This window comes from Nicotiana tabacum, chromosome 17 (assembly GCF_000715075.1).
Source record: "Nicotiana tabacum cultivar K326 chromosome 17, ASM71507v2, whole genome shotgun sequence".
NCBI lineage: Eukaryota > Viridiplantae > Streptophyta > Magnoliopsida > Solanales > Solanaceae > Nicotiana > Nicotiana tabacum.
In genome coordinates, this window is record NC_134096.1 from 140117000 (window position 1) to 140187830 (window position 70831).

A 70831-nucleotide genomic window follows, 5' to 3' on the forward strand; every position below is an offset into this window, starting at 1 on the left:
GATGCAAAAGCCCCCAACATCATATGGGAAATAAAAAGGGTCTTTTTTCACTTTTAGCTTGTTACAACCCATATTTTCGTACGTACGAATACGTCGTAAGTCAATTGATGTAAGCTCAGAAATGAAATAATATTTGAAAAGTTTACAAAGTAAGTTAATCATGTTACCTCGGAGGTTACAAATATTGAAGATCATGAACGACAAGTACAAAGATGGTTGGAAGGTTCAAAAGCTAAAGGAATTGAAAATAAATAATGTTTTGTCGAAAGTCGACAAATTGGGAATGTTATAACATGTACTTTTGGAGTGAGACCAGGGTGTTTAACATGATAAGGAGGTTATGTTATGATTTATGTTAGTCGTATGATAGTCGTGTGTTATGTTATGAAGTCAAGCGAGTGGTGGAACAAAAGTCGATGAAAGTCATCACAAGTTACGTTCATAAGTTTTACTGAAACTTTGGGTCAAATGTAACTGCCATTTTCTCCCAATATACATAGAGTTATGGGGTGTTCCACCCATAAAATTAAATATCTATGAGTCTATTTTCCAATGCATTAAATTTTTTGTAAATACGATATCGTAGTAGAGAGATATGGGCATTTTTCCGAGACTGCGCAGATTGTCACCTACTTGCTTAAACGAGAATCCAAAAATGGGCCTGTTCGGATCTCCAAAAATGGGCAAGTTCGGGTCGTTCAAAGAGGTCTTTTTAAAGGCCTATCCCCTTTATATATTAGGATGATAATATGGTAAATTAACCAGACTTAATCTCTATAAAACTCCTCCCAAAATTTTTTTTCCCAAACCCCAATTGATTTTCTCTCCCTTTCAAGTTCTAATTGGAGGTAAAGCCTAGAGTTTGAAGAACCAAGATAAGAGCCGAGTTATCCAACAAATAAGGTAAGTTTACTGCTCTTTTTCATCCATTTTTTTCTGTTATAGATGCATGGTAAGTAGTTCTATATTTGTAAGAACTCACGGGACGGTGATCGGAAGCCGTGAGTTCGAGTTATTCACTTGTAGCAGACTATTTTGTGGTGTTGTTGGGCTGCATGTTTTACTACTGTTTTGTGAAGTTTTGGAGGAGGAAGGGTGTGAATAAACACCACATAAATACAGGATGTTGGGTTGGTCGTTCATCGTAATATTTTCGGGTTGTTGACACTACTACAGTGGTCATTTTGTGTATGAAGAGATTGGGGTGTGTTGGGCTGTTTTGTAGTATTGTGTGATGTGCATAAGGTTGGAAAATGATGTATATATGTTGTTATTGTTGTTTTTGGTGTTGTTGGTATTATCTTGAATTTGGAGAAAGTAAGGATTATAGGGGAGATGTTGTCCGTTTTAATACAAAATAAGCATGTCGTTCGTTATGCGTTAGTTGTACCTTTCGTAACTTAATGATAGTATTATTATCGTTGTTGTAGATTAAGGTGAGAAGAGGCGAGTTCAAGTTGGTGATTGGAAAGATTGTGATAAGGTATGTTAAGGCTAAACCTTTCTTTATTTTGGCATGATCCCATAACTACATGAGTTTGATAACGAGGCATAAAGAGAAGTTCATATTCCTAAATTTATTCACATATCCTAGTCTCAGAAGTTACAGTATTCTCCCTTATCGGGACTTCATATTCAGTTTAGTATTGTCTTCTTTCAGCCAAGAGAGCAGAGAGTGTTTATATATATATATATATATATATATATATATATATATATATATATATATATATATATATATATATATATATATATATATATATATATGTAGTATTTTCACCACCATCGAGCTATAATCGGTGGGCAGGCCCCTATTGGGCAACCTCTAATCAGATGGTAAGTTATATACCGAGCCTACTGTGGCCGAGCGCCTATGAGCGAGCCCAGAATGGCCGAGATACAGAGCCTAGTATGGCCGAGCGCCTATGAGCGAGCCTACTACTGCAGGGCAGTTACACATACCGACCCTTATAGGACCGGACATCTATTTTACATACTATATGGAGAGAGTTGAGTCAGTATCAGCAGGTAAGCATATCTTCAAATTATTTTTGACTCCCAGTTACATTCAGTTATTATATCATCAGTTCAGTTTCAGCTTTCAGTTATTTTATTGCCTTACATACTCAGTACAGTATTTGTACTAACGTCCCTTTGCTGGGGACGCTGCATTTCATGCCTGCAGGTCCTGATATACAGCTGGATAGACCTTCCGAGTAGACAGAGCCAAATATCAGCTTGGTTGGTAAGCTCCGCTTTCCCGGAGTTACCAGGTCTAGACCTTGGAGTCCGTTTTATATATACAGGTTTGATGGGTAGGTCGAGGCCATGTCCCGACCATGATACAGTTCAACTATCTCTAGAGGTTTTGTAGACAAGTCCTGTATAGTTTGTATATCAGTAGATGTTCATGGCGGCCTCGTCAGCCTGCACATTTATATATATATATATATATATGAGTTTTTGGGTATGTTTACCCCTCAGATGAGAGAGACGATATTTTCAGATGATTCAGAATATGGCCTCATCGGCCTAGGTTGAGGTTTACCCCTCTAGAGTTCACAGTTACAGAGTGGTACGCTCGGGCCGAGTATGGTACCGGATGCCGGTCACGTTCTTCAGGTTTGGGGCGTGATATTGCCCGTGCAGAAACTATTTACATTCGTTAGCCGAAAAAATATATAAATTTTGTATAATTTTTGTATATAATATAAAGAATATATATATTTTTTCGGCTATTGTTTTTAGAGAGACTACATACTCTCATTTTCCAATTAAAAAAATGATAATATGGGTCCATCATAGTGATAACTATAAATGATAAAATGCCAAATCCATAAAATAAAAAAAAAAAAGGCAATCATCTCTTGGAAATTTTCTCAACTTGGCAAAATTACTAATTTTGGAAAATGTGACAATGAACCAGGAAACAACCCATGAAGATCCAACTCGACTCAGTATAATGGAGTTTCTTGAACTTCCACACAACTGTCAAACTTTACTCTCTACTTCCAATCTAATCCTTTTCTCTCTTTTTTCCTTTTCTTGACTCTCCCTCTGAAAACCTAACTCTCAAGCTGTCTACCCAATAACTAATTTCAGTGCCATTACAGTTCAAGATCTGAGTTCCTAAGCACTTCTTAGAGATAAAGAAAAATGTCTTCTTTCATTATTTTCTTTCTAACATTGCTCTCAATTCGACAATGCAGTGGCCGTGTTTTCACATTTGAAATGCACCACCGTTTCTCTGAAACTGTCAAGAAGTGGTCACTGCAGAAAATAGGTGGTCCACTTCATAATTGGCCGGTCAAAGGAAGTCTTCAGTACTATACTCAGTTGGCCAACCACGATAAGTTGTTACATGGTAGGAGGCTTTTCAAATTTGACGGACCACTTACTTTCTCTGATGGCAATTCCACTTTCCGGATCAGCTCTCTTGGATTGTAAGTCCAAACAAATCCCCTTTTTCTGTTTTCTTTTGGTTGCTATTTCTTGGGAGTATTTTTGTGTTTAATTTTTGAAATTCTTGTTTTTGTAGCCTGCATTACACTACGGTGACATTGGGGACACCGGGGATGAAGTTTCTTGTGGCGCTTGATACTGGGAGTGATTTGTTTTGGGTGCCTTGTGAATGCGGCAAATGTGCTTCTACTGATGATCCTACACTTTACAGCTCTGTATGTTTTACTTTCCCCCCTTCTCTTTTTTGGGTGTCTTTAATTATATCTACATATGAAAGGATTGAGTGAGACATTGTGGTGTAAAGCTCTGAACAAACTGAGCTTTATGCGAAATTCCTAGAATGGTACTTAGCAATCAGCATTTTATAACATAAAGGATTGACTAAAAAGTGCCTTTGACAGCTAGACCATTTGTTGCATCCATGAATTGTGTGCTATTTAGGCACAAGATGCATATGATGGAAAGGTGAGGAGCTAATAAATTTCATAAGAGCTTTCTTGTGACAGAATGGTAAACTGTGATTTCGTGTGAATAGTGAAAACAATTATCATCCGTTTGTAAACTTGCATTAGTATCTACAACTTTTTGTGCCTCTAACAATGCAGCACACTATAACTTGTGAGTGTAATTAGATGTTCTAATGAGACATGTACAGTAAACTAGAAAATCACCACTTACAAGGGCATAATAGTTGTGGGCTGTACATTTTTGGATGCCATTATTTTGTGAAGTAGCCGAAGATCACAGGTTCCCGTCTCTAATTAACTTGCACATTATTGTCAACTTGAACAGACAACTAATTAGTTCTACCCTATAGCATCTTTCGGGCACTGATGAACAATTGATCTGTGAAGTGACTTTTATGGCCTAGTTTTCCAGTTGGGGTTACCATTTTACTGTTATTTGTTTTATTCCCTCACAGCCTTACTCATCAATCGTGTATGGTGATTCTGGTGGTTCCTCCTATAGCCCATGATTCGATGGAATTATCTTGCTCTAATCTCTAAAGATAGCAGGGTTAGCTACACTGTTAACTTTGCTTTGCCAGATAAATTAGAAGGGTTCTTAGAGAAATGAGATCAATCCCTTTTTTGGTTCTCATTGTTTCCTTTTCACTCCTTCTAAAGTAAATTATGTTCTTGCTCCAGGATTTTGAGCTTAGCATATACAGCCTGAACGGTTCTTCAACTAGCAAGCAGGTCACCTGCAGTAATAGCTTGTGTACAGAGCGCAATAATTGCCTTGGTGTATATAGCCACTGCTCTTATTCAGTGTCCTATGTCTCCTCGGAAACTTCAACTTCAGGAATTTTAGTGGATGATATTCTACACTTGAGAACAGAAGACAATGAGGAAACATTTGTCCAGGCGCGTGTGATCTTTGGGTAAGTATCCTGAAGTTGATTGCCATTGGGTTGATCTCCAGCAGTGTATTTTTAACTATATGTGTTGTATGGAAGGTACATTTTGGTTAACTTGGTAACTGAGAAGTGCTTCTGCTTCTGCCAAAGTCCTCAAATTCTTTCTCTTATAAATGCCAATTTCAAGTGTGCAGTTGTGGACAGGTGCAGACTGGTTCTTTTCTAGATGTTGCAGCTCCAAACGGTTTATTTGGTCTTGGGCTTGAGAAGATATCAGTCCCTAGTATTCTGTCTCGAGAAGGTTTTATGTCAGATTCCTTCTCCATGTGCTTTGGTCATGATGGGGCAGGACGAATTAGTTTTGGAGACAAGGGTAGCTTTGACCAGGAAGAGACCCCTTTTAATATAAACCCATTACAGTAAGTGGTAATCACGCCATTAAACACCACCTTTAATTTTTCTGGTCAGCTCCATCCAAATCTTTTAGATCACTTAATCATGCTCTTGTGGCAAACCTTTTGCAGCCCAACGTATAACATTTCTGTAGATCAAATACGCGTCGGAACAACTCACATTGATTCAGGTTTTACAGCACTTTTTGATACCGGAACCTCCTTTACATATCTTGCTGACCTATCCTATACAAAGCTTACAGAGAGTGTAAGTATCCTTTTCAAATGGTGCTTATTTGTAGACATTGTTAGACAATGTTTAAGATTCAAATGTCTTCTTCCTCAACAGTTCCATTCTCAAGTATTAGACAAGCGGCGCCCACCTGATCCTAGGATCCCTTTTGAATATTGTTATGATATGAGGTAATATTTATTATGTATATATTTCTATCAACGTTTTCTTTTTAATATTTATTTGTTTATTTATTCCCTTTTATCATTTTATGATTATTGGACAGTCCTGATGCAAATACAAGCTTGATTCCTAGTTTAAGCCTAACTATAGAAGGGGGAGGCCAACTTGTTGTCTATGATCCAATTATTGTTATATCCATGCAGGTATAATCTTTCAACTGGCTTGCACAATAATTTCTTTTTAATTACAGTTATTGCCTTTTTTCCTGTAAACGTACTAACTACTGTCTCCTATGCAGGGTCAACTCGTGTATTGCCTGGCCGTTGTGAAGAGTCAAGATCTAAATATAATTGGACGTAAGCTTCCTAAGTGCAACAATGCTTTTAAATTTTCTGTTTTCATTGGATTGAAGGGAAATGAAGTTTCAAACACGTGATAAGAAAGTCTGTCTCTACTGCTACATGAAATAAAAGGAAAGCTAACTCAACTCGAAAAGCTAATTCATGAGGTGAGAATTGCCTAAGACCATATAAGAAGACAACAATGCATATCCTTAACCAATGTGAGACTCTAATTCTGTACATTGTAATATTATTCATTCAGCAATTTTGTAGCTTCTGTTCAACTGGAGGACTTCATGATTTAGTTTTTCCAAAACGCTTTACTTTAAAAAGAGTTGTCAGCAAAATAGTGGTGTTAGAGATAACAGCTGTTTTGGCTTTAATTCCCTGAAATTGAGTGGTTTTCTCTTTATGTTAGGCTTCTGATAATGGAATAGAATAATCACCTTTTTGTAGACTAAAGAGTCTCAACACCTGGTGAAATTGATGCTTCAGATTCCTAGCAAAGTAATAAACTCTCAGGCAATAAAACCGCTAGATTTAATCTCAGTACTCTAAAGTTTTGGTTGTCTATCATTGATAAGATACTTAAAGTGGGCTGCTCAAAAATGGATCTAGTCATTTACACATTGCGGTGTGTGACTGTTATTGCTCGTACTGATCTTTTTCCAGAAAACTTCATGACTGGATACCGCTTTGTGTTTGATCGAGAAAAGGCCATTCTCGGTTGGAAGAAGTTTGATTGTGAGTGTTGTTTACAGTGTTCTTTTCTCCAATAACTTAACTAAGACAAATAGCGTAGGTTTTTTTTACTTCTGGTTTGGATTTATGGCGTTCATGCAGGTTATGAGATTGAAAAAATAGACCATTTCCCTTCAGAAGCCGTTAATACTACTCGTGTGCCACCTGCTGTTGCTGTTGGGCCTGGAAATGATGATGCAGAAAAATCAGATGAAAGGACTACAAATACTCCTCAAAGTTCTTTTGCATCATCAGTTTATCAAACATTTTATTGATAAACTGCTACCTAGCATCTCTAACAATGCTACTTTTATAATAGCTACTATATGCTCATTGTTACTGACCTTTTGGCAGCTAGATGTGGTTGAAGTTCTCAGAATTTAGGTATGTTTCTTAGCACTTTAGCACATAGTGCGGATAACAACCTTGTAAAGCTCCAATATGGTCGGAAGTTTTTTCTTTGCCTGTTCATATTTGATTTCGAGGCTAACCCATTTAATGTAAATACATACAGAAAAGTTATATTTCTTCCGAGCCAAACCTTATGCTTGTGGTTAAGACATGGCAATATGGTAGCTAATGTACATTATGATTGCAATAGAGCAGTGAGATTGTATGGAGCCACCATGTTCCACTGTCGCAGCTGGAATGATATCCAATTAGTACTTCTCCTCTTCTCCTTTTGCCCCTCAACCCCTCGACTTTCCACCTAATGTCCTAGGTATAGCTCCATTGGAAAATGGATATGGATGACATTTTGAATTGGCAGTCTAGAGGCAGCTGAATCGACCGTACATTTTATGTATTGTGATTGTGGCATTTTCTTTTGAGGGGTGAAGGTGGGAACTGGGAGGGTGGCGGATGTCATATTACACTGAATTGGCATCTCAGTGTCTAGAGGCAGCTGAATCGACCCTACATTTTATGTAATGTGATTGTGGCATTTTCTTTTGAGGGGTGAAAGTAGGAACTGGCAGGGTGGCGGATGTCATATTACACTACCATGAAGTTTTGGATTAGGTTTACTCTGCCATAATAGGTTAGAACATGAATGCTGATCTTTCTATTCAAGAAGGCAACATTGTTTAGTGCAGCACTTGCTCTTTTTGATTCATATGTGTGTGTGTGTCTCTGTGTGTCTGTGTGTGTGTGTGAGAGAGAGAGAGAGAGAATAAACAACTTATATTTGCTATTTTAGCTCTTTACAGCTAGGAATTAGCTTCTGGACCGTCCAGTTCAGAAATTCTAATTATCCCAGAAGTTCATGTTATGGCCAGTTTAATTGCTACTGAAACATGAAAGCATGACTTGATTCCCTGTGCATTAGGTAAAGATGTTACTTTTACTAGTGGTCTTCTTTTATAGGAGTATTGCTTTTCAAATTTTCTGATAATTCCATTATTCTAAGGCTAAAATATACAATAAATAGTTGTTAGCAACTGGATCTTAATGACAACTTGTCATTGATTAGTAAATGCGGGAACTCCTATAGTGTAGCGGTAGTATTTCTGCATTGACTTTGAATCTTAGAACAGTTTAGTCAACACGGTTTAAATAAACATTGTTTATTGACTGTGGATGAAGTTTTTTGCGTTGATGGTAAAAAGAATGGACTTTCTTTATTGCAGTCTGACACAGTACAGTAATCTGAGTTTACGCGGTAGGCAAAAAGATTGTTAGAGACCAAAGTACGGGTTTGGACGTAATTTTAGTTCAAATTTTGTAATTGTCTTAAGAAAATTAATTTAATACGTATAAATGAGAAATTAAGACTTAAGAAATTTGAAAGTACTAGAATCTAGAAACCATAAATTTCAAATTTGGGTTCCAAAAGTAAGAAAATGAGTACAAAAATGAAATCAGGACTATGCGACTCTCCGACCATTGTTGTACTTGCAACCTTTCTTTTTTGTGTCGTTTTTCATGCTGCCAGCAAGGTTCATTCTACATTTGGTCAATTGTTGGAGGAAGTACATCTATTTTTTGGTTAAGTTTTCTGCTTAAAAATAAATTTCCGACCCTTCTGCTCTTTGATTGTACGCATCAAATCCATGATGCGAGAATACTCCTACCTACTATACCATTGACTTTGCGCTCCCAGTTCAAACTTTTTGAAACTTTATACCATTATGGAACAGCAGTAAAAATATAATATAATATAATGTTCAGATTGACCTAACTTAACATTTAAGAATAAGAGGAAGGGGAAAAAAGGAAAAGAAAAACTATAGCGTACATATACTAAGTGCTAATAAGAGTGGTCATCCCGATGTAACATTCTGTAAATATGATATGTTTATAAGTTTTTTTTTAAGAAAATGAATGGCAGTTTCAAAACGAATATATCAAAAGGAAATGCGAATATTTACACGATCAAATCACTTAAACTACACTAACTTTATACACACACTTGTAAGGAGTTTTAAGTTTATGCACTTATAGTGTAAAATTATTTACACAATTAGATCACTTAAAAAATAATTACATATAACTTTATTTAATAGTATTAATTGATAACCTAAAATAAATGCTACTCCAATTAACATGTTTTAACATATTAAATTACACTAATGCTATAAAAAAGTCATCACACTTTCAGTTTATATATATATAACTTAAATCCTTTGCTGTTTTATAAGGTATTAAATTCATTTTGTTACCCGTCAAAACAAGAAGCCATGTTTGTTACGTGCCATTCTGAAAGTAGTTGCTTACTTTCAGTTTCAGCTAATTGCTTTATCAAGATACTTTAGGAGGTGGGGTTTCATTCAATGTAGCATGATTGGCGGCTTTAGAGGGTAAACCTATATGACCAATTTTGATGAGAAAGTTAATGATAATCATAAATGTACCGTACTAAAAACGCAGACAACACGCGATCTTTAACCCTTGACTTCGAATATTTTGCCAAGAAAAAAATTGCTACTACTAGCATATTGGTAGTACAAAAGGAGGAAATGATTAAAAATGTTAATTTGACTACACGTCATTTTTGTACTATATTTTATAATAATTTAACTTTAAATTTTTGAATATCTAAAATTTTATTTTGGGCCATAAGTTTTCAAAAATTAAAAATTAATTGGGACGAGAAATTGTAATCTCTTCATAACATTTTTCTTGGGTGGTTTTTATTTAATGGATGTAACTTGCAAGTCCAATCAAAGTATAGTCAAAGAATTAAAAAGAGCTGGAAACAATTTCCACCATAGGAAGCTTCCAACTGATTGCAATGTCTTAGGATATATAACTCGTCTCCCCTATACAATTAATGTGGCGGTCTCACGGGAGAAAGATAGCTTAAAAAGATAGATATTTGAATTTCAAGGTCAACTTTAATACTATACATTTTTAAGGACTCAATTTTCCGAAATACGGCTTCTAGAGAAAATATTTTCTAGATTATATATGGAACTACTTGTAATAAAGTAATTTAACAATTTTCAGAAAAAAATTCTCAGAAGAAAGATTTGAGTTTCTTTTTCCCCTCCTTTTGAGTGCTGAGAATTAACGAATCGGAATATGATATGGACGAATGTAAACGGTTTGCACCAAACCAACCCACGTCATATATAACAACTCTCCATAGGTCAAAAATGAATAATTAATTTGTTAGGTTAACTATCATTTATCTGAGATTAGGATACCTCATTTTATCTTCCAAAAATCACTTTCTCTACTTTAATCAATTAATAATGGTTTCGCCCTTGAACTTCCGCCACGTCTACGACTAACGTTATTGTTTTATTTACGAATAAAGGTACTTGGGGGTATAAATAATAGTATTGGGATTAGTGTGTGATTGTATCTTGTTTTTTCCTTAGTTAATTTTCTTTGGAATGTTATATTATCTTTTAAAGTCACATGATTTTGTGTATTATTAATCTTCTCATTACATGCGGCAGGATCATCTTTAATCGCCATTTATAAGACACATGTCCATGTAACCTGAATTTAACCAATCTCCAAAAGGCTCTACTAACTCTTTATACCAGATTTAGTTAATCCGAATTGGACATTAATTGGAAATTCTTTATGAGACTTGTAACCAAAGAGATAAATGAAATATAATAAAAGTACAGATATTTCAATCAAAAGATTACACCATATTATGTGAATCCAATTAAACCCAAATCATTTAAGCCTCATTTGTCCATAAAAACTAAAAAAAAATTATTTTTTTTTAAAAAAATATATGTTTGTCCACGTAATTTTACAAGTTTTTGGAAATTTTTCGAAAATAAGTTTTTCAAAAAATATATATATATTTTACCCACTCACAAAACTACAATATTTTTTCAAGTGAAATGTATGTTCAAACATAATTTCAAATTTCAAATATCATTTTTTAACTTAACTCCAAACACTATTTTTTTTCAAAAATTATATTTTTATGTCAAAACGCCTGCTTAATATCATAGTTGTAGTTTAGTTATTAAATGGAAAGCTATTTTTTACCGGCACATTCTGAATAAAAGAATTGAAAAAGAGGACTTTCTAAAAACAACATCATGAGAAATTACATTGGAAAAAGTAAAGTCCAGTTTCCCAAAGGGGAAAGTAGAGTGAAAAAACATTAGAGAAGTAGCCCATACAAATGGTTATTTACACAAAAGGGCAAAAAGCATGAGGAAATCATGAATATATTACAGCAGTAGAATCTACAGAAGCAGAAAATCCGCAGCTTCAATTCGTAATTTATTATAATATTTATAATAATTAATATTTATTTTTAATAATTTTGAAATAAATAATTAATATTGTAAGTATAACAGAAAAAAAATTATTTTTATCTTAATATATTAAAAATAATAAATAAAAATAAAAATTTATTTTTAGAATAATTAACAAGTAAAAGGGAATCTAGAGTATATTACAGCAATATTAAGCAGAAAATCCGCAGCTTTAATTCGTACTATAGTCTATAGACATTCCTATTAGTGTAGTAATCAGTTGCCATAAAAAAGAACATGGACCCCACTATAAGAAGGAAGTGGAGCCCACTAAACCGCCACCCTAACAAGTCATAGGTGACCAAACTCCCCACGCTTTCGTCTTTCACACAGTAGACGACGACGACGACTTTCTCCCCCCACACCATTTTACCCCAAATAAAACACTACAAATGGAAGCAACGCAAATCTTCAACAGGTTCGAACTCGTCAACCCAATTTTTTTTTCCTTTCCCTTTATCTTCTCGCTTTTTCTCTTTAATTTTCCCTTTTGTCTTTTTCTTTGTCCCTGTATATATACACATATAAAGAACCAGTCTTTTCTGTTTCTCCTAATACAAAAATGGCTAATTCTTATACAAGTATTAATTTTTTCCTTGCCCCTATTATTTTCTTGGCGATTCTGGGATTGCAGTTGCAGAGCAGCGATGGTTTTGGGACATTCGGGTTTGATATCCATCACCGGTATTCGGATCCGGTGAAGGGTATTTTGGACCTTCATGGATTGCCTGAGAAGGGCAGTGTTGAGTATTATTCAGCTTGGACTCAGCGTGATCGCTTTATCAAGGGTCGCCGCCTTGCTGAAGCTGATACAGCTAATTCCACTCCCCTCTCTTTTTCAGGAGGGAATGAAACTTTCCGCCTCAGTTCTTTGGGATTGTAAGCTTCCCTCTATGCATTTTTCTGATTGCTTTTTGCACTTGTCTATATCTTTATTGTTTACTTTTTCTAGTCATATACATAGATTATATACTAATTATACATAATTATACATATATAATACAAAAATTATACCTTTTAAGTGGTTGGGTGGGCGGCTATTTGGGTTAATTCTTCTTCTTTTTTTGTATGTGTGTTTTGTATCTGTGTTATTATTCCTGATTGTGAACTAGTACGTCTTTGGAAATTCTTGTTTACTGTCTTTTCCTTTTGTCTGTTTAGTGTGATGTTAGAGTTGACTGAGCTTTACGTTTGTTTTTGTCTGTTTAGTTGGATGGCAGTTCAGGAAAAATAGGTTACCTAACTTAAATAAGTTCCATGTGCCATTTTTAACGAGATTCAAGTGGAGAAAATATGAAGAAGAAAAAGAATGATTTAGGCCTGTTCTGTTCTATAATTCTGTTTGTGTGTTTGATTGGACTGGAATTTTGTCGATTTAACTACTACATAAAATACTGACTCTTAATTTGATTTTACTTTTCTTCTATTTCGAATTCCAAGCTCCGGAAATAAATTCCGTTCTTTTTTCTGATTTTCCTCTCCTCTGCCGCCACTTAACTCCTCTCCAGACAAGGAATTGTTCTGAAGTTTCTGGCAGTAGCATGTTGTAATTTATGTGTTATAAAGATAGAGTTGCAAAATCTGTAGTATCTGTAGTTGTGATTTTTTCTTCTTAAGGTGTGTGACTAAATATTCTTTGGCAATTTGCAGTTTGCATTATGCAAATGTGACAGTGGGCACTCCTGGACTATCATTTCTAGTGGCACTTGACACTGGCAGTGACTTGTTTTGGCTACCCTGTGATTGCAGCAATTGTGTGCGTGCCCTCGAGACACGCTCTGGACGAGTATGTTTGCTTCATTCTAGTACCTTTTTCTTTCTACTTTCAAATGTTTAAAGAGTTTTTCTTTTTTTTGATCGTCATCCTCGTCTGTATATTGCCTTCTGCTACAAGGAAGTTGTGCATACTTCTCTTCCTTTTGTAATTATGAGACTTTCTGATAACCTTTTTCAGAAAGGAACCTGCTGATAACACAATGGCTGAATCTGAAACACAGTGGATTTCTCTTCAACTGTCTTTTTCGGTCATTATGACAATAATATATTCTCTTAGTTAACAAGATATGGGGTAGAGAATGTATTGAGGAAATTGTTTTTCTGTTAAGGAAGATACATAACTAGCGCAAAAAAGAAGATTTAAACATAATCAATATTTGCAAAGTGAGTCTGATGCATGTAATATACTGACTCTGAAATGAAATTTCTGATCCATATTGTTCCGTGGCTTGTTTGTCCTTGAAGAATTTTGAGATTCTTACTAGCTCAAGTACTTCAACTTGTCACGACCCAAAAATCCCACCACAGGCGTCGTGATGGCACCTAGTCTCTAAAACTAGGTAAGCCGATTTCAATTACATTTTTGGAGCCATTTTTTTTTTAATTAAATAAGTAACCAAAACTAACAGCGGAACAAATATGAATGTACAATCTCCCAAGACTGGTAGTACTAAGTCACGAACTCTAACTGAATACATGGAATGATCACGAGGACCGAATATACAATACTGTTTGATTAAAAACTCCACAGGAGTTCACCTTGAAGAACAAAATTTTCTTTGCTCTTTTGCCTTTTCCTTTTAATGTTTCTGCATGTATTATTTGACACTTGTAATCTTTTGTTTGCTTTTGAAACAGCGAATAAATCTCAATATTTACAGCCCTAATACGTCGTCAACGGGTCAGATTGTTCCTTGCAACGGCACTCTGTGTGGACAAAGGAGGCGATGCTTATCTTCACAAAATGCATGTGCTTATGGAGTTGCATATCTCTCCAATAACACCTCATCATCAGGGGTACTGGTGGAAGACATCTTGCACTTAGAGACAGATAATGCTCAACAAAAAAGTGTTGAGGCTCCAATTGCTCTGGGGTGGGTATGCTTTAGTTTTTTCTCTTTATCTTTGGAAGAGATTATCTTTGGATCTTCTGATGCATTTCTTTATCCGCCATGATTTTTTATATTCTACTTGTTCAATTTCAGGTGTGGGATAAGACAAACTGGTGCATTTTTAAGTGGCGCAGCTCCTAATGGTCTATTCGGACTTGGCTTGGAAAATATATCTGTTCCGAGCATGTTAGCAAGTAAAGGTCTTGCTGCAAATTCTTTCTCCATGTGCTTTGGGCCTGATGGTATTGGAAGAATAGTCTTTGGAGATAAAGGGAGTCCAGCCCAAGGAGAAACACCACTCAATCTTGATCAACTACAGTAAGCAAGTCACTTTGATATTCTGGGTTTATCGGTTGCTTCTGTTTCTGGCTTGATTTAGGAGAATGCGACTGAATATTTATTAACTCTTACCCTTTCCTGAATTGCAGCCCAACTTATAACATCAGCTTGACAGGAATAACAGTGGGAAACAAGATCACTGATGTTGATTTCACAGCCATTTTTGACTCTGGCACTTCATTCACATACTTGAATGACCCAGCTTACAAAGTCATTACAGAGAACGTGAGCGACAAGCTGACTGTATGATTTTAAGTTGGAGTTTGTAACTTTGTATTGTAAAACTGAAGATATTTTTTTTCTTTTTTCAGTTTGATTCTCAAGCAAAACAGCCACGTATTCAACCTGATGGCGAAATTCCTTTTGAATACTGCTACGGGCTAAGGTGAACCATCTTTTATAATCTTCATCATTTATTACTTTCTTGACGTCCTTTGAACTCTCAGGATTAACATGCTACATACGCAGTGCAAATCAAACTACCTTCGAAGTTCCTGATGTAAATTTGACAATGAAAGGCGGCAACCAATTATTTCTTTTTGATCCGATAATAATGCTCTCGCTCCAGGTAAGATGGTTTCTGCTCCTTTTATATTACAAAAGTTCTCTTTTAGAATATCCTAATATCCAGTGATGATCATCAGGATCGTTCTGGCGCATATTGCTTAGCTGTTGTGAAAAGTGGGGATGTCAACATCATTGGACGTAAGTATCTATCAGTTGCTTGCTCGTAAGATTTTGTTTCTATCCATGGAATTCTGCAATATAACTTGCACCATGCCAGCTAATGATCTCACAATTACCAACTTTTAGAAGTTTTGGTTCCTATCGAGTTTTTTACATACTTCTAGCTTATGTATAATTGGAAATGTGAATGTGACAAAGTAAATTAGTAAAAACCAACTAGTAAAACTGGTTCCATTGTCAAAAGTCTGAGCTATTTGTTGATTTACTTGGATTTTGTCTCTCTATTTGGAATTCATGACAGAAAACTAATACACGGATGTTTTTGCAGAAAATTTTATGACAGGCTATCGCGTGGTTTTCGATCGGGAGAAGATGGTTTTGGGTTGGAAACCATCGGATTGTGAGTTCGCATTCCTGAGTATGACCTCTTTAGTGTGCACACCTGCTCATATAATTTAACTATAAACCTTTCTTGGCAGGTTATGATTCTAGAGGATCCAACGACAAATCGACAACTCTGCCAGTGAACAAGCGTAATTCTACTGAAGCGCCTTCGCCCTCCAGTGTGGTGCCAGAGGCCACCAAGGGAAATGGAAGTGGAAATGAACCCGCTACTTCGTTTCCATCTGTTCAATCATCTAAACCTGCAGCAAACCAAGCACCAGCACATTTCATTTGCCAACTTATGATGGCTCTGTTTTCCCTTTTTAGCTATTATTTGATCATTATTTCTTCATGAGGCTTTTTATTGCCCTTTGTATAATATTGAGCTCTGTTAAATGATCGCATAGAATTGAAGCGACTAAGTACAGCATGTTTGATATTGCTGTTTATACCAAATATGTACTGTAAATATAACTCATTTCTTTCTTTGTTTCTTTAGGTTTAAAGATCTTTCTTTCATTGAAACCCACCGGTAAAGGGTATTTTCTTCTTTTGGTTACGTATGGCCCTTGAAATTAAAGCAAACACGTGCATGACCTAACAGTCAACGAAGAGAATAAAAAAATGAGAGATTAGGGTTTATATCCCACCATAGACAAAACGACAAAATGTTGGTGAGGAATTAACAGGTGTATCCGATGAAATGGATGATGTGTGTGCAAGTTGACTTCAACACTGCTATATTGGGAGAAAAATGATCCATGAAATTGTACTTGTGTTAGTTTAGTCTACCTTTGCTTTTCAAGCAGACTTTAGCACAGTAATCAGAATCCTTTGAAGCAAGTCAAAGAAAATACTTAGGAGCAAGTCATTGCATTTTCAATCTTGGACGAGCAAAGAAGAATTATATCAAATTTACAGTTGACCACTGTAAAACAAAAAAATTGTAAATTGTAAAACGTCCAACTGTGTAAAAGTAACACCGCAAAACAATAACGGATTATATTCAAAAAAATTCTGCCCCACCACCTTAAACTTAGACCTTACAGTAACAAATAGGGGCAATTCTGATAATATAATAAGTTACATATTGAGATTCACTGCGTCCACTATTCACCCCATACTGAACCACGATTTACCTTCACAGACTTTGTTTCTACTATCATGGGAAGTCTTAAAGCAAGATTTATATGACCTCTTACTTCTCGCTGTCTTTCTTTGCCTCGCTCTTCATCCTTCTTCTTTGCCCTTGCTCGTCTTTTTTCATTCTTATCGTTCTCTTATTTTCCTCGCTCTTCATTGATCTTCTTTGCCCTTGCTCGACTTTTTTCATTCTTTCCTACCACCTTAACTTGAGAGGGCAATGATATTTGCTTTGATTTCATCTTAATGGATTTAACTAAGGAAGATAGCTCGTGCTTCTCCTTTCTTGAAGGCAAATCATCCGACTGTAATTTTTCACTTGTTACTGCCTCTAATGTGCTGGATGGCTGCAGCGGTGCAGCTATTCCCGGCTGTTGTTTTGTCTTCACGATTTCTTCTTCGGCCCTGTGTTGCTTTTGCGCCAGCTGACGAGCATAAGCTGCACTCCTGCAACAACCAAAATAGATATCGTAAGCAAATGAAATAAGCAAGAAGGGTTTTTTGGGAGTTGGGATAATGCCAGGCCAGTTTTGTTTTTTGATACACGAATAGAAATTGGTGCGAACAAGAAGATGGGATATACCGTTTGAACTGAGGATCTGTGGGGTCCAATGCGAAGAGTGGTGACTTGAAGAGAGATGAAAACCGTGGATCTTCATAATCGATACTTGGTAACTTGTCCTCATTTGGAAGTTCTTTACCCTTCTTCCCCTTTGCCTTTTTAGGTTTCATGTTGTAACCCTTCAAGTTAGCATCTCCTCCCTTGTCATCTGCAAGTAATAGCTCAAGCTCTGCTCTACTTGCTTCAGCTTCTTCTGATGCTTCAACGCTCTGCTTCCCTTTCCTGGTGCTCTGATGTTGGGAATCCTTGGAAGGCTCTTCTATGAAGAAGTCCTCAGGTTCTTCTATAGGTTCTTGATCACTATCGCTGGTCTCATCGTCTGATGAATCCTTGGACTTACCTTTCCTGGCCTTCTTTTTCTCTTTTTTCTTTCTGAGAACAGCTTCCCATACAGTTTCCGACTGTTTATCCTTCTTTTCTAGGATACGTTTGCTTAGATCCTCCAAGCCAGTGTTAAACGTGACCTCCATGTCCTGATCATCGTCCTCATTATTTCCATCTGAACCCTCCCCAGACTGGAGCAGTGCACGGTACCTATCTTGTTTTTTCTTCTTTTTGGCAGATTTATCTTCTGTGTCATCACCTTCCTCACTATCATCACTTTCACTCTCATCAGAAGCCAAAAATTCTTTCAACTCCATATCTGCCAGCTGCCAAAAAAGAAACCACATCAATACTTGCCGAGTAATAAAGAACAATCAATCGCCTTGAGGAAAAGAAACAAGGTGACAAACATGACGATTTTTTAAATAAGCAACACATTAAAATCTTAAAAGCCCAAAAAAGAACATCCCTGATATTGGCAAGTGCAACACAACCTTATCAGCAGACATAGATAGCAAAATACTAACACAGATAAGCACATGCAACACCCATAAGTAAAAGCAAGCATGTGCACACTATATAATTAAAGAAAAGCAAACAAAGAGGTGCCTGACAATCTTCTTGAACTTGCTCATCTCAGCAAGAAAACTGGTTTGACAAAGTTCAAGTTTCTCGCAGACATATAGAACTAAAAGACACATACACAAACTACAGCAAATAAGAGTTAACCTGATCAGCATTGAATTTTCTCTTCAAGGTCCTGATGCGTTGTGGCTCATCCTCATCCCATGTAAGTTCAATATTGCTGTGCTGCAGAGCTCGAGTGTGAAAATCTAGACCTTCATAATCTGCAGGGGCCTAAGTATCAAAAGAACATAATAATCAATCACCTAAACAATCATGTTGGTTTCTTCCCCGTTTTAAGAGTAGTATTCTAGCAGGTAAAGTTAAGCAGACAAGAAAATTTTACTTAATCTCTAAAGATGCAAAAGAGAAATGCTAATGTCATATTAAGAAAGAACAGTTAAATCATCATACAGAAAGAGAAGACAAAATTGCTCAAGAAATACCTTCTTTAGCAACAAGAATTACATATGCCTTAAGAATATTAGTTTTGTAAAGAACAGTAGCTCTCAGAAAGTGAAATAACACCTCCCCTCATCCCAAAAAGAAACCGAGAAAGAAGAAAAAGACTCTCTATTCTAACCATGGGGACATGGAGTTGTTGACTCCTCACGCAAGAATAGAGAGCAGAGAGAAAAACAGGGCAAAGAAGAAAAACATGATATTCATCATTTTCCTTGACAGAAGAGTGATCTCGGAAATAAAAGGCAAACATGCAGGCACAATTAGATCACTTTTTTCTTTTTATAATTGTGGTGTTCGGGCCAGCTTGCCCGCACCTTGATTAATTCCACGGGAACCTGCTACCTCTGATTAGCATAGGTATCGGGTAACTCTGTCCACCAAGGCTTGGATAGGTGAGATGAAAGCACCTAGCGCCTCTGTTGGGATTTGAACCTGAGACCTCATGGTTCTCCATCCACTTTATTGACCACTAGGTCCACCCTTGGGTCCAATTAGATCACTTATTTTTTCATTTGATGAAAAGGTAAACAAGCAGATAACTCAGAATGCCAAAAGTATAATAATATTCAATAACAACCAATGGAACACTTCAAACACAAATGTGATTAGATTTTATGTTTCCAGGCAGTAATAGTCGTAAAAACTAAATACCACCGTGATTACAAAGTGACGCCATAAATTACCTCCGTTGCAATGTCCCGTGGTTGATGCTTGAACTCCATGGAGTCTGGAATAAACCTCAAATCTAATTTGTTTGATGTTCTTTCGAACTCAACCCCGTCGCAAGATTTGTAAAGGTAATCTGCTGTAGCGCTTGAATCACATTCCACCACAGCATAATAATACCTGCATAATACAAAAGAAGCTACTTTAAAAAGAGACCCGTGGGATATAAAATTGAAGACATAGAAATTATGAATCACAGAACAGAGGAGCATAAGGAAAAAGGAGAAGAAAAAATTTCATAAAAGATCATCAATAAGTTTTCGCTTTAGGTCAGCAAAAAGTGCAAGAATCGCTCAAAGATACATGACTCAGGAAAAAAAGAACCATATCGTCACCTGAGTCGACTCATTTCATAAGCACGTAATTTTTCATTGTCAATCTCATCATTATCATCACCATCATCACTGTCTTCATTTTGTCCATTTTCATCATCAAATAGGCCAACTGGACCATGGACAGCCTCCTCTTCCATACGCTTGAGTCCAAACTCAGATGGATAGACAGCAACAGATATTATTTGACCCCCTTTTGGCAGAAAGGAGCTCAATAGCATATACAAGTCAATTGCCTACATAGAATAACCAGGTAACTAAGAAGAGAACTTAATAGCACAAATACAAGTTAAATACATCATCAAGGGGTAGTTTGGTTAATGGCTAGTTATGCATGGATTATAATACAGGGTTATTATGCGGTGAATATAATATAGGGATATTGTTGTCTAGTGATAATAATTATTGTACGGGGATTCCCTACTTTAAGGCGATCTTTTGTCTTTAGATATTCTAATCCAGGTATAGCTACTAAATATACTATTATTTCACATTCTATTTCTGCAACAACTAGCAGAGTTTAATACTGAAAAATAAACAATACATTAGTTATACAGAGATTTACACCATAAAGGTTCTATAGATCACATTAGTAAGAGATCTATGCTGCAAACCAAACGGCCCCTTATACATTCAAATCGAGGTGCAATCCACATTTTTCCGATGATGAAATCAAGGTGCAGTCCACATTATGACCACAGTGGGTACATATAACTTTTATGGTCTCAGGATGAATAACAGCTAACACTATCATACATTTTAAACAGATGCATCATGCATGAACTCACAGGCAGTCTCCCACATATTCTGACTAGCTTCTATATTTCTTTTATATTGTAAGCTCAACCAGAAAAGATAAAAAAAATTGCCTGCAACTCCGTATTTGCAGAAGTCCAACAAATGAATTTCAAAGCTAATCAATACTTCTATGCAATGCGCCAGTTCATAGCTTTTTTTTTTTTGATCGGCTGCACCTGTTCATAACTATTTTTTTTGGTTCACAATTGAATGCTCAGCACAATCTCTTAACAATATTCTCCAGTATCAAGAAATGCACAAGCTGTTATTCCAAACTCTCTTCATGACACATTAAGACAAACCTAGTAAATGGTCAAGAAAACTGTACCAAACAAATCCCCCTCCCAAACAATTCAACACGCTGCAGGTCAATTTTTTTGATCATAGGATTAGTCTAAACAATTACAATTACAATGTTTTTATGCAAAGCAATAATAATTACCATATAAGAAACAAAAGTTCCATAGTTGACACCTTTCTAGGAAAAATTCAAGTTTCCATATTGAAAAAAAGGAAAACAAAGAAGGTACCTTTACTCTACCCCAATCCATGTTAACAATTGCAAGCCTCTTAGTTTCCTTGTCAATTTCAGGCACATCCTCTTTCTACTTCCACCAAAAGAAAATTTTGAAAAGATCATTAATACAACATAAAATCCAAATTCCATACCCCAACATAAAATTCTCTCTTTTCATTGTATGTATACCTGCACGAATGTATCTTCCTCCTCTGAGTAAACCTCACCCATTTCATCATCAGAATCAGAATCCGAAGAAGAATCCTCCGTACTTGCCAATGAATCATCACTTTCCACCTCCTCATCTTCCTCTTCTTCGGATTCTGATGATTCGGCCCCAACTTTCTTCAATTTATGTTGCTCAATTTCTTCCTCACTCGACCCGCTCTCACTCTCACTTACTTCTGCATCTTCTTCTTCGCTTTCAGGTTCTGTAACCTTTGATTTCTCTTTCTGCTTCCTCTGTTTTTCACCCTCTTCTTCTTCCCCCTCTTTCTCGAGATGGTAATAATGGTTTAGAGGGTTTTTTCTAGAGGAGGAGGAGGACTTAACGGGTCTGCCTCTTATATCAGTAGGCGCTTTTGATGATGCGAAGTTTTTATCTGTGAACATACGGTTAAACCGAGAATCAATTGTCACTTTCGACTTTTTCTTCGGCGGCTCGCGAAATCTGGGGTCCGAATGTAACGCCGCAAATCGAGAATCATTGATGATTCTTTTCTCAGTTCTATTTCCGCCGCCGCTTTCATCTCCGGCAGCGGTGGAGGTATCGGCTGGCCTTTTTCCCTTTTTGCACTTATCTTTGATTTTGGACCCCATGAGCACGTTCTTGTTCTTCTTCTAGCTAAACCCTAAAACCCCGCATGTTATCACAGACCGTATAACAGGAGGAAGAAGAAGGATAAGACGACAGTGTTAATCGGGCTGAGGGATATTTAGAGCCCAATATTCAGTCCAATGACATTACTTAGACGACCCAACCCAAATGCTTAACTTAATCAAAATCCAAAAAGTTGCATAAATATGACACTTTTTGGAGTGGTCTTTAACTTTTGACCCTGCTTGTCCAATATTTATAACTAAAAATTCAAGGTCAAAAATTAAAAAGTATTACCCATGGGACAAGAAAAGGGTAACACTTATTAAACTTGAAGTTTTGTCCATTAAAAAAGTGGGGGCAAAAATTCAAGATCACTGTTAGCTGCCATGGATATGGAAATCAAAGCTAAGAAGAAGAATCTGGAAGAAGAGGAAATCAGAGAAAAGCTACATGCATTTATGAAAAACTGAACAACCGTACAGAGTCGACTACTACTTATAGCAACCTAACTGACTTACTTAACTGTCAACTAACTAACTCTCTAACTCTAGTTTAATATTACATCAAAATTAACCACAGTTAGCTACTAGCTTATTGCTCAGCTGCTGATTAACACTCCCCCTCAAGATGATGGTTGATACAAGTTCCTCAACCCTAGCTTGTTTAGCAAATGCTCATGTTGAGATTTTCCCAAACCTTTGGTAAGTATATCTGCTAGTTGGTCTTCAGTGTTAACATACTCAGTTTTTAGCAGACCTTGACTCAGCTTCTCTCTTACAAAGTGGCCATCTATGTCAATGTGTTTTGTCCTCTCATGGAAGATTGGATTTGCTGCAATTTGGATTGTTGCTTTACTATCACATGTCATAGTTATAGGGAGTTCAACTTTGACACCAAGTTCACTAAACAGTCCTACTAGCCAGGTGATTTCTGTTGCACATGATGACATGCTCCTAAACTCAGCTTTTGCAGAACTTCTGGATACAGTACTCTGCTTCTTGAATTTCCAGGATATCAATGCACTTCCAAACTTTACCAAATACCCTGTGACTGATTTCCTAGTTTGTATACATGCCCCAGTCTGAGTCACAATAGGCACTTAATTGATTTGCAGATTCTGCAGGCAAGAACATTCCCAGTCCAGGAGCCTCTTTTATGTACTTTACAACTCTTAGTGTTGCTTCCATGTGAGAGCTTTTATGACAATGCATATGTCACGATCCAATTTCACCTATAGGTCGTGATGACGCCCAACACTACAGCTAGGCAAGCCAACTAGTGATTTAAACACATATTCAACTCTTTAAAAATTAACCGAGTAATTAAACTCTTACAACTTGCAAGAATTAAGACAATATAAAAAGATCTGGTAAATTAGAAAAAAAATACAGGAACAGAATTAAATCCAAAAATTCTACTAGTATGTGTGCCAAGACCTGGTGTCACAAGTCTATGAGCATCTAGTAGATTACACAAAAATTTTAAATACTGTCTGAAATAAAATAGACAGATAAAATTTCAAGAAGAGGCACTAGTTGCTGTTGAACGACTCAGAAAGGCAGCTCACCACTAAGCCTCTAGATAACGTGAATGCGCGCCGATAGGTCCAACTAGATCACCTGACTCAGGTCCTGCACAAAAAGAGTGCATCAAGTGTAGCATGAGTACGTAAACAACATGTACCCAGTAAGTATCAAGCCTAATCTCGAAGAGGCAGTGACGAGAGGTCGACTTTGACACTCACTAAGGGTCAAATATAATAAATAAAATCAATATGATTTATAGAATTTATAATAATTTTCCTTAACCAGCAGAAATAATTAATTTCCTTCAAATACGACAATTTCCCATTTATTTAACTTCACAAGCTGCAATTAAAATATTAAGGTATCGTGTAATTATTATTATTAGGCACGATTTCTGGCAAGGTCGTACGGCCCGATCCAGAGTGTCGTGTGCACTGCCGAGGGACGTGCGGCGCGATCCATAGATGCATCTATACTGCCGAGGCGTTCGGCCCGCTCCACAAGAAAAGATGACATTTTCTTATGTACCTCCGGAATGAGGATATATATATTATGAGATTAATGCAAGATGGTGTGCAATTTTTTTTATTAATTAATTAATTTATACAAAAATTCAAGTATATGAGATTTCAATCTTTTACTATTTTTCCTAACAATTCACAGTATAGTTTAAATACTTTAATTAAATAAAGGATACAGTTAACACATGTAATTCATGATTTGAGTCCTAAACTACCCGAAATTTAGCATAAATAGTAGCTACGCACGGACTCTCGTCACTTTGTGTGTACGTATCCCCCACAATTAGCAACAATTATTAATTTAAATCACCTATGGGGTAATTTTCCCCTTACAAGGTTAGGCAAGAGACTTACCTCGACTTCTCCAATTTAATCCACTAGTAGGCCTTTTCCTCGATTATCCAACTCTAAATGGCTCAAATCTAGCCAAAATAATTCGATACAGCCACAAAAAATTATAGGAATCAATTTCATAAGAAAATACTACATTTTTCAATAAAAATCCGAAATTAACTCAAAAATCATCCGTGGGGGCCACATCTCGGAATCCGGCAAAAATTACGAAATATGAACGCCCATTCAATCACGAGTCTACCCATACCAAAATTACTAAATTCTGATAACAATTCGGCCCTCAAATCCTCAAATTTATCCAAGAGGATTTTCAAACTTTTCCAACTTAATTCACCAATCAAATGATAAAAACAGTGATGGATTCGGATAATTTAACCAATATAGAGTTAAGAACACTTACCCCGTTGTTTTCTCTGAAAATCTCCCAAAAATCGCCTCAATCCGAGCTCCAAATCGGTAAAAATCCCATTTTAAGAAATTAAACTCTCTGCCCAGACGCGAAAAATCTCACGCGATCGCGAAGCACTGACTCCGCAAACCTACGCGATCGTGAACCTTCTCACGCGATCGCGAAGCATTAAGCGCGTGGCCCAGCTCCTCCCTCCGTTCCTCTTCGCGAACGCGACCTTAGCCACGCGTTCGCATAGCACACCTCGCCCAACCTACGCGATCACGAACTTTCCCACGCGATCGCATAGAACAAATTTCCAGCTGCCCAATTAAGCCTACGCGATCGCGAATCTTCTCACGCGATCGCGTAGAAGGAAACCAGACTCCAAATTTCAGCAAACTCCAAATTCAAAAATTGATCCGTTAGCCGTCCGAAACTCACCCGAGTCCCTCGGGACCTCAACCAAATACACCAACAAGTCCTAAAATATTATACAAACTTAGTCGAAATCTCAAATCACATCAAACAACACTAAAACCACGAATCATACTCTAATTCAAGCTTAATGAAACTTAAAATTTCCAACTTCTACATTCGATGCCAAAACCTATCAAATAAAGTTCGATTGACCTCAAATTTTGCATACAAGTCATAAATGATATAACGGAGCTATGAAAATTTTCAGAACTGGGTTCCGACTCCGATATCAAAAAGTCAACTCCCCGGTCAAACTTCCAAACTTAAATTCCTATTTTAGCCATTTCAAGCCTAATTTAACTACGGACTTCCAAATAAAATTCTGAACACACTCCCAAGTCCAAAATCACCATACGAAGCTGTTGGAATCATCACAATTCTATTCCGGGGTCGTTTTCTAAAAATATTGACCGAAGTCAAACTTAGCATTTTAAGGCCAACTTAAGGAACAAACTATTCCGATTTCAACCCGAACACTTTCAAATCCCTAACCAACCATCCCCGGAAGTTATAAATTAATAAAAGCACATATATAGAGTTTTATTTAGGGGAACAAGGTTCTAAAATTCAAAATGACCGGTTGGGTCATTACTGCATATACTGACTAAGAACCTGAACTACAAATGCAATACCAGGTCTTGTCATAGTGAGATACAACAATCTTCCAATGAGCCTTTGATAAACATCAGGATTGTTAAGAAATTCATCTACCTGAGTGTTGTCATTCTTGAAGCAGTTATCATACTCCACTGAAGTTAACTTCTGATTCAGCTCTAGTGGTGTTCTAGCTGGTTTTGCACCACTCAAACCTGACTCAGAAATTAACTCTAGGGCATAGTTTCTTTGACACATAAGGATTCCTCTCTTGGACCTTGCAAACTCAATCCCTAAGAAGAACTTAAGTTCTCCTAGATCCTTCATTTTGAACCTCTTCTTGAGGTCTGATCTAGTACTACATAATAGTTGTTGATTGTTCCCAGTGATCAGAAGATCATAAACATATACCAATATGACAACTATATCATCCCCAGCCTTCTTTGTAAACAAAAAGTAATCATAGTGACTTTGTTGAAAGCCCATGTTGAGTAGAGCTTTTGTCAGCTTCATATTCGACTGTCTAGGTGCCTTCTTAAGCCCATAAAGGGACTTATGTAGTTTGCAGACCTTCCTATGAGTCTCCCCCTGTCTAGCAAACCTCTCAAGCAATTGCATATAGACTTTTTCAGTGAGATCTCCATTGAGAAAGGCATTGTGGACATCCATTTGAAAAATCAACCACTGTCTTGAGGCTGCTAAGGCAATAACAGGCCTAACTGCCACTATCTTGGCCACATGGGAGAAAGTTTCTCCATAATCCAAGCCTTCCTTCTTGCTGTAACCTTTAGCCACTAGCCTGGCTTTAAACCTCTCTACTTCACCAGATGCTTTGTACTTAATTATGTAAACCCACATGCAACTAATAGGAGTCTTCCCAGGTGGCAAATCTACAATACTCCAAGTGTCATTATCCTCTAAGGCTGTAATTTCCATCTTCATTGCTGCTATCCGCTTAGGATCAGCTGCATCTTCTTTGAAGGAAGTTGGTTCTGAAAGAGCTGAATAGGCTGCAAGAGCTTGTTTATAGGATGGAGTGACATGAGAGTAGTCCACATAGGAAGAGATAGGATAAGTGCATTTATTTCCTTTAGAAGTAGTGACATAGTCTTGCAGCCACAGAGGTGGCTTTCTTGGTCTAGATGATCTTCTGTGTTCTGCAGGAAGCTCATCAGCTTGTTGAGGAAACACATATGTATTATGACTGACATCAAGCAATTGACCAACATCAGAAATAGTTGTAGAAGCAGCTTCTTCTGAGTTTGTTGTAGAGTGAGGGGCTCCATGAGAAGAGTTTGCAGGAAACTGATTTGAACTAGTGTCAATGGACACTTCTGTTGCTTGTGATGCATGGGAAAGAGAAGTGATGTTGCTCAGAGTAGGAGATAACAAATCTAGGATAGGGAATACAGGACTTCCAGTAGATGTTGCATGCTTGAAGGGAAAAATATTCCCTTGAAACACAACATTCATGTTGACTATGAATGTTCTTGAATGTAAAGTGTACAACAAATACCCCTTTTGAGTGGAGGACAGGTATTGCTCTGGGTGAGAACTTATCCAGCACTTAAGGACTGGTGGCATAACATAAACAGCCAAAAACTCTGAGATGAGACAATGAAGGAGGGTGAAAATACAGTATCTCAAATGGTGATTTGTATCCAACAACTTTAGAAGGCAGTCAATTAAGTAAGTATACTGCTGTAGCAACACATTCTTCCCAAAATCTTAAAGGTATATCAGCCTGAAAGCTGAGTGATCTAGCTATTTCCAAGATGGTCCTGTGTTTCCTTTCTGCCACCCCATTCTATTGGGGTGTATAAACACATGTGCTTTGATGTAAAATACCAAGAATAGATAGCAGACTCTTAAACTCAGTACTGAAAAATTCACTTCCATTATCAGTTCTTAGAACTTTTACAACAGTAGAGAAGACATTTTTTGCTTGATTAAGAAAATCTCTTAGAACTACAATAACATCTGACTTAGAGTGTAGTAAGAATATTCAAGTATACCTTGTATAGTCATCAACTATGGTGACAAAATATCTCTTACCATAATGTGTGGGCACTCTATAAGGTCCCCATATATCACAGTGAACTAGTTCAAACACTGATTTTGTAGTGGTACTGCTTAGTTGGAATGGCAATTTGGTTTATTTGGCTACATGACAGACAGTGCAATGATGAGAATCAGTTGTTGTGAGTTTGCTTAGTGTTTTTACTCTTTTTATTATATCTAAATGAGCATTTCCTAAACTTCTATGCCACAAAGTGCTAGAAACAGAAGTACATGAAGAGTCTGACATAGTATTTACTGTGTTAACACACTTATTTGTTGCCTGATATAGATCTTGTTTTGAGGTGCCTCCTTGCAGAATGTACAACCCATGTTCTTCTCTACCAATCCCCTTCACCTGACCACTGAAGAGGTCCTGAAAAATACAGAAGTCAGGGAAGAATCCAACCATACACTTTAGCTCCTTAGTGAGTTTTGAGACTGACAATAAGTTGAACTTAAAGTCAGGAATGTACAGAAGATTAGAGATCTCCTGGTTACTTAATACAGAAGTGCAACCTGTGTGTGACACTGACACAACATTTCCAGCAGGCAAATATACTTTGTTTGCCTCTGTATTTGGAAGTGGTCTGTGAGTATGTAGCATCTCTAAACTTGAAGTCATGTGGTTTGAAGCCCCGGTGTCAACTATCCACTTTCTATTGACACATTGAGACATAAAAACATTCACATGATTTAGAATACCTGCTGCAACAACTTTGTTGAATGTGTTTGATCCTTCTGAACTCCCTTTAGAAAGTAGATGAACAATTTGTTGATATTGCTCAGGAGTGAAAACAAGAACTGGATGTGGCATCTACTGGAAAAGAGCAGGTTGACTCATTTGTTGTGTTGTACCTGAGTTAGATGATCCACTTTCTCTAGATTGTTGATTGACAGTAGGTGTCACATTGGTAGCCATATTATATCTCTCTGCACATGTAATTTCTACATTGCCTGCATAATAGGCATATTGTCCAAGACTAACACCTTTTCTTTTGGCCTTGAAGTCAGAAGGATATCCAATCAATTTGTAACAATTTTTTTTTTGTATGTCCCTTATAGTGACAATATTCACACTGAACTTGGCTATTTTTGGATTTATAATTTCCAGCATTATTCACGTTCTTACTGCTATACAGGGCTGTACTCTTCAAAGCCTCAGTAACCCGAGCAACTTGTGTTGTGCTTGTGAGGTTTCTTTGACTTTCCTGATCTACTAACAAAGAATAAACTTTGTTTATACTAGGGAGAGGGGGCATCATCATGATCTGACTCTTTGATTGAGAGTAGGACTCATTCAACCCAGCGAGAAATTGAAGAAGTCTTTGATACTCAAAGTGTTGAGCATACTGTTTAGATTCAGGACAAGGACAACCAGGACAAAGCATGAGGGCATCAAACTCATCCCACAACTCTCTAAGCCTTGAGAAGTAGTCAATTACAGTCATAGTCCCTTGGGTCAGTGTGTGAACTTCTATGTGCAAATACAGTATTCTCGAACCATTTACTTTATCAAACCTCTCTTTCAAATCCTCCCAAACTTTATGAGCACTAGATGCATAAAAGATACTACTCAACAACCCTGGTCTCACAACATTCATTATCCATGAGAGAACTATAGCATTAACTTTCTCCCATAGATCATGAAGTTCAAGCTTAAATTTAGACTTAGGAAATCTACCATCGACAAAACCTAGTTTACTTTTACCTAGAAAGCCAATTTTCATTGCACGACTCCACAAGGCATAATTGTCTGATCCAGTAAGTTGAAGAGAAATCAAAGAACTACCTGGTGTATCTGTTGGTTGTAGGTACAAAGGATGGTTGTGATCGATGGTGGGAAATGTAGTAATTCCAGCCGTGAAATTACCAGTAGTTGAGGTTGTGGTAGTGTATTCATCTCCAATTGCCATTGTTGACTAATAAATAGCTTCAGAGTAAGTAGCTAACAAACCCTAACTTCAATCGAAGGTTATTCTAGCTCAATTCAGCACTCCATTGCAGAATTGAAGTAACAGAGAAGACGAGATTTGCTCGCAAATTAGCTTAGATTTCAACTGGTGGCTCTGAAGCCATGTTAGCTGCGATGTATATGGAAATCAAAGCTAAGAAGAAGAATCTGGAAGAAGAGGAAATTAGAGAAGAGCTACATGCATTTCTGAAAAAATAAACAACTGTACATAGTTGACTAATACTTATAACAACCTAACCGACTTACTTAACTATCAACTAACTAACTCTCTAACTCTAGTTTAATATTATATTAAAATTAACCATAGTTAGCTACTAGCTTATTGCTCAGCTGCTGATTAACTCTCATCCACTTTGAGACCATCAAAATCCATCACATGTTAATGTGCACAAATAGCCGTTTTTAGACCCCAATTTAAAGAATAGCCGACATTTTTAGACAATACAAGTGTAGTTTTAGATTTTAAAATGTCAAAACGAATTCAACTTGAGAGGATACTTACGAAATGCAAGATCTATTCACTGACTTCTTTAGTAAGTAGGAACTTGCAATTTATGGAAATAATAAGGATAGTTCAAAGTCATGAAATATTTTTAATTATTACTAGACTACACATAAATGAGTTGTATAAAATGCACCACTTGCTCATCTACAAGTAGGCACAAGCAATACTAATTTAGGAGAGGGGCATCTCTTAGAACAGCCAAGGCATAATATTAGGTTTTGAAGCCCGTGCACCCAAAATCAGAGTTCTATAGGCTTGCTAAAAAAGAGTTTAACAGTGAATAATTTTAATAATGCCGTTAAGATAAGATACCTATAACAGCTAACTGTTAATAGTAACTCCAACTTAAGAAATAATGTACATAACATGTTTTAATCGTTTAAATTAACGAATAGTATAAATTTATTTATTCTCAATGTATATCTATCTGTATATGAGTTAAATCTGCTTAGAAATAATAGGAGAGTTGCTAATACTATTTCTGAAAAGCTAGCTTGCATTCCTAACTACCAATCACATCACTAATGCTATATTCCTGACTCATCCTTTCGCCAAATTATGGTAACTAACCAAAATCAGTCTTAAATAACAAGCCAGAATAACATGGAAAACGGTTCTGATGTTTCAATCTCAACTACTTTACCAGTAATGTCTATTATTTAAGGGAAAATAGTTTTTTTTTTTCCTTAGAAAAGAGCTCTTATATAGGAAGCTCCAAGAATTACTCTTTATTTTCTTCTTAACGTTCTTTTCTCCTGAAATATAATTTATAAGATTACTGAAGTTCAAGAAAATTCTCATCCATTTTTTTAATGAACATAAAAATTAGGCACTGACGGCAATGTTTAAAATGAAGAAAAGAAAGGACAATCAATGTTTTAGTATGCTTCAAAAACACTCAATTATGAAAAGGAATATGCATGTCACCAAATTCACTGTTAGAGCTAACATTTTCAATTTCCAACTCCAACAATCATTCTACAAATCTGTCCCTATATATATCCTTGTTAATTTTCTTAATCTTCAGCACAAGTCATCTGATTGTTACCACTTTGGAATTATATTCTTTACAGGATTCAGCTAGCTAGAAGCCATGTCATTCTCCTCTAGATTCTTGTTTAGCTCATTACTAGTTTTGTCCTTAATTTACTCTCATGGAAATGCACTTAGTTCAAATTACTATGAGAACTCATGCCCTCTTGTTGAAGATATTGTCACACAGGTTGTTACTGAAGCATCAAAGAAAGACAAAACTGTCCCTGCTGCCCTTCTTAGGATGCACTTCCACGACTGTTTCATAAGGGTATTTTCTTTTTGCATTTTCATTTTCACCTTTTTTGAGAAGAGGCCTGATAATATTTTTTACTAGTCGTTCTGATTTTTTTTTTTTTTTTAAAATATATATTTCCCACAGGGGTGCGATGCTTCGGTGCTACTGAACTCGAAGGGAAAGAACACTGCAGAAAAAGATGGTCCTCCAAATGTTTCTTTGCATGCATTCTATGTCATTGATAATGCAAAGAAAGCTGTTGAAGCCGTTTGCCCAGAAACAGTCTCCTGTGCTGATATCTTAGCTTTTGCTGCCAGAGATGCAGTTGTCATTGTAAGTAAACATTGCTCAAGCAAAACATAAAAACAAAGTCTGATTATCTCATCAAAAGTTTAAGTCATTAGAGATAGTACATTGTATTTAGTTGCCTGACTATATTTTTTTTTCTTGGGTCAAGCACATGAAATTCTTTTTAATAATAAGTGTTAGTAAGGCCATGAACCACACATTTTTTTGTTTAATTATATCTATTGTTCATTTTGGAATTCTTTTTCTACATTATTTTCCACCACTAATTACGTTGTAATGTTATTATGTGCAGTCTGGTGGACCTTTCTGGGACGTGCCTAAAGGAAGAAAAGATGGAAGAACATCAAAAGCTAGTGAAACTAGACAATTGCCAGCTCCCACTTTTAACATATCTCAACTTCAACAAAGCTTCTCTCAAAGAGGATTATCACTGGAAGACCTTGTTGCTCTCTCAGGTCATTTTACACAAGATTACATAATAAATATAACTTATATACACTTCACTATCGATCAATGTATTTTAACTTGTCGCAGCAGAATATATCTGTCTTATATTTTAGCTAATAATTGACAAACAATGTGTTTCCAAATCTTCAGGTGGACATACTTTAGGTTTCTCTCATTGTTCATCCTTCAGTAACAGGATACACAACTTCGATGCCACCAACGATGTTGACCCAACATTACATCCATCCTTGGCATCAACCTTAAAGGGAATTTGTCCACTTAAAAACAGGGCTAAGAATGCTGGAACTGCCATGGATACTTCCTCAACAACGTTTGATAATTCATATTACAAGTTAATTCTACAGAACAAGAGCCTTTTCTCTTCAGACCAAGCTTTGCTCAGTATTCCCAAAACTAAAACTCTGGTTTCTGACTTTGCTAGCTCAAAAGAAGCTTTCTTTAAAGCTTTTGCTAATTCCATGATCAAAATGAGTAGCATAAATGGAGGTCAGGAGGTCAGAAAGGATTGTAAGGTAGTTAATTAATCCTACCAAATTAATGATATATAATCCAGAAAAGTGGGTGGTCTCAGTTTGTTTCCTTATAATTTTCTGATTTCTTTTCGCAGCTTATCCAGAGCACTTTTTAAGTGGTATAGGATTTTAATGGGCAGAGCTTTTATCAATCTCATTATCAATGTATCGATGTGTATTTTGTAACTTAATTACTATGAATGAATCATCCTGCCCTTTACAATTGTTGGTCATGTAATTCACACGAATTAATTGTTTCCAGCCAGGAAAATACGCGTCTTAAAAATATTTCAAGTGTAAGGAACATTATTCGTCTTAAGATAAAGAGAAATAGGATAAGCGTAAAATTAATAATTTGTGTAATTGGTAACTTTTAGTAATTCATTATTTTTGACAAATGATTGTTACCAAGTTGAATATTATTTTTATTTTGTTAGCTCAGTCATGCCACTTAGTAAAATCACAAATTCAATAACTATTGGGTATTTGGGTTGTCGAAATATTGGTTACGTGATAGCATAAAATTTATTTTCCATGCATAGTTCATTGTAATTCTCTTCGGTCTTTGTCTTTTCGAGTATGATTTCACGGTTTTTTAGAGGTTGTAAATTTCATGAGACAACTAAACTACTCTATGTGATTTTAGATTCATATAATCTCTTTTTTACACAATTTATTTTTTGGTCACCACTCTATTTTACACTCACTCATCATAGTAGTGTACCGGATCCGGCTCACCTCTTGTACACCATCCATTAAGTTCTTCCTGTGTAACTTTAATTTTATGATACCTGTCCCTTCTTAGATCAAATGGTCAACATTTATTTAACTAAAACAGCCTCTCAAACCATGGTTAATTAACACCCCCTAATTATCTGACTTATCCTTTCCTGATAGGCAGCATCAATTTAGGCGATGATCTTTCATATCACGCGCACATATTAGAAGTTCGACACAACTGAAACTTTTTTATTAACTAATTCATGAAATAATATGTACGAAATAAAGATCACATCTCAATTAGCCCTTCATTTTTTTCATGCTTATTACCTCCCGTGACATTGAAAAGTGATCTGCACTTATATACCATTTTCATAATTCCAATCTGTCAAAGTGGTTATAAAATTCATTAGTGTTACTTTCACCCTCCGATATCATATAAAGCTTGATCTTTAATGGTAGCAGAAAACTTGTGTATACAAAATTGAAGCAAACATAAAATCGAACTACAATGAATTTTGAGCTACTCTTACTTTTTTATAATACTTTTGTTTGTAACGATTAAGAAAAGAGGAGCTCCGTTTCTCCATGATTTTTATGGTAAGAAAATATATTTTTCCCAACTAGAACGATTTTTCTAGCACTATTTTCGGATGCTTTGCCGAATTGGTACTGATTCAGGGAATGACTTTTTAGTTAACCATGGTTTGAGGGGCTGTTTAGTTAAATAAATATTGGCCGTTAGATTTCAGAAGAGACATGAGTCATAAAATTAAAGCTATACCGGAAAAACTTGACGGATGATGTACAAGAGGTGAGCGGAATCTGTAGTGTACCTATGGCACACTATAGACACGTTGTCTTGCAAAATCAGAATAACTCAAAGTAAAATAGTAGAGTATTCGCATACTTCACAGCTCAATCTAGGCAGAGGGTTGTAACGACCCGACTGGTCGTTTTGAGCATTTGTACTCCGTTAAGCTATTTGAAGTTCCGAGTAGTTTCGTATGATGTATTATGACCTGTGTGAAGCGTCGTTTTGATTTTTCAGTTGATTCGGAATTTATTTGGAAGAATGATTCTCAACTAGGAAGCTTTAAGTTGGAAGAGTTGACCAAGTTTGACTTTTGAGTATTTGACCCAGAAATGGATTTTTGATTGTTTCGTTAGCTTCATATGGTGATTTTAGACTCGGGCGTATGCCCGGATTTTAAATTGGAGGTCCCAAAGTGATTTGGCATAATTTTCCAAAAAATTGTTAACTTTGAAAAGCTTTGAATTCCAAAATTTGGCCATAATTAGATTTTTGTTGATACCGAGTCCCGATTTGGATTTTGAGAGTTCGAACAGCTTAGTAATAATATTTATGACTTGTGTACAAAATTCGAAGTTATTCCGAGGTGTGTAGGCACGTTTTCCGTTAGTTTTTGAAAAATTAAAAGTTTTGGTTTTATAAAGCTTGAATTCATTGTGATTCGTAGTTTTGATATTATTTTTGTGTTTTGATCGCTCGAGCAAGTTCGTATTATATTTTAGGACTTATTAGTATATTTGGTTGGGATTATGTGGGGCTCGGGTGAGTTTCGGATGATTTTTTAACATGTTTGGTGTTTTGGCATTATTTTGAGCATAAACATATAATGATCCAAAGGTCCATTTTTAGTTCTAGAGATCAGAATTCGATTTTGAGACTTTCGGGAGTTTGATAATGATTTATAGGATTGATCTGGAATATTTGGTCTAATTTTATTAAGTCACAATTGGGTTTTTACTGAGAAGCATGAGTTAATTATTTAACGAGCAAAGTTGGTATTGTATTGAGAAAATGAGCTTCTAATTGAGTTTCGACTAAACGATAAGGTTTGTATTATTATTTGTGACTCATAGGAGAAAGAATCGTCGAATTCCGAGTTCGTATGAGGGAGTTAGAGTCTTTTTAGCGAAAAACAAATTGATGGTGCAAGCAAGTTCTCGTGCGCATATTTAGCGATCAGAGTTGGTACCTTTAGCGACCAGATTTGGACTTTTAGCAACCACATTAGTGTTTTCATTAGGTAGTTTTTTTATAAGCTCATTTCAACATTTTTGGAGCTAGGAAACTCGGATTTGGGCGATTTTTGAGAGGATTTCCACTATATGGATTGAGTTTTGAGCCGTTCGGAGGCTGGTACACGCGGGATGGTATTTTTGGAGCATCGTTTGGCTTGCTCGGCATTAGATTTGACTTGTTCGAGGTAAGCAACACTTCTAAACTTGGTGGTGAGGGTATGGATCCCGAATATACGTGTTATGTGTTTGATGTTGAAGTGACGCACATACTAGGTGACAGGCGTGCACCGTGTGTATTTATGACTCGATTGATTATGTGGTACTGTGTAGTGACCTAATCTTGTTTCTATTCATGAAATTTCTACGTGCTAGAGTAATTGAGCTGTGATCCATGTTAGAAACCATGTCTAGGCTATATGTTTATCCTGTTGAGACCCACTAAGGTCATTTCTACTATTGAGTTATTTGCTTATATTGCAATTACATACTCAGTCATACTCATTCATTTGCATATCGTACCTCAGTCTCTATTTCTATTTATTGATACATCATATCATTATTTTTTGGCTGATTTTCATGATAATGTGAGCCCGAGAGACTGGAGAGATTGATGAATGAGTTGAGGCCTGAGAGCCGGATTATGAGTGATATTGATGGGATCAGGCTGCACATCGCAACATGTATTATTGATTCATGATGGGATCGAGCGGTATGCCGCAGCAGGTATTGTTGATTCATGATGGGATCAGGCTGCACGCCGCAACATGTATTATTGATTCATGATGGGATCGGGTTGTACGCCGCAACAGACTTTATTGATTCATGTCATGATTGGCTTATTATAGCGCTTGGGCTGGATCTACCCCTCCAGAGTCTGCACACCCATAGTGAGAGCAATTGCTATTGATTCATTTGGGCTGGATATGCCATGTACAATGCTGAGTAGCTGAGAGTGTTGAGGGCTGGATCTGCCCTGGGCCGGATCTGCCCTATTCAGTGCTAAGTGACTGAGTGGCGTTGAGTGATTGAGCGTGATGAGTGAAAAGTGTGAGACAGTGAGATTGGGTACTCTGAGAGTATGAGTACATGAGTTCATCATTGTGATGCATTGCATTTGACATGCATACTTGACATACAGGCATAGGGATGCATTTCCTCATGCTACGCGATTTTTGGTGACATTCAATTATTTTACGTGCACACTGATATGTAGGCATATAGATAATGAAATATCTTATTTATTGTTGAAAGGTTTTGAGAAAACTCACAGTTTTTTTTGACTCACTCATATTTTGGTGATTTCGGTGAAGGATTTGGATTTTACTGTTATACCTGAAAATCATGACTATTTTTCTATAACTGTTAATGAGCTGAGCTTCATATCTCTGAGTTATTTATTTTATTACTTTTATTATATTGTTATGAATTGTTACTGGCTATTGGTATTGGACTCCGACCTTTGTCCCAACTCGTCACTGCTTTCAACCTAAGGTTAGGTTTGTTACTTATTGAGTACATGGGGTCGGTTGTACTCATACTATACTTCTACACCTTGCATGTAGATTTTTGATGCTGATGTTGCTGTATATGGCGGGAGCTGGCATTGAAGACGTACTTGCGTTCCGGTCATTGCTGCCTTTTGTTCTTGGTGGCTTTAGAATTATTAATCTGTCCATGTATATTTCAAACAGATGATATATTTATTTCATACCAGCTTTGTAAACTCTAAATCTTAGAAGCTCATGATTTGTACTACCAGCCCTTGGGAATTCTTTGTATAAAAGCACAGTTGTATTATCATTACTTCTCTTAATGAATCTCATTGGAATTGATTTATTATTAATTGGCTTACCTAGCGTGTTGGGGTTAGGTGCCATCATGACTAGTTAGATTTTCGATCGTGACAAGTTGATATCAGAGCTCTAGGTTCATAGGTTCTACGATTCATGAGCAAGTGTCTAGTAGAGTCTTGCGGATCGGTATGATGACGTCCGTACCTATCTTCGAGAGGCTACAGGACATTTGGGATAAACTTTCCATCTTTCTTTCCTTATCGTGCAATATTGATTCAGCTTGAAGCGTATCTTTTTGAATTCCTTCCACTCACTCGTATGCGTATACGAGCGCTCGGTATCAGGTGTGCCTCGACGACTTGTGATTCCATGGATGAGGTGCGAGATATATTTTTCGTGTGCTGATGATGGGCCAGTCTGGAGGACCCGAGGCCAGGTTTTGACTGTAGCTTGAGCACAATGATTTCGGTTATGTGAGCATGTGCTTTTGGACTTATATATCTGGTAGTGTTCCTATGGGTAGAAATTGTGGCTCGATGAGTGGTTGGATGGCTATATGATGAGTAGGATGTGAATACAGGGTGTGTTTAGATGGTTTGAATGTGACAGAAAGAGTTTGCTTGAGACGTGAGAAGGACTATTGGATGCTCGATTTCTGTGGATGTGTCATACAGTCTTGAGTTATGAAGGTTTTTAAGGGGTTCATTCTTGTTATTTCATTTGTGGAACGAAGTAGATTTTCATGTATTGTTGATGAGTTCAGACTCAGGAAGATTAAGTGATTGCGTACTAGTTGTGGCTGTGAAAGGGTATAGAGAGATGTTAATTTGAGGCTAAGCAGGTGGGTTATCATCTGCAGGGTAATCTACGGATGTGTGATTCTTATGATGTTGTGAGTAGGGTTTCTTTTCTACCAGTGGGTTATAAGTGTTGAGATTTGAGTTTGGATTGGTTGAGAAAGTTGGCCTGACCGTCACGAGGATGAATGCGATGATTTATAGATTATTTGAAGTATTATATGATTTGTGTTACATGAGCTTATGACGAATTGAGTTGAATTTCGGTGCGGGATTATGGCAGTAATAGAGTATGGGTATTGTGATTTATCGAGTGTTCCGTCCTATGGCTTTGAGCCAAGTAGGGGAGTCTGCTATCGATTATTTGATTGCATGGTTATGTGTTGTACTGGTTTCAGTTTGAGGCATGCTTGTGAATCAGAAATGACTTATAGAGGTTGAGATCGAGGATGACTCGAGTAAAGGAATCTATGGATACGAGTTATGTTACACTTTATGGGTATATAGGAATCAAGGAATGATTGAGTTGTTATTCGTAGAAGATGTAGTGCCCATGAAGTAGGAATTTGCTCGGTTACTTTAAGGCAGGGTTGCTTCTTTGGGTGTTATCGTACTAACGGGGCAGAGGTCGTTCGGCCCGTTTGGTCGGTGCAATTGCGATTTGAGTAGAGTGGATGACTCTCGAGAAGGTTCTAATAGATTCAAGATTTATATGTAGCAATTGAGAATTTTGCGGATTTGTCTATGGCTAGAATCTGAGGTTTATATTGGATGGTGTCGAGACTCGCGGTATTTCTATATCATTATGGATTCTACATTTCAGTACCAAGAAGGTGAAGAAAACGTCTTTAGATTCACATAAGGTCTCTTTAGAGTGGGAGTCTCGGTTGTGGTACTTTTGGAGTGTTTAAGAGAAAATACAGTGGCTTATGGGCCTTAGAGCGGTGTGGTTTTATGCTAGGATCTCTTGTGGTAAGCTTGGGGTAAGGATCGTGGTGTTCTGGCAAGGAGAAGTGTCAACTTGAGGGTAACTCAGAAGGAACTCGGAGAAATAGGACAACTTGGTAGTAAATTGGATCAACACGGTAATGAATATGATCGATTCTTTGGGTACTTATGATGTGGTGAGGATCTACAAGTGTTTTGGTGGCAATACTCTTGGGTTTGGTGACCTGCGTGGCTTGGTTGAGTTAGAGAGATTCAGTTCTGATGGTTTGGTTATGTGCAAATATGTTTCAGAGAGTTCTCGATGGTTTCTACCCCAGTTTGAGATGGATATTTCCTACTGGCGATATGAGCATGTTGTGTATTGTGATTTTCTCCTGGGTGAGAACAAATGGAAGGTTTCTAACTAACTGGGTATGTATTCTACTTGTGACTTAGAGTTGATTATGAGATACTCGTGCTTTTCATATGTTGGCATGATAGATGCGGTGTGTTGTGTGGGGTTGAGATTTGCATGTGCAAGGTCACGGTTCAGTTTTGGAGGGAAGATCATGAATTCTGAACAATATGGATGGTTTCAGATGTTTAGTGAATGCTATTACTACTTGGTATTGCCTGAGAATGGTACTCATTTCAGAAGGCACACTGTGTTTTGGCTTACGGATGCTTCATTGGTATTGTGGTACTCTCCTGGTTGATCGACTGCTGATATTCAAATTTTTACTATATGGCATGGAATAATTATAGAAGTATTCCTCGTGTGATGATCGTGTATGAGAGATGTGTTAGACATTCAGGCGGCGGAGTTGGGTCAGATATGGTGATTCGTGTGTTCTATGGATTTGGAGACTGGGAGTTCTCAGAAGCAGATTGTTTCGTGGTTGTGGGCTGTGAAGATGTGGCAAAATCTAGCTAGATGATAGTATGTGTTATGGTTAGGTCATTGTGGACTTTCGGAGGTTTATTTATCTATTTGTGGACGATCAAAGTTGATTTGGGGCCCATTGATAGGTCCAATAAGGATGTGTATTCTACACCGGGTCGGATTTGTTGACTTGGCATCATTATTATTGAAAAGTGTGTCATTCAGTTAGAGTTGAGCTTGTTCGTGTTCTGATATGCTTTATGTGTTACCCTTCTATGCTATGAGGGATTGTGATTTGTTGGTTATATGCACGCATGATGTGGTCTGTTTGGGCCTGGTAGCGGAATTTGAGCGAGATAGTTACTGGGTTGTTAAATGGTTGATTGCGCCTTGGTTATGTACTCTCCGGGCGGTGGTATATTATGTTATTTGCTTCACCATGGTCATGGTCATGCACTTTGGGTATTTGATGTCAAATTGCTTGCGGTTGTTGATTTTGAGCATTGGGACTCGAGGTATTTCATATGGATCGGTGTTTTCATGGGTTGTGCATTGCAGCTGGGTTATGATAGGATCCGATCCTTTGTGACAGACTCATGTGTTTTGGTCCTACTATCTGTGATGGGTTCTTAGCATTGCGTTGTAGTAGTACTTGTTGAGCTTGCGGAACGATTCTCTCATTTGAGTCTTTTTTTTTCATTTTTGGGTGCCTTCGAATTGTTGCGTATTGGTGCACGAATTGCATGGATTTGTGGCTCTGGGTAGTATTGACGTGGCATGTCAGTAGAGTAGTTTGTACTTGATGAGATAGAGTCTTTGGGCCTGAAGTGATTGCTATCGAATTTGATTACGGTATGTTTGAAAGGATGTTATCTAAAGTCGGCTAAGAAATTGGCTATGGTTCTTGTCGGACGAGAGGGAACTCCATGACTTGTTGATCTTATGAGTAGCTATGAGTTTCTGTGCGTTTCTTTTATCATCAGCGGTGTACGAAGATTTTAGAGTGAGGTTTGGTTTGATATGAGATTTGTTACCGGTACCGGGTATGTTTTGAGCAGCTATCGCGGTCGAAAGTTATTGCTATGAGTATTTGATTATGTGGTATATCATGTGATTACATCTTGGGTTGTGATTATGGCTCGATACAGCTTGATCAGACTTGTACAGTGTGTAGATGCGAGATTCGGGTCTTGTAAGGAATTCTGGATGTTGGGAATTGGGTTCCAAGGTTTATGGGCTAACGTTGAATTAAGGATCATTAGTTAGGTTGTGTCGTCAGGCTTATATGGATTAGGGTGACATGGGATCACCCCCGGATATGTATATAGTAAGGTTACACGGTAGTTTGATGGCTTTGGAATGACTCTGGCACTGATAACAACCAAAATGCAAGAACAACAAGTGGGACTTGAAAAGCAAATAAAGAGAGGGAAGCAAGACACAAATATTGATGAGATATTAGCAATAACTAGAATTAAAATTTTAATCACCACTAATACAGTCAACAAAAGTACCTACACTAATAGAATCCTCAAGAGGAAGACAAACCTCTTGCAAATTCTAGGGGCTAGTTCAAAGGCAACCACAAGTCTACCTTCAAGCTCACAAAATACATAGGAATATTCAATATAGTCTAAGAAATGAAAGATGATCTAATATTTTTTATTTATTCTAAGGTCTACATAATGACTAAAAAGACCCTCAGGTGCTTGGGCTCTCCACTTATAATTGGGCCTCTTCACATGAACTTGGGCCACCATCCTTGAATATCATTTGGATGAAATTGTAGACTCTATTAGGCTTTTGCAAAAGATCATTCAAATCTTCCAACTTCATCAAATGCATCCCAATAATTTGAATGTCCTTGGCTTGACTCCTAGTGAACAGTCTTGAAGGCATAGGCGTAATGTGATCATCTTCCCCTTCTTGAAAATAATTCGTCCTAGAATTTGTAACATCGCCTACATCAAAATGAGACAAGTCACTAATATTGAAAACATCATGCACTTGCAAATCATTAGGAAGATCAATTTTTTAAGCATTTTCATTAATTCTTTCAAGAATTTGAAAAGGCTCATCTCCTCTTGGTAGCAACTTGTTCTTTATCTTGTGAGGGAACCTTTCCTTCCTAAAATTCACCCACACCCATTCTCCCGGTTCAAACACCATTTTCTTTCTTCCTTTGTTGGCTTTGGTAGCCGCTTTTTGGTTCATCTTTTCAAGTTGTTTCCTAGCATTCTCATGAGTTTTGTTCATGGCTTCGGCTCTTGTCTTGCCATCTAAACTCACAACAACATCTTGAGACAAAGGAGTTATATCCAAAGGAGTTAAAGGATTGAAACCATAAACACATTCAAAAGCAGACATGCCAATAGATGAATGAATAGTACTATTATACGCAAATTCTATCAATGGCAATTGTTCCTCCCAAGAAGTAAGCTTTCCTTTAACCATGTCCCTAAGCATATTTCCTAATGACCTATTGACAACTTCGGTTTGACCATCGGTTTGAGGGTGACAATAAGTAGAAAATAATAATTTAGTGCCAAGCTTACCCCACAAACCCTTTCAAAAATGACTAAGAAACTTGGAATCCCTATCACTAACAATAGTTTTTGGAATTTCATGCATCCTAAGCACATGATTAATAAATAAAGTAGCAACATGGGCAGCATCATCACTTTTATGACATAGTATAAAATGTGTCATTTTAGAAAATCTATCAACTACCACAAACTACCCTTTCTAGTCCTGGACAAACTAAGAATAAAATCCATAGAAATATCAAACCAAGGAGCATTAGGAATAGTCAATGAAGTATACAAACCAAAAGGATGTACCTTAGACTTAGCTTGCTTGCACTCAACACATTGACCATATACTTTATCTACGTCAACTTTCATCTTAGGCCAATAAAAATAATCTTTTAATATAACTAAAGTCTTAGGAACTCCAAAATATCCCATTAAACCACCACTACGTGCCTCTCTAACAAGAATTTCTCTCCAAGAGGACCTAGGCACACACAACCTACCATCTCTAAATAGGAATCCATCAAACTTATGAAATCTCTTTTGTTTTTCTACTTTGGCTAATTTCTTATCCTTCTCTTCCTTCCCTTGATTATCAAGGTATGCATCATCTAACCTATAAGGTTTCTTATATGCCTCAACTTGATCACATTTAACATAAAGCTCATTAAAGTCATGATCACTAGGATAAAGTTCTCTTAGACTCTCAAATCCCATCAACTTAGAAGTCAAAGTGTTCATTAAAATAAACCTCCTAGAAAGAGCATCCACGACCACAATATCTTTGCCTTTCTTAAAGTGAATCACATATGGAAATTACTCAATAAACTCTGCCCATTTAGAATATCTCTTGTTTAATTTACCTTGGCTCTTAAGGTGCTTCAAAGATTCATGTTCAGTTTTAATCACAAACTCCCTATGCCAAAGGTAATGTTGCCAATTTGATAAAGCTCTAACTAAGGCATACAACACCTTGTCATATGTAGAATAGTTCAAGCTCGCCCCTTTAAGTTTCTCACTAAAGTAGGCTATGAGTTATTGATCTTGCATTAAAACTGCTCTTATACCTACTCCACTAGCATCACACTCAATTTCAAAAGTCTTTTCAAAATTAGGAAGTTGAAGAAGTTGTGCCTTGCTAAGTTTATCTTTCAACTCCCTAAAAGATTCCTCTTATTCTTTTCCTCAAATAAAGGCCTTATCTTTCTTAATCACTTAGGTCAAGGCGGCGGCTATGGTGCTAAAGTTCCTAACAAACCTTCTATAGAAACTAGCCAACATATGAAAGCTCCTAACGTCTCCAATAGACTTAGGTGTGGGCCAATTCCTAATGGCTTCTACTTTAAAATCATCAACTTCTACACCCTTAGTACTCACAACAAAACCAAGAAAGACCACTTTATCAACACAAAAAGTATACTTTTTCAAATTAGCAAACAATCTTTCCTTTCTAAGAACATCAAAAATTTGATTCAAGTGCTCAATATGCTCTTCAAGTGACTTTGAATACACCAAAATATTATCAAAGTAAACTACAACAAACTTTCCAATAAAGTATTTTATCATATGGTTCAGCCTCATATAAGTGCTAGGTGCATTAGAAAGTCCAAAAGGCATAACCATCCATTCATACAATCCAAATTTAGTTTTAAAAGCGATTTTCCACTCATCACCGGGTTTCATTCTTATTTGGTGATAACCACTTCTCAAGTCAATTTTAGAAAAGATAAGAGAGCCGCTCAATTCATCAAGTAAGTCATCAAGCTTAGGTATAGGATGACGATACTTCACTGTGATTTTATTGATAATCCTACAATCTACGCACATTCTCCAACTTACATCTTTCTTTGGCACTAGGATCACGGGAACGACACAAGGACTCAAGCTTTTCCTTACAAATCCCATCTCAAGAATGTCATCAACTTGCTTTTGTAACTCTTTTGTAGCCTCCGGATTGCTCCTATATGGCGCTTGATTTGGAAGTTGAGATCCCAGAACAAAGTTAATTTGATACTCTATTCCTCTCAAAGGTGGTAGTTCCCTTGGTAGCTCTTCGGGAAAGACATCTTCATAACCTTGCAAAAGAGTAGAAACTTCAGTAGGTACAAAAGGGGTTAGCTCATTAGTAGTCAAAAAATAATCTTTATGCATAAGAAGTATAAGAGAACGGTTATCCTCAACCTCTCTCAAAGGATCTTGATGACTAGCTAACAAACTCACTTTTTCTTTCCCTCTAGGCTCACTCTTATTTTGTAAAAGTGAAACCTTTCCCTCATTTTTCCTCTTTTTCATTTTTTCTCTCTCTTGAAGTGCCACTCTTCTCACTTTTTTCCTCTATTGAAGTATCACTCTTCTCACTCTTTTATCTCTCTTGCTCACTCTTTACTTTTTCCCTCAATTCTCTTATTTTTTTTGTAATCTTCATTCACTTGAAATGGTGTCAAAGATAAAAGAGTAAATTTATATCCATCTTTTACAAGAGAGTACTTATTAGTTCTTCCATCATGCTTTCCTTCTCTATCATATTGCCAAGGTCGGCCTAGAAGCAAATGATAAGCTTGCATTGGTACTACATCACACCAAACTTCATCATGATACTTTTCGATCTTGAACTTTATCAATACTAACTTTGTCACTTTGAGCTCCCCACACTCATTTAACCATTGTAGTCTATATGGTGTAGGACTCTTCCTTGTAGGAAAATTCAATTGCTCTACCAAAGATGCACTTGCCACATTTGCACAACTTCCATTATCAATTATCATTGAGCAAACATCTCCCATAATCTTGCATCTAGCATGAAAATGATTCTCCCTTTGATCTAGTTCTTCCTTAGCAAGTGCACCCATAAGTCTTCTTACTACCAAGTAGCATTTTGGGTATTCTTCTTCACACTCTCCATGGTCACTTTCACTTTCCTCTTCAACATCTTCATCATGGTCACTATCTCCCATTTGATATCCTCCATTGCAATGATAACTCTTCGGTTTGGACAATATCTCATGTAATGACCAAGGCCATGGCACTTATGGCACCTAATATTTGTAGGAGACTTGTATTGGGCATTATTTCCTCCTTCTTTAGCCTCTACCTTAGGTTTGGATTTTTCAACTTGATTTTTAAAATCTTTTTTAGTCTCGCTTGTCCCAATGGCTTGAAGATTTCCAAGTCTCGTTTTCGTTGCTCCATGAAGAAGTAGTGCTCTTGGATTTGTAACTTTTCTCACCCTTAATCCCCCTTTTCAACTCTCAAAGTCGCTTGGTAAGCATCCTCTAAGTAATCATACTTGTGCAATCTTATAGGAGAAGAAATTTTCTTGTTCAACCCCGCAAGGAATCTTGGAACAATAAGATCCTCTCTATCATAAAAGTTGGCTCGCAACCTTGTCTTCTCAAACTCTTCAAAGAATTCATCAACATTCTTACTACCTTGCCTCAAAGTGTAGAATTTTGAAAGAATGTCTTCTTGAAAGTAATCCGCTACAAACCTTTTCTTCATGACACCTTTCATTTCATCCCAAGTAGTAATAGGATCAAGTAATCATTGTTCTCTTTACCTTTTGTAAGATTCTCACCAAGTAGAGGCAAATCCCTCAAGTTGGGTGATGGCATACTTGATCTTCATGGCGTTAGGCACATTGTTAACTTGGAAGATGCTTTCACTCTTGATTACCCAATCCAAGAATTCTTTCGGGTCACTACTTCCTTTGAAAGGTAGAAGAGTGATCTTGATGGTGTTCAACCCTCTTTCATGCTCATCATGGTTGTATCTTGGTTGTCGATAACCTTGCAAAGATTGTTGCCTCATTGCATTTTGAGCATGATCTTCTTCTTCCTCAAGATTGATGTGCTCTTCTTGTGGTGGTGTGCGATTTTGTGGATTGACTCTCATTTGTTGCCTTTGGGATTGATTTTTATGGAATTGAATCCCTCTTTATGCATAAGTAGCTTGAGCATGGATCCCTTGTTGCATTAGATTAGGATCCAAAGGAGTAGAAGGAGTTGATAGAAAAGCACTAGTTCCAACACCTTGTTGATGTAGGAGAGTTCCCACTCACCAAAGAGTTCACTTTTTTCTCTTGAACTTGTATCCTATTCTCCATGTTTGTGAACCTTCCATCAATCATATCAAATGTTTCTATCATGGCATCAAATATTTTTTCCATGTTGTTGGAAGATCCCTCACCCATATTGAACTTTCCTATAAAATGAACAAACAAGTTAGTGATAAAAGTCCTCATCAAGTCGCTCCCTTAGTGTATTCACTCAAGTTGTATGTCACTCAATCACTTGTGTTTCTCTCTTGAAAATTGGCTTTTAATTCTCTCTTTTAATCTCACTCGCTCTAGCCTTTTTCCACCTCAAAAGGTAAAACTCAAAGTTGCCTCCAAACTAGTACCCAAGACTTTACAACAAGTCCCTTCCATCTTCGGGGTGGAGTGGAATTGATGTTTAAACAAGAACGGACAATTTAAGCAAATTCGGACTTGAGTCAGACAACAAAATAAAAGAGAAAAAGTACGAAAAAAGTTAAGAACGCAAAAGACTAGATATTACTTAATATGGACTAATATTAAGCTAATCTAGCCAAGAATGAATAAAGAAATGAAGCTAGAACACTTAAAATGCAATTGCATAGTAGCTGCAATTTTCAGCAGGTTTCAAGGCTTCTAATCTGGTGCACGACAGCTTTCAAATGATTGAAATAGGTCCAACAATTGCTGCTCTATTCCACAACTCACAACTTATTCAAGTTCAAGTTTAAGCATGTGAAGGAACGAAGCTTTTGGTTTTCCATTCTTGATTCTCTTTTTTTTTCTTCAATCTCCAATCCAATGATGTAACCAAGTTTCCAGAGTGAACTTTCAAGTTTGTTTCACTTTAAGTCAACAAAATCACCAAATCAGTAGCCATAAATTTTTCTCGTCAACTAGACAATCAAGTTCATAAATTTTAAAAATCCTTTTAGCAAATGGATGTTCGAAATGTAGCGTTCAAGAACGAGAACAATGCAAACAAATGGAATATCTCTTTTTTGTGATGGTTCAAAATCAGTGAAATAATTAAGTATTAGAATACCCAATTACCCAAAGCTCTTGATACCAAATGATAATAACCAAAATGCAAGAACAAGAAATGAGACTTGAAAAGCAAATAAAGAGAGGGAAGCAAGACACAAATATTGATGGGATATTAGTAATAACTAGAATTAAAATTCTAATCATCCTTAATACAATCAACAAAAGTACCTATACTAATAAAATCCTCAAGAGGAAGAAAAATCTCTTGCAAATTCTAGGGCTAGTTCAAAGTCAACCACAAGTCTATCTTCAAGCTCACAAAATACATAGGAATATTCAATATAGTCTAAGAAATTAAAGATGACCTAATATTTTCTATTTATACTAAGGTCTACATAATGGCTAAAAAGACCCTAAGGTGTTTGGTCTCTCCACTTGTAATTGGGCCTCTTCACATGAACTTGGGCCACCATCCTTGAATATCATTTGGATGAAATTGTAGACTCTATTAGGCTTTTCCAAAAGATCATTCAAATCTTCTAACTTCATCAAATGCATCCCAATAATTTGAAGGTCCTTGGTTTGACTCCTAGTGAACGGACTTGAAGGCATAGGCATAATGTGATTAGGTACGTTCGAGGATGAACGTATATTTAAGTGGGGAAGAATGTAACGACCTGACCGGTCGTTTTGAGCATTTGCACTCCGTTCAGCTATTTAAAGTCCCGAGTAGCTTCGTATGATGTATTATGACCTGTGTGAAGCATCGGTTTTGGTTTTTCAGGTGATTAGGAATTTATTTTGAAGAATGATTTTTAACTAGGAAGATTTAAGTTGGAAGAGTTGACCAAGTTTGACTTTTGAGTATTTGACCCCAAATGGATTTTTGATGGTTTCGTTAGATTTATATGGTGATTACGGACTTATGCCCGAATTTTAAATTGGAGGTCCCAAAGTGATTTGACGTAATTTTCCGAAAAATTGTTAACTTTGAAAAGCTTTGAATTCCAAAATTTGGCCATAATTAGATTTTTGTTGATACCGGGTCTCGATTTAGATTCCGAGAGTTCGAACAACTTTGTAATAATATTTATGACTTGTGTGCCAAATTCAAAGTTATTCCGAGGTACGTAGGCACGTTTTCAATTAGTTTTTGAAAAATTAAAAGTTTTGATTTTATAAAACTTGAATTTCTAAAGTTTGACCCTATTTTTGTGTTTTGATCACTCGAGCAATTTGAATCATGTTTTAGGACTTGTTTTCATATTTGGTTGGGATCCCGTGGGGCTCGGGTGAGTTTCAGATGGGTTTTTAACGTGTTTAGTGTTTTGGCATTGTTTTGAGCATAAGCATATAATGATCCGAAGGTCCATTTTTAGTTCTAGAGATCGAAATTTGATTTTGAGACTTCCGGGAGTTTGATAATGATTTATAGGAATGATCTGAAATATTTGGTCTAATTTTATTAAGTCGCGGTTGGGTTTTTACTGCGAAACATGAGTTAATTATTTAACGAGCGAAGTTGGTATCGCATTGAGAAAATGAGCTCTGAATTGAGTTTCGACTAAACGATAAGGTTCGTATTATTATTTGTGACTCATAGGAGCAAGAATCATCGAATTTCGAGTACATATGAGGGAGTTAGAGTCTTTTTAGTGAAAAATAAATTGATGGTGCAAGCAAGTTCTGGTGCGCACCTTTAACGACCTAATTTGGTACCTTTAGCGACCTGATTTGGTACCTTTAGCGACTATATTTGGACTTTTAGCGACCATATTAGTATTTTTATTGGGCAGTTTTTTTTATAAGCTTATTTCAACATTACTGAAGTTAGGAAACTCGGATTTGAACGATTTTTGAGAGGATTTCCATCATATGGATTGGTTTTTGAGCCGTTCGGAGGTTGGTACGCGCAGGATGGCATTTTTGGAGCATCGTTTGGTTTGCTCGGTATTGGATTTGGCTTGTTCGAGGTAAGTAACACTTCTAAACTTGGCGCTGAGGGTATGAACCCCGAATATACGTGTTATGTGTTTGGTGTTGAGGTGACACACATGCTAGGTGACAAGCGTGTGGGCATGCACCATGTGTAATTATGACTCGATTGATTCTATGGTACTGTGTAGTGACATAATCTTGTTTCTATTCATGAAATTTCTACGGGCTAGAGTAATTGAGCTATGATCCATGTTAGAAACCATGTCTAGGCTATATGCTTATCCTGTTGAGACCCACTGAGGTCGTTTATGCTGTTGAGTTATTTTCTTATATTACAATAACATACTCAGTCATACTCATTCATTTGTATATCATACCTCAGTCTCTGTTGCCATTTATTGATACATCATATCATCATTTTGGGCTGGTTTTTATGACATTGTGAGCCCGAGAGACTGGAGAGATTGATGACTGAGTTGAGACCTGAGAGCTGGATTGTGAGTGATATTGATGGGACCGGGTTGTACGCCGCAACAGGTATTGTTGATTCATGATAGGATCGGACTGGACATCGCAATATGTAATATTGATTCATGATGGGATCGGATTGTACGCCGCAATAGACTTTATTGATTTATGCCATGATTGGCTTATTATAGTGCTTGGGCTGGATCTACCCCTCCGGAGTCTGCACACCCACAATGAGTGTAGTTGCTATTGATTCATTTAGGCTGGATCTGCCCTGTACAGTGCTGAGTGACTGGGAGTGTTGAGGGCTGGATCTGCCCCGTTCAGTGCTGAGTGATTGAGTGTGTTGAGTAATTGCGCGTGATGAGTAAAAAATGTGAGACAGTGAGATTGAGTACTCTGAGAGTATGAGTACATGAGTTCATCACTGTGATGCATTACATTTGACATGCATATTTGACATACATGCATAAAGATGCATTTCCTTATGCTACACTGTTTTTGGTGACATTTATGATTTCACGTGCACACTGATATGTAGGCATAGAGAAGTACTTTCCTCATGCTATCTGATAATGAAACATCTTATTTATTGTTGAAAGGTTTTGAAAAAATCACAGTTTTTTTTTCTCACTCATATTTTGGTGATTTCGGTGAAGGATTTGGGTTTTAATGTTATACTTGAAAAGCATGACTATTTTTCCGTAACTGTGAATGAGCTAAGCTCCATATCTCTGAGTTATTTCTTTTATCACTTTTATTATATTGTTATGAACTGTTGTTGGCTATTGGTTTTGGACTCCGACCTTTGTCCCAACTCGTCACTACTTTCAACCTAAGGTTAGGTTTGTTACTTATTGAGTACATGTGGTCGGTTGTACTCATACTACACCTCTGCACCTTGCGTGCAGAATTTTGATGCTGATGTTGCTATGTATGGCGGGAGCTGGCATTGAAGACGTACATGCGTTTCGGTCATTACTGCCTTTTGGTCTTGGTGGCTTTAGAATTATTAATCTGTTCATGTATACTTCAAACAGAGGATGTATTTATTTCATAGCAGCTTTGTAAACTCTAAATCTTAGAAGCTCATGATTTATACTATAAGTCTTTGGGAATTATTTGTATAAAAGCACAATTGTATTATTATTACTTCTCTTAATGAATCTCATTGGAATTGATTTATTGTTAATTGGCTTATCTAGCGAGTTGGGGTTAGGTGCTATCACGACTAGTTGGATTTTGGGTCGGGATAAGGGTGGACAAATTTCTCTTAAATGGAGACAAATTTTGTGACTTTCTTACTTTAACCTGTTAAAATCCATACGTGGACACACATAAAAGAACTATCAACTTGCTAAAGAAAAATGAGAAGTATGTGCCTCAAACACGTACAATGAGAGGAGTAGACCTATAATTGATACATCTCTCCGATGCAGAGCAACTAAATCTTGGTCAGTTAAGATGAAGGGGAGGAATTCGATCTTCACCCTCCCAATGGAAAGAGCAAAAGTTCGTCCCTGTTTATAACTAAATCATGGGGAGCCCAAGGTAATTTACTAGACAAATTGAATTGTTCTATCATCATGATACTAATCGGATATGCCGTAAACACTCGAGAGAGATGTCATGAGGCAAATTAAGACAAAAGACTTAAGGAGACAAGCAGTAAAAAGTTATTCTCCTTGTCACCTTTTTGACATTTTGGCGTTGATAAGAGTTAGGTGGTGGAGCAATCATCAATTATATAAGCAGCTGTATCAAATTATAATTATGCGTTATGATTGCAAACAGACAAACAGGTACTAATTTGCTTAGATTTAGAAAGCCATGCGTGAAGTCTTTACTTGGCTATCACCCAATGGCGATGAACGGAGTAAGGAAATTTCAATTTGGAACAAAAAAATTTAAATGGTTTAAGGTTTTCTACACCTTACTTCTCTCCCCTATGGCCGTATTTAAGATTTACAGAAGGAACGCAAACGATTTAAGGAAAATTTTATCGTTACAAACTTCATTATATTGTCGTGAATTAAATAAGAGAATTCAATAACAAAAAAGCTTAAGAGTTTTAATGGACCAAATTTGCCCTCAAAGTATGCGCGTGGAATCAAATATGCGCACCACATGGGGCCGTTAAAATAAAGGCATATTTGAAGCAAATTTTTGACGGCAGAAGCATGTTTGTGCCAAAGTATTAAGGACGAGCAAATTAAAATTTCTCAATTTCGCATAGTTCACATATTTGGACGTTTTCCATAAGTTAAATTGTGACAATATACCGATATTTTATTTGCGCAAGATTGAACGAGCCACTCGACTAACACCTACCTCAATGACAGATGCTTTGCCGACGCTGAGAACCAGATTGTTCTAGCTAACCAAAATGAGACATGGATATTGTAAGTCATAATTACATGCATAATAACAATTGCTTAATAAATTTCAAATGTTAACCACGATAGATATCCCATGTCTGCTCAAATCAGTACCCTTTTGAAAGTTTGATTAGGCATAAAGCTGAACAGAGAAAAAGTAACAATTAATAAAAATCTTATAGCAGGAAATGCTTAGAAAACACTCCACTATCTATTACAAACATGCATGCCATCAAATTTACTATTCGAGCTAATCATTTCAAGTAGACAATTAATCCATTAATAAGTACAGACCTTTGGACCTCTCCCTATAAACAAGCTTTGGAATCGTTTCGTGCTTAGACATAAGCCATAATAGTATTACAATTCCTAGCAGGCTTAAAGAACCCATGGCACATTTTGTTCCATTGTTGAGCACATTGCTTATTTTCTCCATCTACTATCAAGGGAATGCACTTAGTTCAAATTACTATGCAAAAACATGCCCTCAAGCTGAAGACACAGTAATGCAGATTGTAAAGAAGGAATCAAAGAAAGACAAAACGGTGCCCGCAACCCTTCTGAGGATGCATTTCCATGATTGTTTCCTACGGGTATACAAATTAACAGTACTAACATTTTCAATGTTTATCTTCCTGTAGATTAGCTAAACTTTTCTTAAAAATTCCCCCTATTCTACCTTTTTGAAGGGCTGTGATGCTTCTATTTTGTTGAGCTCCAAGGGGAAAAACACTGCAGAAAAGGATGCTCCTCCTAATGGTTCTATGCATGGATTCTACGTCATTGACGGCGCAAAGAGAGCAGTTGAAGCTATATGTCCTGGCGTTGTCTCTTGTGCTGATATTTTAGCGTTTGCTGCAAGAGATGCAGTCGTGTTAGTAAGTACCCCCACTAGGACAAAAAACATAAAAAAGCATATAAATAGGATAAGTTTTCTACATTACATATTACGTGAACGCGGAATGCCTTTTTAACATATGAGTTTAGTAAATAAGTGCGGCTAAGACATAATGATCAAGATGGCCTAAAAGTGTGTCTAAAGTGTAGACATATATGGACTACGGCATACATGTTAACAAAATCGAAATTCCATTAAAATCGGTACTCCTAAATTAGAAACTCCCAAAATAAGGACTAATTGTGTTGATGTTTCAGTCAGGTGGGCCTTACTGGGAGGTGCCAAAAGGAAGAAAAGATGGGAGAATATCCAGGGCAAGTGAAACAACACTGCTGCCCAAGCCTACATTCAACATTTCTCAGCTCCAACAAAGTTTCCAACAGAGAGGTCTTTCGGCCGATGACTTGGTGGCTCTTTTAGGTCAGCATTATATAACAATTAATGCTCCAAAATTTTGTCGAATTAATTTCTTAAATGGTCTTCCAACTTACAATTTTCGCACGATCTTCTCTCTATACTTTTGTTAACTGATAGAATTATATATTATCTTTGGCAGGTGCACACACTCTAGGTTTTTCCCATTGCTCATCCTTTATTAGCCGAATATACAACTTCAATGCCACACATGACATTGATCCTACACTACGTCGATCGTTTGCAGCAAGCTTGAAGAGCATATGTCCACTCAAAAACAGGGCTAAGAATGCAGGAATAAGCAATGATCCTTCCCCAACAACTTTTGATAATACTCATTACAGAATAATTCTCCAAAAGAAGAGTTTGTTCTCTTCAGATCATGCTTTGCTCACTACTCCAAAAACCAAGAACCTAGTTTATAAGTTTGCTACCTCAAAAGCAGCTTTTCATAAGGCTTTTACTAATTCCATGATTAAGATGAGTAGCCTTACAGGTGGTCAAGAAGTTAGAAAAGATTGCAGGGTAGTAAACTGATTGCTCCATTGTTAATTAATTCTACTTTGCGGTTTGATATCTGTATAATTGTAATGAGATGATCCAGGAATATGGGCTGTCTATCACTTCCTATATTGTCTTAGTTTCATTTTATTTCAATTGATGTTTTATACTTCTGCCACACAATAGGGGTGATTTGAGTGGTATCCAATTTTCGCATGCACTGATTATAGAAGGACCTGGTTCTTTTAAGAGTTTCTTATACTACTGTTGCGAAAATAGTAAATGCGGAAAGTAAAGAACACAAGTATTTTTATGTGGAAAACACCCGGCTCAAAAGGTGAAAAAACCACGACCTACAACTCAGTAGGATTTTCCCCAACACTTCACTAAATTACTGAGCCAAAACATCATTTACAAAACTCTTTGTAAACCTAAGGATTACCTCTAATCCCGTTGTGACAACCAACCTCTAACTGTTGCGACAACTTCAAGTTAACTCTAACTTGAATACTCAGAGTACCTAATACACTTGTCTCTAGATAAAGCTGAAAGGTACAATTTGAAAAGCCATACTACAATTGAACTAGAATAAAAGACAGACATTCGGAACTGGTTCTTCTATCTGGTTCATGTAGCTTCAGATTCGCACGCTTGAATCACACAAGAATTGTTTGCAAAATGCCTTGCTATTTTACGCTCAACTCACGTTTAACTTCAGTGTTTGTGCGTACCTGTAGAATGAGAACCTCATGCAATTTATAGAGTTAGTAGAAATAACTAGAGTTCTAATGTTATACTCTTCCATGGTGGAAGAGTTTTAGTTATCTTCAACTTCTAACTCATCCCTTATCTAGGATAGAGTTCTCTTCGAGTAAGGAGTCCTTCTCCTTATCATTTATGCAACCTTTTCGATCAGAAGATATCAGATATAACAACCTAAGCTTATCTCCTTCACGTGCATCCCGTATGCTCGAATCTGCCCGTGTCTGTGTACCCTGTGTATGGACCTGGTTCATACTCGAGTTCCTTTGTCAATCATCAAAACAAACTTCACTTGGGTCAACAAATTCCCCCTTTTTGATGATGACAAACTCTGTGCTTTTCATAAGCATATGTCATGTGTCAACTTAACTCAACATCAACACAATGTTAGAACACTTTCCATTTTAAAGTCACAAATCATCAAGGACCAGGTTCATTAGGTTATAAGCATCATAGTCCAAAGTAAAAAAACACAACCTATCTTCCTCCTTTTGGCATTATCGAAAAGTTGCATAATTATGTTAGATAACCAGATTTTAATATAAATTACTCATGGCCACTTAGGCTACTTCAAATGCAATCATGGAGTCAAGCATTATTTATCAATCTAATGATATTAGTCAAACAAGAAGCATCAACAAACAGTTAGAGCAAAAAAACAGTTGATTATCATTGATACTAGTCATCCACAAAGCATAAAAAGAAATAAAAACACTGGATCATGAGCAAAAAGATAAAAAAGAAATCTGATCCGGATCACTGGTTTGTCTAACTAAGCTAGGAAGGTTTTAAGGTTGGGAAGGACTAGGTTCTTAGTTTTTGTCTTGAAGCAGTTTAGGCATATCATGAAGAATGCCATCATTCTTCTCTTTTTCCTTTGCCAGCTCTGATAGCATCTCTCTCAGTTTCTCCTTCTACCAACCTCTATTTCAGCCTTTCAATTTCATCATCCTTAGCCCCACTTTCTTGCACCAAGGCTCGCACTTTGCTATTCACAAGTACCTTCTTGGATGAACCAGGTTCTTTGGGAGTGGTGTGGACTTCATAGTCACAAGCAATCAAAGTGTTTGCCCTAAACTGATCCTTGTTTATACCAACTTCCCATTTCTTGATGGGTACCTTGAAGTGTGCAAGTATAGCCGTGAGAATGAAACCATAGGGTATGGCATGAGTTTTGGTGCCAGTCAGAACCCTATCGAGAAGCTTGATGATAAATCCGGGCCAATTGATTTGCCTCCCACTGTCCAGATATTCCATAAGGACCAGGTCCATGAATGTGGCAATGTGCCTCCTTTCCTGCCTAGGCAGCACAACTTTGTTAACAAATTCGAACAACACTTTGTGGGGTGACTTCATCTCACTTTTGTATATAGCCTTGGGCTCAAGCTCTTCTTCATTGTCACCAAACTTTCTTGTAATGGCAAGGGCATTAGGGAGATTCTCTAGACTTGGCCATTTGAGTTTCTTGTAATCATATTACCCTGAAACAGGTACGCCTAAGATCTCTCACAGTTCTTTGTCATCATAACTCACTGTCACCCCCTTCACTACTGGTGACTACCATTCTTGATCTCACAATTTGCCATGAACTCCACAATCTCAGTTCTAGCAAGCTTTCCATCCATCTGAAGGACCATGTCCTTCCAACCTTGCAATTGTAATTTTTCCAGCAGCATCACCATGCCTTCTTCCTCCAAGTTCCTCAGGAGTCTACCTTTCAAGATGGTTCTTTTCCCAAGCTTAACCATCTTTTCCTTCTCTGCATCTTCTTTTTCTTCTTGTTCTTCTTCTTCTTCTTCTTCTTCTTCTTATTATTATTATTATTATTATTATTATTATTATTATTATTATTATTATTATTATTATTATTATTATTATTATTATTATTATTATTATTATTATTATTATTATTATTATTATTATTATTATTATTATTATTATTATTATTATTATTATTATTATTATTATTATTATTATTATTATTATTATTATTATTATTATTATTATTATTATTATTTTTACTTTTCTGGACTTCAAGGCAGACTTGGTTCATTTGGCCAAGGTAGATGGCCCTGCAGACTTTGTCTTTGAAACAAACTTCTTTATGGAAGTCTTGATCTTCTTTGCCTTTAGAGTCACAAACTCCATTTCTTCTGCCTCTTCTTCATCATGAAGAACCAGGCCCATCTTCTCAATTTTAACTGCCTCAACAGGCTCGCCCACCTTCTTCTTTCCCTTAGTATCAACTTTTCTCTTACTTTCTTCTAAGGCCTTTTCCAGTTCAGCCTCACTGTGCTTCTTCTGTCTCCTTGTAGCTATTCCTCTTGTAGGAGGAGTCTCTACAAGGATAGACGAGGCAACCTTTCTTTTCTTGTTTGCCCTAGCAGTACCGGGGACTTTAACTGCTGAACTATTTTTCCTTTTAGAATTGTAATTGTCAGACACTTTTCTTAGTAGGTCCTTGAGGGGTTCCTGCACAGAAGGAACATGTTCTTGAACCTTCTTCCCCAATCTAACCAACCCTTCAGCAACTTCTCCAGACCCACTTTCCCCTTTTTCTCTCACACTTTGTTCTTTTCCAGCTGATTCCTCACACCATACTTCCATAGCTCATGTTCCTTCGGTCAAACCAACAGGAGTGGGTGAAGATTCAGCCACTCCTTTTCCCATTCCCCTCACATTGCCTCGAGCACCCTCACTGTCCTTTTCTTTCCTTTTATTTTTACCACCAATCTTCTCAGACTCAACAATCTCTACCCCAGCCACGGTTCCTACCAAAACAAATCTTGTTTCCATATTTGCAGCAACCTCTGAGATTACTTCAGATGTAACTTTAGGACCGGATGTTTTCTGCTCTATTTCAGAAGAAACAGTTTCTTCCCCCTCAGTAGCAGACTTGAATAATTCATCAGATTTCTGGGGTTCATCTACCTGCCCTGACTTCAGTTTATCATTGATTTTCTTAATTTGTTATCCTCCAGTGACTACTTTACGAGCAAGCATCTTGAATCTTCCTTTCTTGTAGATAGGTGTGGTTGAAGGTATGGTAGAAGGAGTGGGTATGGATTCTTTGGGTGATGATGAGGGATTCTCAGAAGTGTTTTCCATTGATGTGTTTGGTTATGAGAAAAGATGAGTATGTGTGTGTTTGGAAGATGAGAGAAGATAGAGAGAATTGTTTGATGGCTTAGACTTTGAAGTGAAGAAACAACTAAGGCCTAATCAATTTAAAGAGGTAGAGTTTAATTGGGTAACAACTACTTTTTTAGAAGTTTAGAGGTCTAATCAAACTGGGAGTTAGTTTGAAGAGACGTTTATGATTATCCCAAGAATCTAGGCACTTATTGCGTTTTTGGGATTCTTTTGAATGAAACCGGTTCATTTCGTAACAGATAAGCTCAAGGAGGTTAGGATTAAATGGGACTCTCCATTTGATCATAATCCAAATATAATTATTTCAAAATATGCTGAGTGAAGAATATGTACCATGTAATCTTGATGAACCAGGTTCTTCACTGAGAAATCTCTTGTGTAAGTTTGAATTTTCCAAGAAAATAAAGATAATATAATTAGATATTAATGAGACATTTTAGCACATGGCACACGAGTATACTGATGAAAGTATAAGACTGAGCAAAATCTAATCTAATTATGTAAACAAATTCACAGTTTTTCTAACCAATTTTTGAGTTAGAACTGGTTTCTTTTAGGTGATCTTAATCATCCCTAATTCTAACATGTTCCTTTAAAAGTGATCTCTACTTAAAGCTTTTGTGAATATGTAAACTATTTGCTTGTCAGTAGCACAAAATTCCACAGTGATCAAACCCTTCTCATAGTTGTCCCTAAACAAATGATGCCTAATATCTATGTGCTTAGTTCTCTTGTGATGAATCAGGTTCTTGGTCATACTAATTGTACTAGTGTTATCACAAAAGATGGGAATACGACCTACATCAATTCCAAAGTCCATTAATTATTGTTTAATCCACAACAATTGAGCATAACATGAGGCAACAACAACATACTCAGCTTCAGCAGTAGATAAGGCCACAAAAGTTTTCTTTTTAGTGGCCCAAGACACAAGACATGAGCCAAGAAAGTGTGCCATACCTGAGGTGCTCTTTCTATCCACAAGAAAACCTACATAATCAGTATTAACATATCCCACTAAGTTAAAATTACCACCTTTTGGATACCATAGACAGAGGTTAGTGGTGCCTTTTAGGTATCTCAAGATCCTCTTGACAGCAGTCAAGTGAGACTCCTTTGGATTTGCCTGAAATCTAGCACAAAGGCCTACACTGAAAATAATGTCAGGTCTGCTAGCAGTGAGATATAACAAAGATCCAATCATTCCCCTATACAACTTCTGATCAACAGATGGACTAGGTTCATCTATATCCAATTTTGTGGCTGTTGCTATAAGAGTGTCAATATTTTTGGAATCTTCCATTTTAAACCTTTTAAGCAACTCTTTCACATATTTCTACTGATGGATCATAGTTCCATTTGAATTTTGTTTAATTTGTAAGCCTAAAAAGAAATTAAGCTCACCCATCATACTCATTTCAAATTCACTCCCCATTAGTTTAGCAAATTCTTTACTTAACTTATCAGTAGTTGCTCCAAAAATTATATCATCGACATATATCTGAACTACCAAGAGATCTTTATCTTTTTCTTTCAATAATAAAGTATTGTCAATTTTACCTCTCTTGTAGCCATGCTCAAGCAAGAATTTCGATAATCTATCATACCATACTCTTGGAGCCTGCTTGAGCCTATAAAGTGCCTTGTCAAGCTTGTACACATGATCAGGACATTCCTTGCTTTCAAAGCCTGGAGGTTACTTGACAAACACTTCTTCCTTTAGATAGCCATTGAGGAAGGCACTATTGACATCCATCTGATGGATAGTGAATTCCATGTAAGCAGCAAAGGCTATGAAGAGTTTAATTGCCTCTAATCTTGCAGCTTGAGCAAAAGTCTCATCATAGTCTATGCCCTCTTCTTGACTATATCCTTGAACCACCAATCTTGCCTTATTCCTTGTATTGTTCCATCTTCATCAAGTTTGTTTCTGAAGACCCATTTTTTGTCAATTATTGATCTGTCCTTGGGTCTTGGTACCAGATGCCAAACTTGACTTCTCTCAAATTGGTTGACTTCATTTTGAATTGCATTCACCAAGTCTACATCCTACAAAGCCTCAGCAACATTTTTAGGTTCAATAAGAGATAATAAAGCATCAAAAGCACAAAGATTCTTTAAAGAAGATCTGATTTTGATTCTAGAGGTTGGATCAGTACTTATGTTCTCAATGGGATGAGAACTTTGATACTTGTAGGGTTTCACAACCAGCTGATTTCCCCTAGATGTTCCTTCAATGTTTTGTTACCGAGGAACAGGTTCATGGACAGGTTCCCTCGAGGTTTGAGGATCAGTTCCTTTTTGTTCAGTTCCCCATTTCAAGTTGCCATGGGTGGAAGGACCTATTCCATCCCCTATTCCTTCCTCTGGTGTAGCTTCAGTCTGGGCTGTGGTTTCATTTGAATTTCTTACCAGCCCAATTGCTTCATCATCATGTTCCTGCCTCTCAGAAAGAATGTTAGTTTCATCAAAAATCACATGTACACTTTCTTCTACACACATAGTTCTTTTGTTATAATTCTTATAAGATTTACTACGTGAAGAATATCCCAAGAATACTCCCTCATCACTTCTGGGATCAAAATACCTAGGAAGTCTTTACCATTAATATGCACAAAGTACTTGCATCCAAATGCCATAAGATGGGATATATTTGGCTTTCTCCCTTTAAGTAACTCATATGGAGTTTTCTCAATAAGAGGTATAGTCATGCACCTATTTATGATGTAACAAGAAGTGTTCACAGCTTCTTCTCAGAAGCTATGAGGCAGTTTACTAGAAAGAAGCATAGTCCTAGCCATTTCTTCCAATGTCCTATTCTTTCTTTCAACTACTCTATTTTGTTGTGGAGTCCTAGGAGAAGAAAAATTATGATTTATACCATGCTCATCACAAAATTCAGTAAATTTAGCATTCTCAAATTCAGTACCATGATCAGACCTAATTGATGCAAGTTGATTACCTAGTTGTTTCTGAGTTTTTCTAACAAAAGAAATGAACATGTCAAATGCTTCATCTTTAGATGTTAAAAATAATGTCCAAGTAAACCTAGAGTAATCATCAACAAGCACCATCACATATCTCTTACCACCTCTGCTCAATGTTCTCATTGGTCCACAAAGATCCATATGGACCAGTTCTATCATTCTGGTGGTGCTTACCACTTTCTTACTTTTGAAAGAGAATCTTACCCGCTTTCCCCTTGCACAAGCCATACAGATTTTATCTTCCTTGAACTTAATGTTAGACAGCCCTATCACCAAGTCCTTGGAGACTAGTTTGTTGAGTTGACTTAGACTGGCATGGCTAAGTCTCTTGTGCCAAAGGAGGGGGTCATTATCCAACACACTTAAGCAAGTAAGTTTATTTTCTGAAAGTGTGGACAGATCTACAATATATATGTTGTTCACTCTTTTTCCCTGCAAAACTTTCTTGTCAGTGGTAAGATTAATCACAAAGCATTTTGTAGAGGTGAATGCTACTATGTTACCTCTATCAAACAATTGTGATACACTTATTAGACTGTATTTCAGTCCATCTATCAAGTAGACGTTCTCAATAGAGTGAAAATCAGTCTTACCTAATTTTTCAACCCCAATGATCTCACTTTTCTTCCCATTTCCAAAGGCGATATTACCTCATTTAAGGTCCTCAAGTGAAAGGAACTGGTTCTTGCTTCATGTCATGTGCTTTGAGCAGCCACTATCCATGTACCATATTTGGCTGCTCTCCTTCACTTGGGCCTGCAAAAAGAAATCAAGGGGTAGTCTTAGGAACCCAAACTAGTTTGGGTCCCCTTCTATAGGCAAAATGATGAATCAAATTCTTTTTAGCCCAACTCGGTAGCATATTCTTCCCTTGAACAAATTCTTTGTTCTTTTAACTTGCATTTTATTTTGCAGTGCATTCACTTTTATAGTGACATGTTTTACCACAGTGTGTGCAAATCTTGTTCTCAGGAAGTGTGAGGTACTTGCTTTTGGGATCCCACTTAGGTGCCAGGTTCCCAAAGCCAAGTTCTCTTCTGTTGCTACTATGGTATTCATGTAGCCATGAAAGTGCATCGGAGAACCTGTTCCATTTACAAGTTCTGTCTATCTCATGCTTGACCTTGCTTAGATCCTCATTTAGGATTCTTATCTGCTCATCCCTTTTATACAACTCATCTTTCATTTTTCTTATATTTTTTTCTAGAGTGAGTTGTGTGTGATCAGCTGTCTTTTTACCTGTTCCTAATTTCAGTTTTAGATTTTCAGATCTAAGATCTAGGACAGTTGAGTCAAGTGCATGAACCTAGTTCTTCAACACAGTATTTTCACTTACAGTTTCACTAACCCTAAGTTCCAGGTTTTTGCACTTAGCCTTCAAAATCACACATTCTTTAGACAAACTGTTCCTTTTCATTGTTTACATCCTCAGATTCATCAATTAGTTGTAGAAGTAACTCAGATAAAATTTCTTTAGACAATAATTTAATCTTGTCTTTGAGATGAGTTACACTTACCTCAGTTCCTTCATCAGATTCTCCAATGGCCATAAGTGCTTGTTCATCCTCCTCATCATCATCTGAGCTTTCATCTGAGCTTTCTCCCCAAGCAGCGACCATAGCCTTGGTTGATCCTTTGTTGTTGCTTTTCTTGGGTTGAACCTGTTTCTTCGTTCAGCTCTTTCCTTCTTCCATTCAATTTCTCATAAAGGACAGTTCTTGATGTGGTGATCAGTCTTTCCACACTTGTAGCAATCATCATTTGTTTGCTTCTCAGGAGCTTTTGACTTTCTATAGCTTCCACTTCTTGAAGGACCTTTTCCTCTTCTCATGTACTTCTTGAAGTCCTTGGTGATCATAGCCATTTCATCATCTTCTAGATCGGAACCTTCAGTGATTCTGAGTTCCAAGCTCCTTTCCTTCTTAGGTACATCCATTTTCATGGTTTGTCTCCTAAGTTCATAGGCGATGAGATTTCCAATTAATTCATCCAGTGGGAGAGTGGCCATATTCTTTGATTCCTGAATGACAGTGATTTTGCTCTCCCAAGAGTTAGGCAAACCCTAGTCAGTATCTTCTTGACTCTATCTTCTTCAGGAATAATCCTTCCAAGAGACTTTAGTTCATTTGTCAGTGTAGTGAACCTTGTGTACATCTCTTGAATGGTTTCTCCTTCCTTCATAGCAAAGTTCTCATATTGAGAATACAGTAGAGTTCCTCTGGATCTCTTCACCTGAGGTGTTCCTTCATGAGCCACTTGCAATGTGTCCCAAATTTGTTTAGCAGTAGTACAACTTTGGATTCTACTGTACTCATCTGGACCAAGTCCACAAACAAGCCATTTCTTGGCTTTAACATTCTTTTCCCATTTCTTCAAGTCCTCAGCAGTGCAATCCGCTCTTGTCTTTGGCACTTCTACTCCTTCAGCATTTATCTTCAAGGTAGCCAGTGGACAATCAGTGGCAATGTCCCATAGCTTATAGTCCTCTCCTATAATATGATCTCTCATCCTGTTTTTCCCCCAAGAGTAGTACTGGCCATTAAAGAGTGGTGGCCTAGCAGTGGATTGCCCCTCCCAATTTCCAGGTGGTGCACTCATCTTGATCTTCTCCTAAGGTGTTAGCCTCTTCAAGGATAACCCGCTCTAATACCAATTGATGTTTTATACTTCAATGCCACACAATAGGGGGGTGATTTGTGTGGTGTCCAATTTTCGTGTGCACTTATTATAGAAGGACCTGGTTCTTCTAAGTGTTCCTTATACTACTGTTGCAGAAATAGTAAATGCGAAAAGTAAAGAAGATAAATATTTTTACGTGGAAAACACCCGGCTCAAAAGGTGAAAAAACTACGACCTACTACTCAGTAGGATTTTCCCCAAGACTTCACTAAATCACTGAGCCAAAATAGCATTTACAAAACTCTTTGTAAACTTAAGGATTACCTCTAAACTCGTTGTGGCAACCAGCCTTTAACTGTTGCGACAACTTCAAGTTAACTCTAACTTGAATACTCATAGTACCTAATACACTTACCTCTAGATAAAGTTGAAAGGTACAATTTGAAAAGCCCTACTACAATTGAACTAGAATAAAAGATAGACACTCGGAACTAGTTCTTCTATGTGGTTCATGTATCTTTAGATTCGCACACTTGAATCACACAAGAACTGTTTGCAAAATGCCTTGCTATTTTTCTCTCAACTCACGTTTAACTTCAGCGTTTGTGCGTACCTGTAGAATGAGAACATCATGCAATTTATAGAGTTAGTAGAAATAACTAGAGTTCTAATGTTATACTCTTCCATAGTGGAAGAGTTTTAGTTATCTTCAACTTCTAACTCCTCCCTTATCTAGGATAGAGTTCTCTTCGAGTAAGGAGTCCTTCTCCTTATTATTTATGCAACCTTTTCAATCGGGAGATATTAGATATAACAACTTAATCTTATCTCCTTCACGTGCATCCCTTATGCTCGAATCTGCCCGTGTCTGTGTACACTATGTATGGACCTGGTTCATGCTCGAGTTCCTTTGTCAATCATCAAAACAAACTTTACTTGGGCCAACAGATTGCAATATTGAAAGAAATGATCACAATGTCTTCTTAATTGTACGAGCAAGCACACGTACAGAAGTAGCTTAATTAGGAAAAGATATTTTCTAGCCTACCTACTGGCTTATACTGCTCAGATATTCAATAAAAGGCAATCGCAATCTCAGCAACAACAACAACAACCCAATAATAATCCCATTAGTGGGGTCTGGGGAAAGTAGAGTGTACGCAAACCTGATGACGTCCAAATCCACTACTAAAAAGTAAATGGACACGGTAGCATGCAATATAATTTACCCAACTATGAGTAGGGGTCGAATCCCACAGAGAACAATATGTAGGCGATTAGGCGTGTAAAAGAATTATCACTTATTAAGCTAAGCCAAATACTTAAAATATGATTGTGAAAATATTATAGCTAAATGCGGAAATATAAACTAACCTAGAAAGCAAATAAAATGATCAATGGCTACAAGCATGGATGCATTGGGAATTACACTCAAGTAACGATCCAATGTATTTCACGGTTTTACAAATATGAGCGAGTTTAAGTTAATTAGTCTCGGGTAATAATTCTATATTAGCTTCTTCCGAAGACTAATAAGACTTCCTAATTGAATTATCCCTAAAACAATTAAGAGATTAAGCACACCCGAATATGGCTATAAGTAATTCGATCCTACACCTAGGTATAATCTATAAAGTGAGGGTTAAAGTCTCAAGTTCTTGTTAATTAATCTTTTCCAACCCTAAATTATCTTTCCCAAAATTAATTCGAAGTTAATGGGCGAGTCCTAGGGTTAGCTAATCCCTTTGGAAACATTAAAGAACAAGAATAATTAAAGAAACAATAACTCACTTCATAATAAATAAAAATCGTTCAATACATAAGCACAACAAGATATTTAATTCACACTTTAAATATGAATATTTCCATAAACAAGATACAAGTGTTGGAATAAATACTACACACTTAGATATTCAATACAAAGCAAGAAAATAAAGAAATGAGCATAAATGAGTAAGAAATTCTGAACCAAAAGCTTCAAATCTTCAAGATCCAAGTGTGTGCGCAAGAACCCTATCTCCAAAACTTGTGTTCTTCTCTAAAAATAGGTCCAAGACTGCCCAAGATTTGCCAAAGATACTTTACAAATGTAACGACCCGACTTGTCATTTTAATAATTAACTCCTCGTTCAGTGACTTAAGGTCTCGAGCAGCTTCGCAATATGTATTATGACTCGCGGGTGTGATCGAGTTTGTATTACTAAAAATTCAGAATTAAATTAAAAGAACAATCCTTATTTAGAAGCTTAAATGTAAAGAGTAGACCAGAGAGTTGACTTTTGAGCAAACGGCTCTGGAATGGAATTTTGATGATGTCAATAGCTCTGTATGGTGATTATGGACTTAGGAGCGTGCCCGAAAAATTATTTGGAGGTCTGTAGTGGAATTAGGCTTGAAGTGGCGAAAGAAGAATTTTTGAGAAGTTTGATCGGAGGGTTGACTTTTTTATATCGGGTTCGGAATACGATTATGGAAATTGGAATAGCTTTGTTGTGCCATTTTTGACTTATGTGCAAAATTTGAGGTCATTCGAACATGGTTTGGGAGGTTTCGGCGCAGTTTGTGGAATTCAGAAATTTCTAAGTTCATTAGGCTTGAATCCGTGTGTAATTCATGTTTTTGGTGTTGTTGAAGGTGCTTTGAAGCTTTGACTAAGTTCGTATGATGTTATGGGACGTGTTGGTATGTTTGGTTGAGGTCCCGAGGGCCTCTGGTGAGTTTCAGATAGGCTACGGGTCATTTCCCTCCTATTTTGAACTGTTGTTCTGTCTTCTGGTGTTCTTCTTCGCGAACGCGAAGAGTATCTCGCGTTCGTGAAGTGTTATTGCTGACCACCCCATATTTCTTCTTCGCGTTAGCGGTCAACCTCTCGCGTTCGCGAAGGTTTGCCTGTTTCCTCCATCACATTCGCGATTAGCCACTCGCGTTCGCGAAGCTCTTCATGGCAGCCTCATATTTCTTCTTCGCGTTCGCGTTCGACGTCTCGCGTTTGCGTAGGTTTCGTCCCTTGTTCTTCGCGTTCACACTCCTTCCCCCGCGTTCGCGAAGGGTTTTTCTGGACAACCTTACCTTCTTTCTTTGCGAACGCGAGACTTTCTCCGCGTTCGCGATGCTTTCAGACCTAGGCAGATTATAAGTTTTCCAAATCGAGGGTTGGGCCATTCTTATCACATTTTGACTTGTATAGCTCGGTTTTGAGCGATTCCTTGTGGGTTTTTCAAGCAAATTGATTGGATTTGAGCGGTTCGGAGGTCAATTCAAGCAAGAAGGCGATTTTGGAATATCGGCATAACTTCAAAGAGGTAAGTATCTTGCCTAACCTCGAGTGGGGGAATTACCCCTTAGGCATTGAGTCTTATGTGGAAATTGTGTGGTTGGAAGCCGTGTACGCGAGGTGACGAGTACATACTCGGGCTTATATGTGCAAATTTTATTGGTTTAAAGTTTTAGGCATCTTTATGTATTAAATTGGATAATTGTTGGCACTAGTAAATACTTGAGTTATCATGCTGCATTCCTTAATTGTCAAGTTTGTGTTTTATATAATAATTTGGTGTTATTGTTATTTGAATTTTATGTGAATTCCGTGTGTTTGTTGATTTGATATATTTCTTGGAACTAAATTCATAATGGAATCCTTATCTGCAAATATTTATTAAATAAGTTTAAATTGAGGAGTTAATATAATTATCAAGAATGTGGAGCCTTGGGCTATTTATTGAGAAATGTATTGATTCTGCTACATATTGGAACTTGATTGTGGTCAGTGGCAAATTGTGATATGAATTGTTGTATTGTGTTGTGGATTAAACACTCTCCTTGACGTTATTTATGCTTCCTACCTTGCTTGTTAATGATATACATGTGCTTGGTGAGGAAGAGTGTAAAGCACGAAGGGTGATGCCGTGCCATTTGAATTATATTATCATGTGAGGGAGAGTATAAAGCATGAAGGGTGATGCCGTGCCGTTTCATTTATATTATCAGGTGAGGATGAGAGTAAAATCACGAAGGGTGATGCCGTGCAATTATTTTTATATTATCATATACTCATGGCACGAAGGGTGTTTCCGCGCAGGAGAGGACGAGAGACATACATTATATTGTGATATTGTTTGTTGTGTATACATTCATGCCTTTATCTTGAGATGTTATTGTGCACCTATGTTTTCTATGTGACTTGTAGTCGTTGTTGCTTCCTGTGTGCCTCTACTTTATTCTTTTTTTATTGTTATTGGCACTTCTCCCACTTAGTTGGTACTGTTGTATGTATATACGGTGAGAATATATATATATATATATATATATATATATATATATATATATATATATATATATATATATATATATATATATATATATATATATATATATATATATATATATATATATATATATATATATATATATATATATATATATATATATATATATATATATATATATATACACGAAGGAATTGCCGTGCCATTTGATGTGATGTGTTGAATATATTTCTCACGCCATGAAAGTTAAATGAGGCGTCACATGGTGACTTTTATTCGAAAGAATTATATTTGAAAGTTATTTACTTGAAAGAATTATATTTGAAAGATATTTACTTGAAAGAATTATATTTGAAAGATATTTACTTGAAAGAATTATATTTGAAAGTTATTTACTTGAAAGAATTATATTTGAAAGATATTTACTTGAAAGAATTATATTTGAAAGATATTTACTTGAAAGAATTATATTTGAAAGTTATTTACTTGAAAGAATTATATTCGAAAGATATTTACTTGAAAGAATTTATATTCGAAAGATATTTACTTGAAAGAATTATATTTGAAAGTTATTTACTTGAAAGAATTATATTTGAAAGATATTTACTTGAAAGAATTATATTTGAAAGTTATTTACTTGAAAGAATTATATTTAAAAGATATTTAATTGAAATAATTATATTTGAAAGATATTTACTTGAAAGAATTATATTTGAAAGTTATTTACTTGAAAGAATTATATTTGAAAGATATTTACTTGAAAGAATTATATTTGAAAGATATTTACTTGAAAGAATTATATTTGAAAGTTATTTACTTGAAAGAATTATATTTGAAAGATATTTACTTGAAAGAATTATATTTGAAAGATATTTACTTGAAGGAATTATATTCGAAAGATATTTACTTGGAAAGAATTATATTCAGAAGAGATTTATTTGAAAGAATTCTATTTAAAAGATATATTTATTTGATGAAAGTACATTTGAGATATATTTATTGAAAAGGATTATATTCTAGAGACTTTCATTGAAAGACTTATAGATAAAAAATGTATATTTTGAAGGGACTTGATTAATTGGTTGTACCTGTGTTTATTATTCGTTGAGTAATATTTATGATGTTCCTGTTGCCTTGCTGTTTAAATCACTAGTTGATTGATGTTGCCCTTATTGTTATTTATTTTCTATTATTTTCGTATGCTATATTGTACAGATTATTTAACTAGTGAGTCTTGACTGTACCTCGTCTCTACTCCATTGAGGTTAGTCTTGATACTTACTCGGTACCGACCGTGGTGTACTCATACTACACTTCTGCACATTTTTGTGCAGAGCCAGGTATTGGAGATAGCGAACTTGGGCAGAGTAAAGCGGGATCGTAAGGATTCAAGGTAGAGCTACTTAGTCGTCGCAGTCCCTTGGAGTCATTCCATTTTATTGTACTTATGATTTCTTATTCGATCAGTACTGTATATTCGATCCTCGAGATAACTTCATGTATTCTGTTAGAGTTCGTGACTCCAGTCTTGGGAGGTTGTTATATTCATATTTGTTCCGCTATTAGTTTCTATTTTTTTTAAAAATGCTTGAATTGTAATTAAAATCGGCTTACTTAGTCTTAGAGACTAAGTGCCATCACGACGCCTGAGGTGGGATTTTGGGTCGTAACAAGTTGGTATCAGAGCCCTGGGTTCATAGTTGCTACGAGTCGCGAACAAGTTTAGTAGAGTCTTGCGGATCGGTACGGAGACGTCTGTACTTATCTTCGAGGGGCTACAAAGCTAGTAGGAAGAATTCACTTCTTTCATTCCTTATCGTGCAACATTTATTCATCTTGAACCATATATCTTATGTTCTTTTGCATCCACTCGTGTATGAAATTGTGCACTCGGTATCGACTATGCGCCAATGGTTTGTGATACTACAGGGGGATTATAAGGGTGCCAGGTTTGTTCAACCATTGTTACAACGTGTCGTCCAGATCGAGGATGCAGAAGTATTTAGAGATCATTCAGTTGTGCACATGGGGGTGCAGCAGGTTCTGACATCTGGTTGAAAAGTATGATCTTAAGAATGTTTAACTAATTGCCTAATCATCACAATCATGGTAGGGTCACGAGGTGGATGTAGATATGAAGATAGTTGGTGGTATTAGAGACTATGTAGTTCGTATGGGATTTCTATTTAGCGAAGGGTACATACTGGCAGCCAAGGCACTGGAGAAAGCGAGTTTAACTGTCACGCGGGTGACATGCGCCAAATAAATGGCTTGAGGTGTCTTATGACCGGTGAAGGTTAGTATTGTGGATCATCGGCATGTGTCCTATGGCTTCACGCTAAGTGAGGGGAGTCCACTATCAACGATCAAATTGCGGGGTCATGTATTATATCAGTTTTGGCCTGAGATGTATTTACGTGGTAATGAAAGGTTCTCCGAAACTTGTATATGATTAAGGGATGAGATTTGTATGGGATGATTCTGGGGCTTGCGGTATTCCTGCGTCCTTAATAATTCTACATTTCAGTACCAGCGGGGTCACAGCAATAATTTCAAAATATTCGGGGTGCTACAGTAAGTTCTTTTAATGCACCATCGGCACGGGGTTCTTACAGTAGTTATTCCAGTTAATACTCCACGTGCATGGTCAGTTAG

At 36.8% G+C, this 70831-nt stretch overlaps 6 protein-coding genes across 8 annotated transcripts; 4 read left to right on the plus strand and 2 right to left on the minus strand.

The window, feature by feature from the left end:
• The first annotated feature begins 2864 nt into the window (after positions 1-2864).
• LOC107793662 (aspartyl protease family protein 1) lies at positions 2865-7269 on the plus strand. 3 transcript variants are annotated; one of them, XM_016616056.2, is made up of 10 exons: positions 2869-3443; positions 3539-3677; positions 4611-4846; positions 5017-5241; positions 5347-5482; positions 5564-5637; positions 5733-5832; positions 5928-5985; positions 6643-6714; positions 6814-7269. In XM_016616056.2, exons 1-10 carry the CDS (start codon positions 3157-3159, stop codon positions 6984-6986), a joined length of 1500 nt encoding a protein of 499 aa, XP_016471542.1. In that variant the 5' UTR covers positions 2869-3156; the 3' UTR covers positions 6987-7269. The 3 variants fall into 3 exon arrangements, with proteins under 3 accessions (XP_016471541.1, XP_075091302.1, XP_016471542.1); XM_016616055.2 differs by having other exon boundaries at positions 2865-3443; positions 5347-5637; XM_075235201.1 differs by lacking the exon at positions 6643-6714 and having other exon boundaries at positions 2867-3443.
• A 4580-nt stretch (positions 7270-11849) lies between these two features.
• Positions 11850-16270, plus strand: LOC107793664 (aspartyl protease family protein 1). Its single transcript, XM_016616059.2, has 10 exons — positions 11850-12323; positions 13095-13230; positions 14079-14314; positions 14426-14650; positions 14761-14896; positions 14983-15056; positions 15140-15239; positions 15316-15376; positions 15687-15758; positions 15838-16270. Exons 1-10 carry the CDS (start codon positions 12007-12009, stop codon positions 16095-16097), a joined length of 1617 nt encoding a protein of 538 aa, XP_016471545.2. The 5' UTR covers positions 11850-12006; the 3' UTR covers positions 16098-16270.
• Positions 16271-16627: 357 nt separating this feature from the next.
• LOC107793663 (pre-rRNA-processing protein esf1) lies at positions 16628-22263 on the minus strand. Its single transcript, XM_016616058.2, has 7 exons — positions 21483-22263; positions 21307-21381; positions 19982-20214; positions 19604-19766; positions 18561-18689; positions 17469-18157; positions 16628-17332 (listed from the first exon to the last, which is right to left on the minus strand). The coding sequence occupies exons 1-7, from the start codon at positions 22110-22112 to the stop codon at positions 17023-17025; spliced, it is 2229 nt and encodes a 742-aa protein (XP_016471544.1). The 5' UTR covers positions 22113-22263; the 3' UTR covers positions 16628-17022.
• A 6588-nt stretch (positions 22264-28851) lies between these two features.
• On the minus strand, positions 28852-29950 carry LOC107793659 (uncharacterized). The gene is made up of 2 exons (XM_075235927.1): positions 29113-29950; positions 28852-28991 (listed from the first exon to the last, which is right to left on the minus strand). The coding sequence occupies exons 1-2, from the start codon at positions 29948-29950 to the stop codon at positions 28852-28854; spliced, it is 978 nt and encodes a 325-aa protein (XP_075092028.1).
• A 1579-nt stretch (positions 29951-31529) lies between these two features.
• On the plus strand, positions 31530-33299 carry LOC107793661 (peroxidase 64-like). Its single transcript, XM_016616054.2, has 4 exons — positions 31530-31817; positions 31929-32117; positions 32386-32548; positions 32691-33299. Exons 1-4 carry the CDS (start codon positions 31608-31610, stop codon positions 33083-33085), a joined length of 957 nt encoding a protein of 318 aa, XP_016471540.1. The 5' UTR covers positions 31530-31607; the 3' UTR covers positions 33086-33299.
• A 19585-nt stretch (positions 33300-52884) lies between these two features.
• On the plus strand, positions 52885-54559 carry LOC107793665 (peroxidase 64). Its single transcript, XM_016616060.2, has 4 exons — positions 52885-53170; positions 53267-53455; positions 53733-53895; positions 54032-54559. Exons 1-4 carry the CDS (start codon positions 52967-52969, stop codon positions 54424-54426), a joined length of 951 nt encoding a protein of 316 aa, XP_016471546.2. The 5' UTR covers positions 52885-52966; the 3' UTR covers positions 54427-54559.
• The last annotated feature ends 16272 nt before the right edge of the window (positions 54560-70831 follow it).

Excerpts from the sequence above, each read along its gene's own strand:
- LOC107793661 (XM_016616054.2), top strand. The coding sequence starts at position 31,608 with ATGTCATTCTCCTCTAGATTCTTGTTTAGCTCATTACTAGTTTTGTCC. Across the intron at positions 31,818-31,928 it reads TCCACGACTGTTTCATAAGG|GGGTGCGATGCTTCGGTGCT; the intron begins GTATTTTCTTTT and ends TATTTCCCACAG. Across the intron at positions 32,118-32,385 it reads CCAGAGATGCAGTTGTCATT|TCTGGTGGACCTTTCTGGGA; the intron begins GTAAGTAAACAT and ends TATTATGTGCAG.
- LOC107793662 (XM_016616055.2), top strand. The coding sequence starts at position 3,157 with ATGTCTTCTTTCATTATTTTCTTTCTAACATTGCTCTCAATTCGACAA. Across the intron at positions 3,444-3,538 it reads CGGATCAGCTCTCTTGGATT|CCTGCATTACACTACGGTGA; the intron begins GTAAGTCCAAAC and ends TTGTTTTTGTAG. Across the intron at positions 5,242-5,346 it reads TTTAATATAAACCCATTACA|CCCAACGTATAACATTTCTG; the intron begins GTAAGTGGTAAT and ends AACCTTTTGCAG.
- LOC107793663 (XM_016616058.2), bottom strand. The coding sequence starts at position 22,112 with ATGGGGTCCAAAATCAAAGATAAGTGCAAAAAGGGAAAAAGGCCAGCC. Across the intron at positions 20,215-21,306 it reads TGGATTGGGGTAGAGTAAAG|GCAATTGACTTGTATATGCT; the intron begins GTACCTTCTTTG and ends TATTCTATGTAG. Across the intron at positions 17,333-17,468 it reads ACAGATCCTCAGTTCAAACG|GAGTGCAGCTTATGCTCGTC; the intron begins GTATATCCCATC and ends TGGTTGTTGCAG.
- LOC107793665 (XM_016616060.2), top strand. The coding sequence starts at position 52,967 with ATGGCACATTTTGTTCCATTGTTGAGCACATTGCTTATTTTCTCCATC. Across the intron at positions 53,456-53,732 it reads CAAGAGATGCAGTCGTGTTA|TCAGGTGGGCCTTACTGGGA; the intron begins GTAAGTACCCCC and ends TTGATGTTTCAG. Across the intron at positions 53,896-54,031 it reads TGACTTGGTGGCTCTTTTAG|GTGCACACACTCTAGGTTTT; the intron begins GTCAGCATTATA and ends TATCTTTGGCAG.
- LOC107793659 (XM_075235927.1), bottom strand. The coding sequence starts at position 29,950 with ATGGCAATTGGAGATGAATACACTACCACAACCTCAACTACTGGTAAT. Across the intron at positions 28,992-29,112 it reads CAAAAATAGCCAAGTTCAGT|GCAATGTAGAAATTACATGT; the intron begins GTGAATATTGTC and ends CCTATTATGCAG.
- LOC107793664 (XM_016616059.2), top strand. The coding sequence starts at position 12,007 with ATGGCTAATTCTTATACAAGTATTAATTTTTTCCTTGCCCCTATTATT. Across the intron at positions 13,231-14,078 it reads TCGAGACACGCTCTGGACGA|CGAATAAATCTCAATATTTA; the intron begins GTATGTTTGCTT and ends CTTTTGAAACAG. Across the intron at positions 14,897-14,982 it reads ACAAAGTCATTACAGAGAAC|TTTGATTCTCAAGCAAAACA; the intron begins GTGAGCGACAAG and ends TTCTTTTTTCAG.